General features: G+C 49.2%; 2 protein-coding genes across 4 annotated transcripts; both read left to right on the top strand.

Moving 5' to 3' along the window:
- The first annotated feature begins 9096 nt into the window (after positions 1–9096).
- Positions 9097–36518, top strand: Znf76 (zinc finger protein 76). 2 transcript variants are annotated; one of them, XM_051187136.1, is made up of 14 exons: positions 9097–9244; positions 21697–21852; positions 25956–26036; positions 26131–26208; positions 28603–28802; positions 30754–30870; positions 31094–31169; positions 31677–31802; positions 31931–32110; positions 32883–33116; positions 33205–33368; positions 33905–34069; positions 35011–35124; positions 35738–36518. In XM_051187136.1, the coding sequence occupies exons 2-14, from the start codon at positions 21780–21782 to the stop codon at positions 35840–35842; spliced, it is 1713 nt and encodes a 570-aa protein (XP_051043093.1). In that variant the 5' UTR covers positions 9097–9244; positions 21697–21779; the 3' UTR covers positions 35843–36518. The 2 variants fall into 2 exon arrangements, with proteins under 2 accessions (XP_051043093.1, XP_051043094.1); XM_051187137.1 differs by lacking the exon at positions 32883–33116.
- Positions 36519–38112: 1594 nt separating this feature from the next.
- Def6 (DEF6 guanine nucleotide exchange factor) lies at positions 38113–57170 on the top strand. 2 transcript variants are annotated; one of them, XM_051187135.1, is made up of 11 exons: positions 38113–38271; positions 45191–45331; positions 45785–45970; positions 47292–47528; positions 47853–47999; positions 52123–52231; positions 52346–52644; positions 54294–54460; positions 54572–54770; positions 56329–56419; positions 56584–57170. In XM_051187135.1, the coding sequence occupies exons 1-11, from the start codon at positions 38176–38178 to the stop codon at positions 56802–56804; spliced, it is 1893 nt and encodes a 630-aa protein (XP_051043092.1). In that variant the 5' UTR covers positions 38113–38175; the 3' UTR covers positions 56805–57170. The 2 variants fall into 2 exon arrangements, with proteins under 2 accessions (XP_051043092.1, XP_051043090.1); XM_051187133.1 differs by having other exon boundaries at positions 45773–45970.
- The last annotated feature ends 2474 nt before the right edge of the window (positions 57171–59644 follow it).

Genomic DNA, 59644 nt, shown 5'->3' with positions numbered 1-59644 from the left:
GACAACTCTGTGGGACAGAAAGCAGGCTTTTTAAGCCATTGCTTAGAGCAGAAAGAAAAGAAAACGTATCACCTAAAGATCCACCCAGCCTGCAGAATGAGTGGAAGCCAGCGTCAGCCACAAACCCTTTTCTTGCCAGTCCTCCCTGGCCCAGCCGTGCCCTTACCCCACCTAAGTGCTCCCTGGGGGAGGCTTACTCCCCTTGCTAAGTGCTGTCCTTAAAGAAAACTGGCCATGGACCCTTACCAGCTTAGACCTCACTCCACAGTTGTTTTTCCCTTGCAGCTCCAGGTGGCTTGTAGGTGCCACCAAAGAGGGCCCCCACTCCAGCCAGCCTGGAGCTGCCTACCTCTGGCCGTGGATTATGGGCAGCAAAAAGAATGTGTGCCCATGGCAAGCCACCTGCCCACCTGTCCACATCTGAGAAGTGCAATCATGGAGTCTTCCTATGTTGTCTAGAGGGAGGGAGTTGTTTTTTGTTTCTTTTCCTCTTAGAATAACCCTATTTATACCTGCCCAGGAGAGAACTGTACCTTGGGAGTGGAGGACTATTGGTTTGACTCTCATAAGCTTTGAGTGCTGGAGAATCTCATCACTCTCTGTCCTGCCTGAGGCCACTCAGAACTCCAGGACCCTCAGCAATCCCTCAGAGGTGCTGAAAGAGTAGGAGAGCAATTCTGGTATCTTGAAGGAGCAGGAAGGAAAGGGGATGTTGACTAAGCCCACCCTGCCATCCTTGAAGCTCTCTGTGGACTCATGGTTATAGATGCAGACGGGACTGGTCAGTATCCACTCCAAGTAGGGGAAACCTCTATCCGTTCACTGCCTTCGTGTTTCCCCTGGCATGCACGTAGGAGAGGATCAGGACAAATGCTAAGGATGGGCCAGGAAAGGCTGGGACAGCCTTGAATAGGACAATTATCCATGTATGAAGGGGGTGAAGGAACAAGAACCAGGTCTGTGCCTGACGCTGGCCCCCTGCCTCTTAAGAACTGACTTTCAGCCTGTCTCAACTACTGTTTTTCAAAAGGAGGAAGAATCAAGTCCATGCCCAAGCCCAGGCCCTGCGTATGTTCTACCTTAGCGCAGCTGCTGCCTGCAAGGTCTCTAACTTGCTCCGTCTAGCTCCCCCAAGACTGTAGTCCTAGACAGTCACTAGCCACCAGCTGACTCCTCAGGTCCAACTCCAGTTGACTGCCAAGAGATTCAACACTAAATAATCCGATCCCTACACACAGCAGCCAGACAGCCAACAGCAATTACAGCTAGCTTCTTAGATATCTGTTAGCCAGCACTGTGGGGTAGGGGTCTGTTGTCTGTCTCTGGGTCAGAGAATGGTTACAAAACTGTTAAATGGCTTCATAGGAGGGTGAATGGGCATGTCTGTACTTCCCCAGAAGTGCCACAGAACAGCCAGAATCAACTTTGACCATCCTGCTAGAGGCAAGGATAACTTTTTGAGTGCTTTCTCCCTGCCATTATGCCCAGCTTCCGGGGAAGCCACACAGGGAGAGTGCCCCCCAGTATGGTTTCTCCATGCTCCCTTCCCTGTCATACCACAAGGATACTTCCTCTAATCATTTATCATATGGCTGGTGGGATGGCACATGAGTTCCATGGTACAGAGAGCAGGCCACTAGGTTTAGCTGATATCAACACGGATGGAGGGAATCAAGCAAGGACTAGCTGCTGTCAATCAAGTTGGCAGTGAGGCATCCAGGCAGAGAGCTGCTGAACATACAGAGGACACCGGCCCTGGGGTACCTAACTATGGGGGCTCAATGGATAGAATAAGGATAACAACTCAGGGACCTTCTAGGACTGCACAGGTTAGGTGAGGCCTGTCTCTAGGAGGGAGTGGGGGAAATGGGAAGACAGTATGAACAGGAAGCCTTTGTGAAGTGACCCAGGCGCTCTGCAGGCTGCCATGCTTGCAAGGCCACATAACACACCACCTCATTCACCTTAGCACACAGCTGCTAAGCTGATCCTTGAGTGCTCCAGGCACCAAGTGGCACATCCCACGAGGATCCTTGGGTCCTCAGCTGCACAGTGACGCCTCTGTGGCCCTCAGCCTCTATACTGTCAGGCCAGCCAACCCCTGACCCGGAGGTAATTCCCAGAACTGGGAGAGCCCTGCCTGGTGCCCAGACTTTAGGGCCCACCCTAAGCCTTCAGGACCCTCAGATTGCCGCTGTGCTGTTGGTGCTCTCGCCTCCCCTAATGGAGGTGGGAAAGACTCAGATTTGTGGCTAAGTTCAGGTGTTCGGTCTGGGCTTTGGCTCTTATAATTCTTTGCAACTCTGAGTAGTGTTGGCCATGTACATGTTTGCAATGATTTGTAACTGGATTAGGAAGTCTGAAAACTTAGGGAGCATTCAAATGTCTATGCTTGCTGCTGAGCTTGAAGATGACAGTCTCAAAGCAGGGGATGGAGGCAGATTGTAACTGACCCCAAGCAGAAAATGTTCATCTGCCTGGTTTCTTTCTCAAGCCCAGGAAAAGTGGAAGAAAACACCACCAAGGAAACCTTTACATTGGGCCTGTCTCAAAGGTGGAACAGCACTATTTGGACTAGGACTCCTTTAAGGATTAGAGGGAACAGAAACCCTGGTTCTGTTGGCAGTTCACCAGCACCAAAAAAAAAAAAAAAAAGGTAGTAGTTCGGACAAGCTAAAAATTCAGCTGTGTGAGCTGAAGTTTCAGAGAATAATTATCATGTGGAAGGCTTTTTTTGTTTTGTTTTATTTTTAGTGCAGAAGAAATCTCAAAATATTGTATTTATACCTGCCTTCCACTGCTACCAATACAGTAAGCATCTCACGATCAACAATAAACAGCAGTGTGGTTCATAAAGTATTTTGCACTTGGGGAAGAATATGTATCTGAACTTGTAAAAAGGAATGTTTGGATTTTGTATTGTCTTTTTTATATTATTAAAATACTAAATGGAATGCCTCAGTCTGGCACGAATCTTTTCTACTTCAACAGCTTGTCCTGTAGCTGGGGAAGAACCCTAACCAGTCAAAGTACTCTGACTCCAGACAAGGCTGGCTCCTTCTACCCCAACTCACCTTTGTTTTTTGTTTGTTTTTAAGACTTATTCATTATGTACACAGTGTTCTACCTGCATGTATCCCTGCAGGCCAGAAGAAGGCACCAAATCTCATTACAGATGGTTGTGAGACAGCATGTGGTTGCTGGGAATTGAACTCATGACCTCTAGAAAAGCAGCCAGTGCTCTTTAACATTTAAGCCATCATTTCTCCACCACTCCTCCAACTCATCTTATTCCCAATGACTTCGGATTTGGGAATTCTCTCCCTTTCTATCTTTAAAAGCAATATAGGGAGCTGTCTCTTGCTGAGTGTGGTAGAACATGTCTTTAATCCCAGTATTCAGGAAGCAGAAGCAGGACAAGCAGCCTGACCTACATAGTGAATTTCAGGCCATCCAGGGCTACACAATGGGACCTAGTCTCAAAAACAGAGGGGGCTGGATGGATATTTAAAGTGTGTGTGTTTCCTGGGGCTGCAGTGATGGTTCAGTTGAGAGCACTTGCTGCTCTTCCATAAGACCTGAGTTCAGTTCCCAGCACCCATATCAGGTTGCTCTTTACTACCTGTCATTTCAGCTTTAGGGGATCTGGACTCTACAGACACACAAAAAAACCAATAAAAAAAATTTTTTTTTTTTTTTTAAGAAATGGTTTCTTGTCGAGCGCTATCGCCTTGCCTGCAAGAATGACGCTCAACAACAGGATTCTTCTGCAGCTATGTTTATTGCGCGGCTCATTACAGCAAGTTGAGGGAAGACCCCGAGGAGGAAAAAGGGCTCTGCTTATATATGCTCAGAGGAGTCATGTCCGTTACTGACAGTTGCAGCCCGAAATGCTCGTAACTGTCACCCCATGACGTGGATCGCGCATCCGCACCTTGCTGGCTTATGGACAGGAAACCGGCGCCATCTTCGGGAATGGCACCGGTGGCTCTCTACATCTCCCCCTTTTTTGTTTTATAAACGCAACAGGCAAGGGTAGTGGTCTGATCTCCAGGAACGAGATGGACATTGTAATGACCTTGAATCCTGGTAGTTAGCCAAGTCAGTGCCATACCCGTCTGGCATCTTTTCCCTGGAGGTGGGGCCTTGGACACCAACCCACATGCAACCAGACTTGCCCTTCTCAGAGCTGCTCATGGCCAGAGTCAACCCGGAGTGCAGTGCTAAGCCAAACAACCTGAGCATGAAGAATTTATTACAGTAGGCTAAACTAAAGAAGCACCTGTCTGCATGCAATGGGAAAAAACCCCACAGAGCATTAGGGCTGTTTCTGGTAAAATATAGACACCCTAACCTGGTGCAATGTCATAGAAGACTCAGGGTGCAAGGGCTGTCCTATTGGACAATTAATGTCCATTTTTTAACATGCTTAGCCACACAGTGGGAGAGAAGCCTATCTCCATAGCAGCTAGGGCTTGAGCGATAACCACTTTGTCATGTGTCTGTTGAGCACGTAGCTTACTCACCAACCAGAGCAGGAGCACCACCCCACCATATAACAGCAGGCCAAACCCCATTACACCCACCCACTCCTAAAAGTGGGAAAAAGCGGTGGAGATCCAGGAGAATGAGCCTTCTGATAGAGAGGCGTCCACACGGGTGGAATTCACATGGACGATGGCCATTCGGAGTTGGTCCATCAGGCTATCAAATTCTCCTGTCCATTCACCTAAAAGATACTGAAAAAGTTGTTTACAAAGGTTTGCAGCTCTTGCGTAATTTTCATATTGTACACTGGTGACACATAAACTGGAATATTCCCATTGACAGCCCAGTTGGGCTATCTGCCAGAGTGTGTCAATTTGTTCCTGCACCAAATCAATTCTCTGATTGACTACCATCAATCCTCCTTTTAATCGTGAATCAAGGGAGGCCTGTGACTGGCTAAGATCATGCCATATGGCTTTCCATTCCAAATATTGCCCCATAGTGAGGCATGCTTTTGGGACAAACATCCAGTCTGCAGGGGTCATAGCCATAGCAGACAGTCTCTCCACTTGTGAGGAGGTGTAGTTAGCATTAATGCCATAAGCACGAACAGATTCAGCCAATTCCTTAACCTGCTTATGTTCCAAAGGTTGATGATTTTCATCCTCCTCAAAAACAGGAAACATCTCAGTTAACTGCCCTGTTGAAACAAAAATAGAAATCCTTTTCCCCGGTAACTTGTCCTTGAACTTAAATTTTGGAGTCAAAGCATTTTTAAAATATATAAATTGAATTAATCCAGCAACATTTCCTTTAACAGTTGTTTCCTCAGCAAAGACAATATAATACCGTACAGTATCCAGATTCTCTCCATCTGTGGCTTTTTTATTATTCTGTTTCTTTTCTGTTTTATTTTTATTTTTTTTATTTTTTTATTTTTTTGATCAGTCTCTCGGGGCTCTTTCACTTTCTCTTTGCTAGCCTTTTTCTTTTTGCACACACACAACTTTTCCTCATGTTCTGCTTCTGACATGCTTTCCTGATAGCATGTCTATCAGAACTTACCTTATTTTGTTACCTGTCTGCCACAGTTCTGAATCCTCTCCAGCTGACTGAAGGGTCCCCCTTGTGCCGCTGGTGTCAGGTTCCCGGGTTTCGGCACCACTTGTTGAGCGCTATCGCCTTGCCTGCAATAACGACGCTCAACAACAGGATTCTTCTGCAGCTATGTTTATTGCACGGCTCATTACAGCAAGTTGAGGGAAGACCCCGAGGAGGAAAAAAGGCTCTGCTTATATATGCTCAGAGGAGTCGTGTCCATTACTGACAGGTGCAGCCCGCAATGCTCGTAACTGTCACCCCATGACGTGGATCGCACATCCGCGCCTTGCTGGCTTATGGACAGGAAACCGGCGCCATCTTCAGGAATGGCACCGGTGGCTCTCTACAGTTTCTTTTAAGACAGTCCTGGCTGTCCTGGAATTCACAGAAAGCATTATTCCTCTTAATCACAGTATGGTCTGTAGAAGCTAGCCAGAATACAAAAGTGCTCAGACATATCCATAATTAAGATGTCCCATTCCTAGCAAATTACAGTCGCCCAACTGTGTTCTTTTATGGAAGATACTCTTGTCCACCAAAATTGTCACAGGTAAGTCAGCTGCTACTGTCATTACTCTGCCTGTAGGCCTCTGCAAACAGTTCCCAGTTCTTTATAGACAACAGCCTCAAGTTAGTATGTATAGTCACTTTGGCATATGACTTGGGGAACAAGGGAAAAAATTGGCCTGAGCGATTAATACCCTGGGTTGATGCACCCGAATCTTGAGCTTTCTCTTTAACTTCTGTAATGAAGATGGGTGAAGTCATTCCATGATCCCCAAATTACACTGTGATATGGCTACCATTGCTTGACGATAGCCATGTTCAGAGTTCATGTATGTAGCTTTGGAGTTCTGAGAGTTCCAGACAGATTTCTCAACAAGGTGGCCTGAAGTGCAAATTAACTGGTATTCTACTTTAAGCACATTAACTTCCTATGAGTTTGATTTAGTGTGACAAATGAACAGACAAGGTTACATTTCTAGAGCTGCAAATCCGAGAGCCAAAGTCAAGATCACAGAGCCATCCTCTGGTGTCATCTTCAACCCTCTTTTATCTTTTACATATCTGTAGCTCAATGGCAGAGCACCATAGCCAGCATGTATGAGGCTTTGAATTTGATTCCCAGTAACAAAATAACAAATTCTACTCCACAATAACTTCCTCATCAAGTCTTAGGACCAGAAATTTATTTTTTGGGGTTTTTTAAAAATGATTTTTTGAGACAGAGTTTCTCTGTGTAACAGCCCTGGCTGTCCTGGAACTACCTCTTGTACATCAGGCTGGCCTCAAACTCAGAGACCCACCTGCCTCTGCCTCCAGAGTGCTGGGACTAAAGGGGTGCACCACCACCTCCCCGACAGGACCTGAAATTTATTAGCATCACTGCTTCAGTTGGGTATAGGGGCACATACCTGTAATCCCAGCACTTGGGAAGTAGAAGAAAGCAAATTTGTTAGTTTGAAGCTGGCCTAATGCACCTATATGTGTCAAGCCAGCCAGGGCTATGTAGTGAAATGACAGCTTATCCAAAAAAAAAAAAAAGATCCATTCCTTCAGACAAATGGTTTCTGAGTTCTTGTTAAATGTATAATGGGAGAGGTGACTGAACAGAGTGCCATCTGCTAGGGAATGTGGCAAAGAAGGGATGTAGTTGAACAGACATAAAATGTTCATTCTAGCTGGGCAGTGGTGGTGCACACTTCGTCCTTAGTCCCAGCACTTAGGAGGCAAAGGCAGGCAGATCACTCTGTAAGTTCAAGGCCAGTCTGGTCTACAGAGCTAGTTCCACGACAGCCAGGGCTACACAACGAAACCCTATCTCAAAACACCAAAAAAAAAAAAAAAAAAAAAAAAAAAAAAAATCACTTAAATTCTAATATTTTAAACTCACCAAGTAACTGAAGATAGTCTTGAACTTTTTCTGTGTGTGTGTGTGTGTGTGTGTGTGTGTGTGTGTGTAAGCATGCCACCATGTGCCTTTGAAGTTTGGAGGACAATTAGGGGGAACAGACACTCTTTTTCCACCGCGTGGGTCCCAGGGATGGAACTCAGGTTATTTGGCTTGGCAGCCTTTCCCCAGTGAGCCATCTTGCCAGCCCAGATGGTGAACTCTTGACCTTCCTGCTTCTATCTCTCCAAGGCTGGGGATTACAGGTGGACACCATGGTGTCTGGCTTTTCTGCTGTATTTCTACCCAACAGTTCATGATGTAAAACTGGGAAGGCCCTGTGCCTGTCGTGCTAGGACAGGGGGCAGCTCCTACTGGGCATCTACTAGAGCAGCAGGAGCAAAGTCCAGTGCCACACCAAGACTTCAGGGTTAACAGGCTCATCCTCCCACTCCATCCACTTTTTTTTTTTTTTTTTTTTTTAAGACAGGATTTCTCTGGAACTAGGTCTGTAGACCAGGCTGGCCTCAAACTCACAGCGACCCACCTATCTCTGCCTCCCAAGTGCTGGGATCAAAGACGTGCTCCAACAATGCCTGGCTCACTTATTTTTTTAAATTGAAAGCCCATTCCCTTTTCATTTTCTCTCAGGTTTGTGAAAATAACCCTAAATCATAACTCCTTCCTGATTGGAGAGTAAATGATAAAAGAACTCTTAAAGTCTGGGTGCCAGCTGTGAAGTTGAGGCAGGAGGATCCCAAGTTCAAGGCTACCTTGTGATATACAGTGAGTTTGGGTCAAGAAAAAAAAAAAAAAAAGACAAGAAAAAGAAAAGAAAACGGGACGGGGTGGGGCGGGATAGCTTGGTTTTGTTCTTCACATTGCTAGCCTATCAAGAGGAGCAGTTGGTTTGGCGGCTGATGGAGGAATGAGTGAGCGCCCAAGAAGACTGGCGGATGCTGTACCTCAGTGTCTGTCCACTGGAATGTCATCTCTCAGGGGAGGTGGTATTGAAGGAGCACCATTCTTCAACAAGGGCCGTCAGGGCAGCTTCTCTCAGGGAGTACGACGTCTCGGGATCATCCCTCTGGGAGAAAGGCCCAACAGAGAGGAACACCAGGGACCTTTTTCCTCCGGCATGCCATCCCTCACAAACACTCAGCTGCCCTCGGCACTGTCCCCCAGGGCGCGGGACAAGGGCAGTCCCGCAGGAAGGACCCTAGAGGCCCTCGGCACCGTCCTTTGCAGTAACCACTAGAGATACCTGCTATGGCTCCCTCCGGACCGACTCCTACAGCTACAGCGCCGCCTCCAGCCGCCGCCCGCACGCCCGCATTGCTATGGCGACCGCAACCTCTACCGGCGTCGTGACGTCATCACGCCTTCCCCGGGCGCCCCGGCTGGCGAGGCCGCGTCACCCGGCGGCCAGCAGTGCGGGGAGCGGGGCGGAGCTCCGAGGCTCGTCCGAGGAGACTTGGCGGCCCGGGCTCCGGGGCCCGGGAACCAGGATAAGCAGGCCGGCCGCCGCGGCAGAGGGGGGCGGGCTGGAGCGTGGCCCCGCGCCGGTCATCCGGGTTCCGGGGCCCGGCGGAGGCCGCGCCGGGAGCGAGAGGGAAGTGCGGCCGCCCTGGAACCTGGATATCGCGCGAGGCAAGCCGCGCGCGGGCGGGCGGGCTATGGCGCAGGCGGGTTGCGGGGCCGGCGCTGGTGGCGGGGCCCGGTGCATGGCGGTCTGTCGGCGGAGTCGCCCTCGGGGGCTGTCAGGTTGGTGGCCGCGGGAAGAGTGGGTCCACCGTGCCCCGAGGCGGGAGGCCGGGCGGACGCGGGGCCCTGGGAAGGTCCGGAGCCCGTCGTGCCCACCCTCCTCGGGCTCTTGTCGGGCGGCCGGGCCTCCCTGGACGGCGGCCTGGCCCCACCCCCACCCAGGGTCCCTGCCCCTCTATTCCGCCCTGAGACTCCTCCCCCAGGACTCCCAAACCCCACCCCATGACCGCACCCGCCTCCACCTCTTTGACCCCGTACACCCACTCACAGCAGATCTTACCAGGTGACCCCTGATTCATTGACTGCTAACCCCAGCTCTGCTTCTGGACCCACCAACCTCAGTTCTGATACAGTGATCACACAACTCCAAGATCCCCGCAGACACTAGTGACCCCTAAACCACCCTCTTTGGACACCCTTCAACCCTCTCCTGGCTACTGCAAACCAGATTCCGGTAGCTTCCCACCCACTCATCCACACAACTCTCTGGATCTTGTAACACCATGATCATCCTCATCCTATTGGCACCCCTTAGACCCCCAGTCTCCAGCGACAGTCAGCACGTAACTTAAGCCCCACCACCACCACCACAGCGAGGTGCTGAAGTGTGGAGATGGAAGTCTCAATGTAGGCATCAGAGAATTCTGGATTGAATGTACTGTTTCAAGTTCAGGTTCAATCGTGTTGGGCTTTGGGAACCTGGGAGAGGCCCTTTCTCTATGCTGGACTTCAGTTTCTGATTGATACTGTGATAAGATTGAGTGTGATGATCCCAAATGTTTCTTCTAATTAAAGTTCCGAAATTCGTAGTCAAGACAAAAATAGAGAACTTTTTTGTACTCTGCCCCACAAGTGTCCCAGGGTCCACATGCTTCATTGAATCATTTTTCTTCATTCCCATGACCCTATACTTAATTGTATACACTCACCTACCTCCCTTGACTGGGCTCTGTCAGTTGGTGGAAACAGTGTAGCAGAGAGCCACACTTGGGGATGGTGACATCCACATCATAAACTTGACTCTTCAGCTGTGGAATTTTTGACACACCAGTTACAGCCTTTCTGACCTCCCTAGTGACAAGGGAGGATGATAAGATGCCTGAGGCAACACATGCAGGGTATTAGCACCATTGCTGGCCCACAGAAAGCCTTTAAGGTATAGCGGTTGTTTTTAGTGAAGGCCTTAACTGTCCTGGGATTCCACAGACATGAGCACATGGCCCATGTCAGTCACTACTGCTGCCATCTTGGAATCCCTGTCCCAATCTGATCACCTCTCACTTTGACTTCCATAGCTCCTTAATAATGACTGTCCACCCCAGCAACGACTGTATGTCAAGCTTTATTTATATAAAATAACATTCCCTCTCAGAAACCCAGAGTGTTAGTTATATCAGTCACTATTCCCTCCGCAACTCTTCCTGGGAGTTGTTTTAAAAAGCAATCTGGAATTCATACATTTGAACCATCTCAGAAAACCTACTAACTCCATTGTCTCTCATATCCTGACTTCCTGGTTTCCTGAATACTCCTCAGACCCTTGTTCCTTGCTGTCTAGTAATTCTTAAATTTATCAGCTAATGGCCCATAAGGGTTCCTACTGCCCTCTGTCCCAAGACTTAGTGACTTCTCATCCTGTTGATTGATGATTTTTGACCTCTTTCCCCTTAAGAATCCTGCCCCTTCAGTGGGAGGGACATACATATCTTTTGAAAATTCCCATTTGAGGCCCCAGTAACAAAAGTCAGATTAACAAGTGAAAAGCATATGTTTACTTAGTATAACTTCCACAATGGAACTTTCAGTTAAGTAGATGAAGACCTGAAGGTTAATACTAGGCTTGGTGAAGATGGATGGATCAAGAAAAATGTAAGGCCAAGGGAGTGTGGTAAATGGGAGTAGGGTGATGTAACAAGCTCCAAATGTCCAGGCCTGCATCCTTATAAACAAGGATACTTCCTTTCATTGGACATAGGGAAGGCATCTAGCACATGAGGGTCTCATGACCTGCTTCAGAGAAGATAAGAGAGACCTTAGTTCTCATGTCCTTTGGAGTAGCATGTCTTGAACCCACATAATCTTAATAACTGCAATAGTAAGTAAGCACTGTATCACTGAGCCATATTCTCAGCCCCTGTCTGTCCTTTGCTCAAGTTTGGGACCTTGGCACTCCCAGCTCATGCTTGAGGAACCTGTGTCCCTATGCTATTGGAATCCTGTTTTCAGCCTGCACCTTAGCTCCTCCCCTAACTTCTGCCATCCCCAGCTATATCCTGTTCCCAGAAACTTCTAATTAGTTCTTCTAGTGACCCTATAATAGGCCTAGCTTATGTGAAACAGTCACTTTGGCCCAACATATGGAGTCCCACCCTCCATATACCTATACACTTGCTCCTTCCAGGATCCCACCTTTTTGCCCACACACCTGCTCACATCCTGCATCTCACCCCTCTCATTTTCACCAAGAACTGTTTCCCAAAAAGGACTTGCCTCTTGTTACTATGTCTTGTCAGCCAGTGTGTACCTAAGCTTCCTCACCTCAGGGTCTTGGTAACAAGTTGATTACATCGGAACTCCCCCTCCCACACAGCCCTGTTCTTGCATTCTCCTGGGCTTTGAATTCTGGGGCTGTAGGAGAGACATCCTGTGCCTCTGGTTTGTGCTGAGAACCTCACTCTTCTCTGGTACCATCTGATGGAGTCAGGTGCTAGAGCCATTAGAGCCCCAGCAGCCCCATCTTCGGGTATGTAGGAGAGAGCCCTTGGAAGTACTTGGTCATTGACTGGCTGTGTCTCCTGGACACACTCTTGTTCCCTGTCTCTTATACATTTGCTTTGCTGGAGATCCTCTGAGGATACAATGTGTTGTTAGCCCTGAATTAGTCCTATTGTTTTCCAAGCCCTTGGCTCCTCTCCCACTGGAAGCTGGATGGTGAATAGCAAATATGACTTTAAAGAACCATGTCCCAAAGTCTATTCTGTGGGTCACCCGATTCCCAGTGTTCTTGCACCCTGCGTTGTGTTCGTCTTTTTAGGTTTCAGGACATTGTCTGCCTTATGTGTGTACGTTTCTCCTCCACCAGCTGCCCTGTGGCTTCCTCGAGAACAGAGGCTGGATCCTTTTATCTGCTGGCATCTGAGTCCCCCCTCATGTTTTTGGAAGGCAGTCTGTCTGTCAGTCAGTCATTGCTTACTGCCCTGAACTCTGAAACTGTCACCTACAAGCAAGTGAAACATTCTGTAGCCACATCCCCCTTCTACAGAGCCCTAAGCATGCCAACAGGTCAGACACTTTGGAACTTAGATGCCTCTATGTTTAGTAATTGTTCTGCTGAGGGAGTGGATAACAGCTGGGCTTTTGGGTTTGTTGGCTTTGGGGTATGTAAGCCTAAAACAAGTTAGTTGAGAAGACACTAGACTCCAGGCAAGATGGCTCAGCAGTTAAAGAGCCTGATGTTATGGATTTGATCCCCAGGACCCATATGGTAGGAGAGAACTGACCTTTCCAAGTTGTCCTTTTGACCTCCACACAGATGCCATGGCATGCTTGTTCGAGCGCAGCCACACAAAATAAACAGTTTTTAAAGGGTGTTAGAATCCAGTGATAACAGAGTCAGGGTGTGCCTCTTACAGACTTGTTTTCAAGAAAACGGCTGTGTGAACTGCTTAGGTAGGAGTGGAGGATAGAAAATCAAGGTCAACTGATGGCTGTTGGAAATTGTTGGGCCTGCGAATGTTTTAATAGTCTGCCTTTCTGTGTGTTGGAAATCTGTGTCAGAACGTGGTGATGGAGGAATATAGTTAGATGAATATGTATGAATTAACCCTGTTCTTCAGGAATCACCTCCAATCATATGCACCTCTACTACTGAACTGGGGCTTACCTAGACTAAGTAGAATATTCAGCCCTAACCCATGTCTGACCTCTTCTGTTTGTGAGTTATCAGAAAGCAAAATTTAAAAATTAGCACTCTGCAGAAGTCTGTGCTGGTGGCCTGGGACCTGCACTATCCTAGCAACAAGAACCAGTTGCCCTGGTGCAGCCCTGCTCCCCAGCTCAGGTGAGGTTTCTGGCAATAAATAGCTGGGCTGGATCTGGGGACAGGTGAGGCATGAGAGGGTTCTTTCCCTCAAGAGCCCAGACTAAACAAGGGTCTTTCCCTCTGATCAATCTGGAGATCCTGAAGGGATGTGTTTATTCCTTCACTCATCCACCCATCCATTCACCCACCCACGCACCCACCCACTCATCCATCCACCCACCCATCCATCCACTAATCCACTATTTTTATGCTGTATGTAAAGCACTCTTTTAGGTCTGGGGACAGAGGGCTGAGTTCACCCATTGAGGAATAATCAAGAGAGACAGACAGTAAAGCAAACAAAGCAATTGGGACCTCTAAGTAAGTAAAGAAGAGAGAGTGGCTAGGGTTCTTGTTATAGACAGAGCAGCAAGGGACTTGTTGCTGGTAAAGATAACATTCGAGCAAAGACCTGAAAGAAGTTAGAGATGAACCTGGCATACACCTGAGGGCAATTTATTTTCATAGCAGTAGACAAGCAAGCTCCAAGGCCCCAAGGCAGAAAAAAAAGCCTTGTATATTCCAGAAGCATGAAGAGCCAGCCTGTATAGCTGTGGTACCAAAATGGCTGCTTTCTGACAAGAGAAAACGAGTAGGAGATGTTGAGGTGGGGAGTGGATCGGGAGCAGATTCTGGGTCTCACAGGCCACCAGCCACTAGGGGAGTCTGGGCAGATAAGTGACACTTATGTTCTGAAGCTCACTCTAGCTGCTTTGTTGAGCATAAACTGTATTGGATCAGAATGGAAGGACAGGCACTGATGGGGTGCTCCCACAGTGGGAACTGATGGGGTGCTCCCACAGTGAGTGCTGGTGGGGTGCTCCCACAGTGGGAACTGATGGGGTGCTCCCACAGTGGGAACTGATGGGGTGCTCCCACAGTGGGAACTGATGGGGTGCTCCCACAGTGGGAACTGATGGGGTGCTCCCACAGTGGGAACTGATGGGGTGCTCCCACAGTGGGAACTGATGGGGTGCTCCCACAGTGGGAACTGATGGGGTGCTCCCACAGTGGGAACTGATGGGGTGCTCCCACAGTGTGCTGATGGGGTGCTCCCACAATGAGTGCTGATGGGGGTGCTCCCACAGTGAGTGCTGATGGGGGTGCTCCCACAGTGAGTGCTGATGGGGTGCTCCCACAGTGAGTGCTGGTGGGGTGCTCCCACAGTGAGTGCTGGTGGGGTGCTCCCACAGTGAGTGCTGGTGGGGTGCTCCCACAGTGGGAGCTGGTGGGGTGCTCCCACAGTAGGAACTGATGGGGTGCTCCCACAGTAGGAACTGATGGGGTGCTCCCACAGTAGGAACTGATGGGGTGCTCCTTCAGTGGTCCAGAAAGGGATAGTATAGGAGTAAGAGAGAAATTGTTGAATTGTGGACTTACTTTCAGAGAGGTACCAGTGGGTGGATGGATTGAATGGGGCAAGTAAAGATGTTGAGAACAACTCCCATTTGTAGTTAGACAACTGAAGGAAGAATTCCTACTCACTGAAGGGAAAGAGTTTGGAAAATTAAATTGAGAAGGGGATATTAGGAATTCACTTTTTTCCCTGTCTGAGACAGGGTCTCATGTAGCCCAGGTTGGGCTCAGACTTATGTTTCAGAGGATGACTTGAGTGTTTTTGTTGTTGTTGTTGTTTGTTTGTTTGTTTGTTTTTTCCAGATAGGGTTTTTCTCTGTGTAGCCCTGGCTGTCCTAGAATTCACTGTGTAGACCAGGCTGGCCTCAAACTCAAGAGATCTATCTGCCTCTGCCTCCAGAGTGCTGGGATTAAAGGTGTGCCACCATACCTAGCTGGAATTCACTCCCTCCCCTAACTCCCCAGACAGTAGAGCTGTTGATAAGCTCAATATGCAAATGTGTGGGGCCATAGTAACCATCTCCTTTCCCAGCCCTAGGCACCAGAAGCATGTAGAAGGAAAAAATAGAGGTCCAGGGGTCTGCCCTGCCACTGTGTAGCTGTGTGACCCCACAGTTCCTTACTTCCCTTCTTTTAAATGACCACCTTAGGCTAGAAAGGACCTATCATCTCAGCTCCTACTGTGGATGTTGATGAGTTAATGGTTCAGAATAAACAAGACTGTGTATGTGGAGTGGGAACACTGTAGAGGCCCCTGAGCTTTGCCTGGACCATGTGTTTGACAGTAAATTTTGTCAGTTCATAAAGTAACAACTGGGGAGCACCTGTCATATGTGAGTGTGATTTTGGGGACAGTGAATTTGCCCTCCTGGAGCATTGCAGATGAGCTACCAGCTAGCTTTAGTGCTAACAGCATGAAGATCTGCAGTAACCATACAAAAAGCTAGATACAGTCCTGTGCATCTATAGCTCCAGCATCTTTCCAGAGACAGACAGATCCTCAGAGCTCTAGCCAATCAGTGAGTTTCAGGTTCCTGAGAACCTGTCTTAAGAAGTAAGGTACAGCCAGGCAATGGTGGTGCACACCTTTAATTCCAGCACTCAGGAGGCAGAGGCAGGCAGATCTCTTGTGAGTTCTAGACTGGCCTGATCTACAGAGTGAGTGTCAGAACAGGCTCCAAATCTACAGAGAAACCCTGTCCTGAAAAAAAAAAAAAAAAGTTATAGAGTGATTGAGGAAGGCAGCCTCTGACCTTCACATTCATTCAGACATGTGCACTCATGCACGTATGCACACACACATACACACACATTTTTTAAAAGTTAAAATATTCCATCAAACATTGACATTTTGTTTTTCATGAGTTTAGGCTGCTTGAATAAATACATATGAGGATGTGTTCTCAGTTCACTTGGATAAATAACAAGAAGCATGCTCACTGGAGGCTGTCTCTCACAGTGGGTGCCCCTCCTGCATTCCCAGCCACAGAGGATGAGAGTTCATGCCCATCCACATCCTTGGCCTCCATTTGATGATATCATTATTCTAGGGTTCATCCTTCTCAGAGTCTCAGTGCATTTGATGATGTCAGACTTCTTGGGTTCACCCTACTGTCTCTCTGTGCTGGCTGGTTTTCAGCTTACGTCTTCTCTTTTGAGATGTCTCCTTAAATCCTTTGCCTTCGTTAGTTTATTGAGACAGGTCTCACTCTGTAGACCAGGCTAGTCCTGAACTCCTGGTGATCGGCCTGTATCAGCCTTGTAGGTTTACAGCATGAGCTGCCACACCCAGCTTGGGTCTGTTTTTAATATATTTCATAGATCTTTTGTTAAAATATTCATCAGCTATTCCTTTTCCTCACAAGATCTTTTATCCATCATCTTTTTTTTTCCTCCCTCTCTCTTCTGAAGGTCAGAACTACTCTCTCTTATTAAGGCTTTGCATATTGTTCCACTTTAATGTTTTGATAAAATGGTGTGTTAAGGGAATGTAGGTGCCTTTCCCTCCTAATGCTGGTAGGATATGTCATTTTTCACATAAATGGCCCCTGTCAAGCTAGTGGTGACTGTTGAGAGTAGGTTTTCCCTGCCACCTGGACCCACCATGGCGCCAGCCCCAAATAACACACAGAGACACTGTATTTGATATTATGCTGTTGGCCAGTTACTTGTTTCTTATCGGCTAGCTCTGTCTTAATTATTAACCCCTTTCTATTAATCTAAGTATTTCCACGTGGTCTCATCTTACCGGGGAGTGGGGCTGGCATCTGCTCTCTCCAATTTCTCCATGTTGACTCCTCCTCACTACTTCCTCGACTCTTCCTTGTCTCCTAGTCCCGCCTATCTTGCTTCCCTATTGGCCAACAGTGTTTTATTCATTAACCAGTATGAGAAACATATTTACAGAATGACATCTCCCATCAGGTGACCACAGCTGAATACCTTGATCATCACCTGCTCTGCATTATGTCTGTTTTCATTGTTTTTTAAGGTAGGGTCTTGCTGTATATCCCTGGCTGGCCTGGGATTTGCTGTGTGGTATAGGCCAGCCTTAGACTCGAAGAGATATACCCACTTCTGCTTTCCAAGTACTGGAATTACAGGTTACCATACAAAGGGTGGCTGGTCACCCCATAAAGTTGTGCTGCTATTGTGCCAGTAGATGTACTCCAGGCAGGTGGTACTGTTGCTCCCAGGATTCATAGCTGAGATGAGACTGGTACTTTTCTCCTCTGGTAGTGTGTGGAGCACCTTGCAGTACCATGAATGATGGTCAGTAGTGGGGGAGGCTTCCAAGTGAGCCCCAGCTCAGTGTCTCTGTGTTTGTGGAAAAAAAAAGAAAAATTAGACAAAAAAGGCATGCTCTGCCATCCCTAGTCCATACCTCTGCCAGTTTGCTTGTTGGAACAAAATTTCCACTTGGAGTTAGTATAATTTTCCGAAATGCCTTGATTCTAGATTTTCCTGAACCAAAAGTGAGGCTGAGATCCAGCTATGATCATCATGCTGGGTGTTCGTAAGTTGAGGTGTTAAAATCCTATTTAAATGTGTAGCCAATATTTCATTTTAGCTGAAATGGGTTTTGTTCTATAAGAATAGGGGCCTGTATCCCCTACCCTTTAGAACTGGAAATGAATCACTCTGCCTAGTCATTCTGTTTTCTATGACAAGCTTACTTTTCTACGGTTGTAATAACCATGCAAATGTGAGCTGGACTTTTAAAGCCATTGTGCTTTCTGAAAGAGAGTGTACATCAATCTCAACTGAGCCATGCACTAATTTTCTGTTTTCTCCTGTCATTTAGAAAGCTGCAGAATTAGGCTTGGGTCTTGAAGTGCACTGAAGTCCTTTTCTATAACAAATAAAGAATCATTTTGTTAACACAGCTCTCCCATATATGCTTCTGATTTGTTTGCCCCTTGTCCCATCAGCCTTTGTCCCTCCCAGACTAATGTTTGTCATCTGTGAGGAGTTTGGATGTGGACCAGATCAAGATGTGAACCTTTGCAAAGATGAAAAACACAAGTGCACATGTGCTCTTTAGTCTCCTGTGTTTTGCATCCCTTATTTGCCTACTCTGATTTTCTGCATTCAGCCAACAGGTTATAAATTCATTTTAAAAGTGGAGGCATGGAACTTGACTGGATGCTGCTTTGAAAAAGTCGGGAGTACTTGCTTTAGGTCTGGCCTTTTGTTAGCACTCTTGTCCCACTCCCCTTCCCCAGTTGTCTCTCCCCATATCAGTGCAGGTCATTGGCAAGCTGGCGAACTGCATACTTCCTCTGTTCATGTCAGGATTGGAAATGCCCAGTGCAGGCAGGGACTGCCCAGACAGCCTCTGTGGTCATGAGGGAGTTTAGTGCCAGCACAAAAGGATTCAGAATACACCATCAATTGAAAAAGGGAAATGGAGGCTGTGGTTTACAGGTTAAAGGCAGATAGATGGCTACCAGTCAAGACTTAGACTTGATGTGCCAAGACTCAGTGCACAGACCTGTAGTTCTTGCTAATAAGAAGGCAGAAGGATCACAAGTTCAAGACCATCCTGGACAACATAGTTAGATCATGTCTTGAGCAAAAGGATGAAAGAAAAGGAGAAGGAGAAATGAGGACTCTAGCAGCCCTGAGCATGTATGTGCATGATGCTCTGGGTTTAAGACCCTGGACAAGAGATGGGGAAGGGGAGGAAGAAAAGAGAGGGAGGGAGTGAGAAAGGGGAGGGTAGATTTGGTTTTCTTGGGTCTAAGAAGGGTTGGAAATATGTTCCCAGCTTTTCCTTCTCCTGTGGCAGACTGAGAAACTTGGGGTGAGGTCGTGCCTTGAGTGTTGACCATGCCCAATGCTTCATCAGTAGGAAGTATGGAGACCCATACCTAGACTGGCTAGCCCAGCTCTGTCAGCGACTGGTAGCTTTGGGACCTTGGGCAGATCACTTATCTCTTAGCTTCAGTAGCCCCATCTGCAAGGGATTGTGTGTGCCTCCTCATAAAAGAATGCAGACAAGCATGTTGAACAGTGCTTGGCACATATTAAGGGGTGTATCTGTCATCAATACTGTTAGCCTGAGCAGTGGGAAGGACCAGAGGGCCATCTGGGCCAATGGGTAAGGAAGCAGACAAGGAGATAAATCAAGACTAGAAACCAGTTCTGCAGACAACCACCTGCTTCCTTCATGAGGGAATAAACTAAGGTTGTGTCTTACTTTCTGTTCCACAGCCTTCATTCTGGAGTGCTTGCCATGTGGTAGCACTGTGCTGAGTGTCAGCGCTTATGACCTCATTTAGCTCTAGGAAGCAGCATGCTGTCCCGTATGTGCTATTTGAGGCTCAGTGAGGCTCATCTGCCCAAAGCTACACAGCTGCTAAGAGAGAGTGCCTCGATTAGAATGTAGGCTTCACTGACTGAGAAGACTGTCCTCAAGCCACAACACAGTTTTTTCTTGTAGAGCTCAGTGGAGAGAAGACTTTCTAAATTAAACCACCTGCTGCTGTGGGCACTGCAAGCCCAGCCATGAAAGTTGGAGGCCGTTCTGCCTCTTCAGCTTGTAGTGTTGGTGTATTTAGGCCAAGTCTTACATATGTCCTTTATTCTCACACATTGTGGTTATAGTAAAATGGGTTATAAAAAACCCAAATCTTTCCAATTAAGAGAATGAGTTGAGGGTTGTAAAATAGTCGAAGATAAGCCAGGGCCAGAGATCTGAGCAAGGATGGAGTGGCTTCTAGAGAAGTTGGTTCAAGTGTCAATTCCCAGAGATTACCTTTGATCTCTCCATGCCTCTGAGGTAGCCCTAGACAACCTCTTCAAGAAAATGTATATGCCCATGGCCCACAGAGGATTTTTTTTAGTGACCAGGAGTGTGTCTGCATTTAACAGAAGAGTAGAGAACTTGGGCTCCCATTCCAGATCAGATGGCGTGGGTTCATATCCTCCTCTCTCACTTAGTAGCCATGCAACCTTGAGCAAGTGGTTTGATGTCTTAGGAGTAAATTATGAAACAGAAAAAAAAAAAAATAAGGCCATCGAGATGGCTCTGCATATAAAGGCACTTACCACCAACCTGAGCTCAGTCCCCAGAGCCCAAGTGGTGGAAGGAGAGCTCAGGTTGCTCTCTGGTCTCCACATGTACATTGGTGCACACTCAGAGAAAATAGTGTTTATAAACCAGGGAACATGTCCACATCCTTGCTGTTCCATTAGCCCACAGCAGTGGGTGCTACCGGCAGTTGCTGATGCTTCTCCCTGGAGCATAGAGCATTCAGTAAATGTTTATGGACTCGGTGAGTTGTTCTAGTGAGGATGCTAAACTTGGGACTGAGCGTCACAGCCAACATGTCACATATAGGCTGTAGTTACACCAAGATACCGATCTGCTCAACCCAGCTTGTCACTACTGGCTTCAAGTGACATAGGTTATGTAAGAAATAGACATCTGTGTACATCAGTGTGAAACAGTGTCATCTGGGAGAGTGTGGATAAAGTAGGTAATCTGGGAGAATCTCAACACAATCAAGATGGCTGCATGGCTAAAGTCTCTTGTGACCAAGACTGATGGCCTGAGTTTGATGCCTGGAACTTACATGTTGGAAGACAAGAACCAACTCCTTAAAATTGTCAATAAATGTAAAAAAGCAGAGGCTGAGGGCTCTTGGCAGGTCAAAGTATGGTGGTCTACAGCGGACCATGTTGCATGTTGCTGGGACATAGTCACTCCTGTGCACAGCCTACTGCATGAGGGTCTGCAGCAACTACCTAAGAAGAGCCCTGGGTGGAACACAGGTTATGCTGAGAGTAAGTGGTGAAGGAGGTGAGCCCAAGGCGGTGAGCACCAGGAAGAGGAGGGTCCCAGCTTCTTGGTAAGCTGTTGGGCCTTAATCAGGGAAGCTGCATACTTAGGTTTATAGTTTTTTGTTGGTTTGTTTGTTTGTTTGTTTTTTGGTCATCCTCACAGCCTGTTAGAAACAAATCAGAAGCATCCAAGACTCTATCTGAGGAAGTAGGTAGGAGGTTCTGACCATTGAGAAATGGTACTGGCCTGAGATGGGTCGCTGTACTTTTAGGAGGAGTCAGCAGGAATGACCTGCAACTGGGCGGATGGAGGTGCCATCCTTGGGGGTGGGGACTTTGAATTCTTTTAGGGACATGCTTGTTCCCTGAAGTAGTCAACAGTGCCAGCGGATGGGGGTTGGAGCACAGGAAAGATGCAAGGGGGCTGCCTCCCTACAGCCTTTAACAGGAAGCAAGTTGCAAAGGGTTTAGATCCGTGGACTTTTACCTCATAAGCAACTTGACTGACATGCTTCTGTGCTCACCATTTAAAACCCCGTGTGTGTGTGTGTGTGTGTGTATGTGTGTGTGTGTGTGTGTGTGTGTGTGTGTGTGTGTGTGCTTCATACACTTTCCATAGGAACAACTTAGTTCTCTGAAAATGCCTGTGTGTTCTTGGCCGTCCTCATTAATTGTAGCAGGAGGAAGCTATGAAACTTCTTTTATGTGACATTGTTCATTTTCTCAGATTGGTGACACAGAAAGAAATCTCTGACCTCAGTGGTGGCCAGAAGCCAACTTCATGTCTGAAGGCACAAGTGGCAATTTGCCATGGAAAGCTTGGGGCTGCAGACGGTGACCCTCAGTGATGGGACAACAGCCTATGTCCAGCAAGCTGTCAAAGGTGAGTCACTAGGGACCCAGGAGTCCTGTGCCTTAGCTGCTTCCAGCAGCCTTACTGCCCTGCTCTCCTGCCTGCTGGCCCCCACCCAGTGCAGCCTGTGTGTGAAGGTCTTGTGATGAAAAGAGAAGCCCTTAGAATAGAAACCCGTGGGATGGACATGCCTTCAGACATGACTGTTCCAGTTTATGGGTGCTTCCTAGAGAGAGGCAGTTCACCATACTGATGTAAGAAAGTGTAGGCTGTCTTCCTGAGTCTCTACTGTGGTACAAAATACCCTAGGTTCAGAAGGGGGCACCCAAGTGTGCATCTGACACCAGCGGGTGCGAGAAATAAAAATGTCAGGTTCACAAAGAAATTTTGAGTTGCAGATAAGTAACAGATTCTTTGGTAGTGTAAGTATATCCTCAAATTTGTATGGGGCATGTGTTTATTTATTTATTTTTTTTTTTTTCAAGACAATTTCTCGGTAGCTTTGGAGTCTGTTCTGGAACTTGCTCTATAGTTCACACTGGCTTCGAACTTACAGATCCTCCTGACTTTGCCTTCTGAGTGCTGGGATTAATGGCATGCACCACCACCACTCCAGAGGGGCATATGTTTATAATCATAGGATTAAGTCCTAAAAAGTTCTGCATAGAAAGGACCTGAATTGGGTTCCCAGGACCTATGTTGGACAGCTCACAACTGCCAGTAACTCCAGCTCCAAGGGATCCAACTCCCTCTTGTGGTCACTGAGGTTACCCATATACACATAGCACCCCACCTCCATGCACATATATACCTAAATAAAAGTAAAATTTAAAAAGCTTTAAAAACAGATGAGGTATCCCTTGTGCAAATATGTTCATGGCCAGACCTGTCAGGTTTCAGAGACTTGAGGTTTGGAATGTTTGCATAGACTTGAGCCTGCACGTTCCTAATCTAAAGTCACTAGTGTTTCAAGCATTGCAGGTTTTAGATTTTCAGATGAGGGGTACTCTTGATGAAAGTTTGTCGTTTGTTTGAAATTCAGACTTAGCAGTTGTGAGCTCCACCTGGCGTGATACCTCCTCTGCCAAGGCGAGTGCAGAGCAGGCTGAGTGCTGTTGGATGCAGGGGCCTCTGGGTAGGGGTGCTCCTCCCTCTCCCCACCATTCCCAGACATGCCCCATGCTATCTGGTATTGTTTGGACAGAAACACTGCCTCCTCCTACCTTTTCTAGGCCCTGTGAGTGTCGCAGTCCTTGACCATGTTGCTTCCCTCCATTTCACTGCATGGCTAAGAAATCTCCCTGCCTAGGTTTATAGATGCCTTGTTTATTGTTTCTTTTGTTTTCATTGTTTGCTTGTTGTTGTTTTTGAGACAGGGTTTCTCTGTGTAGCTGGCTGTCCCAGAACTCACTGTAGACCCAGTTGGCCTCAAACTCAGAGAACCCCTGCTTCTGCCTCCTGAGCTCTGGTTTTAAAGGTGTGTGTCACCACATCCAGCCTAAAATTTTGTTTCTTGGTACTGATGTCATAAGTAAGATCTTGAGGAGGTGGCCAGGCTTCTGGGAGGCTGTGTTTGTATTCTTTCTAGGTTTGTTCTCTTTCGAATGTGTTTTCTCTGGAATCCACCCTCTGACTTTGCATTACAAGTACTGCCCCTCTGGTGAAATCTATGAGAGAAAGAATTGAGATGCTGTGTTTCTCCTTAGACCTGTTACTCCCCTTATGTCAGCTTCCCACACAGAAATAGTGGTTGGATGAATAAAAGCATTTGTCAGCCAGGCACATGCCTGTAGTCTCTGCACTTGGAAGACTGAGGCTGCCTGAGCTACAGAGTGGACCCTGTCTCAAAAGAACAGAGCAACTGGGCCCTGGACGGGTGGCTCAGGGGTTAAGAGCACCGGCTGCTCTTCAGAGGACCTTAGTTCAATTCCCAGAACCCACGTCGTGGCTCACAACCATCTATAATGAGATCTGGTACCCTTTTCTGGGCTGTAGGCACACATACAGACCATATATACATAATAAATAAGTAAATCTTAAAAACAAAACAACAAAGAAGTGTGCTATCTGGCTCAGAAAGCCACTCCTCTTAAATCTCACCCTCTCAGATCTTTGCTTCCTCCACCTTACACAACTCACATGCACATACACACACACACACACACACACACACACACACACACTCACACACACGTGATTCAAAATTTTTAAAAATTCCCTCCATCAGAGCTTGATGGTGGTGACACACAAAAGGCAGAAGCAGGTGGAGCTCTGTGAGTACCAGGCCAGCCTGGTCTACAGAGTGAGTTCCAGTACAGGCTCTAAAGCTACAGAGAAACCCTGCCTCAAAAAATAAATAAATAAATAAATAAATAAATAAATAAATAAATAAATAAAATAAAAAAAAAACAAAAACAAGAAAATTTCCTCCATCAAAATAATTAGACTTTTACTTTTAAATTAGGCCTTTCTCACAGTCTTAGGACATGGACAGTATTCTTTGCCAGAATGTACCATGGAATGGCCCTCCTCCTGTCCATTTCCCACTCGAGTCTCTGCTCCCCTCTGAAACCATGGGAGCTTGGTCTTCACTGCCCTCTCCCTCTTGGCACCCTGGACTTCTGAGATCCCACAGGAATTGCTAGTTAAGTTTTGCTATAGCAGCCTAAACATTTTCTTGATTGCCTCTCCAAACTTTTCCAAAGTCCTCCCACGGAACGTTCCAGAAATCCACAGTGTGGGCACAGTCAGCACCCCACTTCTCTGTTCCCAGTTTTCAATGTGAGTTCTTTTACTCTGCTGTGAAGACAACTTTTCATAAATGCACACACGAAGAAGAAAACTTATTCTGGCTCATGGTTTGAAGGTGTTCAGTCTGTGGTCATTTGACCTCCTGCTTGGGCAAACATCATGGCAAACAGAAGCCTGTCGGTGGTGAGAGAGAGTTATTCACCTCATGGCAGAGAGGAAGCATTAAGTGAGGCAGAAGAGGGCCAAGGGAAAACACACACACACACACACACACACACACACACACACACACACACACACACCACCTGACCCCCAAGGACCTACATCTTCTAGCCAGGCCCACCTCCTGTAGATTCCAGAACTTTCCAGAATAGGAGGGCGTTTGCTATTCAAGGTTGTGCACAACTACATAATTGCTGTGTCACAACTGTGCTGTGCATAATCCACCATTTATAACAGAACCCAAGAAGTCTTCCTCTAGGAGCAAGTGTGGGGTTCCCCTGGTGGGGAGCTGTCAGCAGATGAAGGGGTCAGAAGAAGCCCACTGGTGTGTCTCCTCTGGCATGTGCACATGCACACATGGGCACTCACACACACAAACAGGATCACACACACTCAAGTGCACAGACACACATGCACACTCACACACACTTTTGTTTATTTTTGAAGAAAGAAAGGCTCTAATCTAGTCCTGGCTGGCTTCAAAATTGCAGTCTATAGCTTCGGCGGGCCTCGAGCTCCTGGTCCTCCTCCCACCACTTCCCAGGTGCTGGGACTGTAGGTGTGAGCCACCACATGTGCCTCTCAGACTGCATAGTAGACTCACTAGAGTGAACACTGAGGCATAAGCTGACGGTAACCCTGGCATGTTCCGAGTGAACTCACTCAGTCTTCCTGGTCACTGTGTAAAGGAGAGAGAGAGATGACCTGACAACCAGGATCACACAGTGAGCCAGTGAGAACCTAGAATTTACACTCGGGAGCTTGGTCCTGCCTCCAGAGCCCACACCAAAGCCTGCCTTGTTGGAGGCCCCAGGTTTTGGCACACTGTTACATTCTTTGCTCTCCACATAGCTCAATCTCAGCATCTCTGTATTAGATTAGAGGTCCCCATCCTCACAGGCGTGCCTGGAACAATAAAGGAGATTGCTTCTGGGTGAATGACCAGAAGGGGGCACATGAGGTTACCTCATGTGGGATGCCTTTTCCCTCAGTGCCTCCAGACTGAGGCTTAGAAAGTGGGGAAAGAGGGAACATGGCGAACTTTACCCATGCCTGGGCCACAGGCAAGGACTTGGAGACCCCAGTAGGCATCTTCCAAAGCAGGCAAGCACGTGGTGGACCTGTGCCAGGCCGGCCTACCACTCTGTCCACCTCCCCAGGAGAGAAGTTGCTTGAAGGGCAAGTGATCCAACTGGAGGACGGAACCACTGCGTACATTCACCAAGTGATGATACAGAAAGGTGAGGTGCCCCAGCTTATCCCTGTGTGGAGGGAGGCATGGCACCCTCCATGGCCACAAGCTTCAGAGGATGACTGGTGTTGCTCTCTTTACAGAGTCTTTCTCCTTCGAGGATGGCCAGCCTGTGCAGTTGGAGGATGGCAGCATGGCCTACATACACCACACACCCAAAGGTGGGCCCATGGTCATCATGAATCATGGCTGGTGGGGAACCAGCAGACTGGCAGGGTCTGGGGGAGTCAGCACAAGCGCTGTCTTCCCTGAGACACAACCATGCTTACCCCAGAGCAGCCTGGGGCAGACCACAGAAGCAGCTGCCATAAGACAGCAGCCAGTCTTAAACATCAGCATGGGCCTTGGTGCTGGCATTGGCACCAGACCTGCCACTAAGACTTAGACCTTTGCATTGGACCTGAGGGCATTATCACAAGCCAGGAAAAAAAAAAACTTACCCATCTTTAACAGTGACTGGAGCTCCTCAACAGGTGTAGTGGCTCATACCTACAGTCCCATCACTTGGGAAGCTGAGCCAGGACCTCAAGGGCAGCCTGTGCTACTTAGTGTGTTCTGGGGTAGCCAGGGCTATGGAATGAGACTATCTCAAAGACCCAAAAGAAAATAGTTTCTAACGTACAAAAGGATCATCATTTAGTGTGGGAATGGCTTCGTGGAAGCACTCACTAGGGTCGTGCTCTTGCTGGAGCACACAGGGCAGAACAAACTCAGACACAGACTGCCTGTTGTGGATGGGCTGACTGCACAAGACTGCACACAGTGATAGAGCAGGGAGAGCCCCTCTGGGCAAGGGTGGACAGACTCCCATAGACCCATCAGGTCCACACTGCTTCAGCTTCTTCCCTTTCTGACCCTTCTACACAAGAAGTTTTACAGAGCCCTACATATATAGTTATGTAAATGGGTATACAAATAAATAGTCACCAATAATGAATCATAAAGAAATATACTTCTTGGGCTAGGGAGAAGACTCAGCAGTTAGGAGCAACCTGCACTTACTGAGGACCCAGGCCTGGTTGCCAGCACCCACAGTCAGGCAGCAGGCCTGTGGCTCCCATTCCAGAGGATGACGTGCTGTGCATCCTCCTCAGGCCTCTGCACACACCGAACAGTTGTTGGCATACATCTAGATTCACTGTTCCTGAAGACAGATGTAGGTTTGTACACAGATCTCGTGGCCAGATGTTTGTACCTTAGGCTGGTGACGGTGAGGGGTCATCTTCAGCATTTCAGACTGGATCAGTAGTTTCGATTTATAATCATCATAGCTAAGTGCACGTCACATCATTTAGTGCAAAATAGCAGCAGTATGTTTGGAACCATCTCAAAAGATTAGGAAATTCTGTCCTAATCCCAAACCAAAACCCACTTAATCTTTTTTTTTTTTTTTTTTTTTTTTTTCTATTTTCTTTTTTGAGACAAGGTTTCTCTGTGTAGCCCTGGCTGTCCTGGAACTCACTCTGTAGAACAGGCTGACCTCAAACTCACAGAGATCCACCTTCTTCTGCCTCCCAAATGCTGGGATTAAAGGCCCATGCCACCATTGACCAGTTTCACTTAACAATTTTTATGAAATTCAATTCAACAATTCAAACTTCAATTTTTAAAATCAAGCCTATAACACAATATAATCCAAAAGTAGACTGATTTGCTACTTGTTGAGCAATGACAATAGAAAAATGTTATTTTTATTTTCTCTAATTAAACAATTATGTTTCTTTAAGAGGAGGACACTTTGTTGTGAAAGGTTAAAACTGCAAATTATAACATAATCTCGAATCCAAGCTGATGTGTTTCATGCAGGGTTGATTTGTGTTGTGTGGCTTGACAGCATGCAGAATACAAAGTGCATGTTTTGTGTTGAGAACTGAGGTTGTAGTGAGGTCATATGATGCAACACTAGCAAGCACTCCCAGAAACACCACACATTGTTTTGAATCAGTTTTTAGCCATTACACATTCAGAAACATTCAGCGATGCCCAGTTTTTCACAACTCCAGTGTTCAGTTATGTAGAGCCATCTAGGGTCACTATCCACAGAGTAAGAAGCTGGGAGCTAGGGGAAGAGGAATGGCAGGGTAGGCTCAGCACTCTGGACAGGACCAACCAACCTATGCAGAACTGGAGCTGGGAGGGACCTTAGAAGACAAGGAAGGCACAAGGAAGGCTAGGAGATGGGTCAAAGGGGTGAGGGTCAAGGTCAGAGTACTTGGGGCTCATCAGAATGGAGATTTATAGGTTTTTATCCTAAGACCAAATGAACTAGGGTGTGGGGTATGATTAGCGCCTGGGCAGGAAGCCCTTAGGGGATATCTGTGTCAAGATGATAATGGACCAGGCCCTCAAGGAGCTGGTGAGTCACAGTCATTGTACTCTGAGAAGCCTTGTCCTTATGAGAGGCAGCAAGAGAAAAATCACCACAGTAAAGCCTGAAGAGACTCCACACTGAACGCCCCCCCCCATTGGTGTACTCGCCATTCATAATTTAAAGTCGGGGTCTCAGCTGGGTCTCCCTCTGTGTGGCATCAGGACTAACTTCGTGTGCCCTGTAGAGGGCTATGACCCCAGCGCCCTGGAAGCTGTCCAGCTGGAAGACGGCTCCACTGCCTATATTCATCACCCTGTGTCTGAGTCATCGGACAACACCATCCTAGCTGTGCAAACAGAGGTGGGCTTGGAGGACCTGGCAGCAGAGGATGAAGAGGGCTTCAGTGCAGACACAGTGGTGGCCCTGGAGCAATATGCAAGCAAGGTGAGCATGCAGAGCCTGGCACTGCCATTGCTCAGGAGAGAGAGAGCAGAGCCTCCCTCACCTGCTCATCACCTGTTGGCACTGCCAAAACCTTACTTGTGTGACCAAGTGTAGTAGTCCGTGCCTGGAATCCCAGCTCTTGGCCTGGGAGTTTGAAGCCAGCCTGGACCACATAAGATCCCATCAAACGAAAACGAATCATAGAACTTCACCTCTGAAGAACAGCAGCAGGCCTTGCTGGGCATAGCCAAAGCTACTCCTGCCTGAGTCCTCTACCCCAGCTCCTGCTACCCTTTTATGAGTCCTTTTGACCCGCTGGGGCCATGACAGACAGCTGTGTGCACTTACCGCTGTTTATGTTGCCTAAGGAGGAACAGTAGCTTTCATGTGGCAGGAAGTCAGGCCCAGCCTACCCAAGCTACTGTGATAATCCTCTGCCCTTTGGGAAGGCTCTACCTGTGTCTTTTTTATTAGTTTTCCCATGCAATGAAGTAGGCTGCTGGTATAACTTTTGTGAGACTTACTTAGGAAAGTTCACCCAGTAGGCAGTGAGGAGGTCATGTGCACCAGGGCAACTGGGATTCTTAGAACATGAGGCCTAAAGAGAAGGCTCTGGTTCTCCCTGAGTCTCTGCTAGACCTGTTGTCCTATCTGCCAAGGACAGGAACAGAAACCTGTGGATCACGGGTGTGTTTCCACCCTGGGCCAACCACAGAGCCTGGGTGGATGGGCAGTTTCCCAGAGTTTCCCAACTACAGGCTGGGACAGATGGTTTGATAAGCTGTAGGAGAAAAGAAATTTTCATACCTCTTCAAAAGGAAGCACAAAACTACCACAGGCCACTCGGGCTACACCTCCTTTCAGCCTCTATACCAAATGTGAGACAGAAAGAGAACTGGGTTTTCCTTACATCAACACTGTGAGGTCAGCACCAGCTCTGCCACTGCCTAATCCAGCCTCCGGTGAGCCACCCACCTCCCAGACCTGAGCTGAGTGAGTAAACTGAGTGGGATCAGGTGATCTCAGAAGTCACTTTCAGCAGCTCTGATGACTTGGACCCCTCCTCCGCTGTACCCACTGTGCCCACTGTGCGTGCTCTTCAGTAGGGTTTCCCACTGGGAAGAAGAGGACTTGCTTCTGAGCCCCAGCCTCCTAGGTGTGTTTGGTCAGCAGGCCTTTCCAACTCAGCCTAGTTCAAATGTGGCCATCCCAGCCACCCTGCTTCCTGCCTTCCCAGCGATCCAGGAGATCCTCCTAGATGCCCTGTAACATTCAGGAGATCCTCCTAGATGCCCTGTAACATTCAGAAGATCCTCCTACATGTCCTGTAACATTTAGCCCTACCTCAACCCATCAGGGCTGCACCATGACTGCATGCCACCCCTGTTTCTCATGTAGCATGCCAGCTTGTCTGTCCCTGTCTGTCTCAATGTGTTTCTCTGCCTCAGAAACATTCTCATGCACACACACACACACACACACACACACACACACACACACACACACACCTATATACATGCTTATCCATATGTATTTAAATGTTCAAAATAGCAGTTCCAGTTCTAAGCACACTGCTTAGGGGACTGGTGTGCCTTCTTGTTTCAGCCCTTACCTTCTCAAGTGCAGCCTGTGACCACACGGAACCATGCCATGCTGCAGGGTTTGAATGATAATGTTTGAACACTTGGTTCCCAGTTGGTGGTGCTATTTGGGCCATCTGGAAGGTGCAGTAGGAAGTGTGCTACTAGGTATGGACTTAGAGATTTAAATCCTCACGTCACTTCCTGTTCAGTCTGTCTGGGCTTGTGTTGGAAGATGTGAGCACTCGCTTTCCTGCCCCTGACCCAGCAAGTCTCAGTTCTGTTCATTGGTCTTACCAGCTGGGCCTCGTATCTTCCCTTCTCACCCTCTCAAAGAGTATGTATGGGGACATCAAGATTTTTTTCCTTAGGTTCTGCATGATAATTCGGCTCACCATAATGGTAAAGGGCAGCAGGTGGGAGACAGAGCTTTCCGTTGTGGCTATAAGGGTTGTGGACGTCTCTATACCACCGCCCATCACTTAAAGGTAAGGGCTGATAGACAGCTTTCAGCTTGGTCTTCTCCCCTGGAATGCTGTAATTCTACCCTGGCACTGCCCTGGCCCCATCCTCATGTGACCTGCTGGAGGGAAGAGGCCATCCATAGAAGTGTGTGCAGAGGAAGCTGGGACACAGGGAGGGAGGGAAGAAAGCCAAAAAGCTGAGCCCATCCCCTATCACATGGGTTTATGGGTTTGCTTTTCCTCACAGGTACATGAACGAGCTCACACGGGTGACCGTCCATACAGGTGTGACTTCCCCAGCTGTGGAAAGGCCTTTGCCACAGGTAACGTACCTGAATGGAGAGACAAGCTCTGCTTGCAGGGGTTCTAGATCCACTTGGGGACCTCCTCGAAGGTGTCCAAGCTCAGACAGCTGTCCCAGAGATACTACTGAGGTGTGTGCTCTCAGAAGAACCTGCTCCCAGTGACTGGCTGTGGGGGCTGGGCCTGCAGGAGAGGCTGGCCAGCCCTTGTATCAGCACTGGCAGCACTAACTGTGGGCTACTGAGGGCTGTGACCTCTCTCTGGCTTTGTTTCTTCTGTGAAACAAGGACCCTCAGATCCTGCCTCTCCAGGCTTCCCCTGCGTTTCATGTTCTGGAGTGTGTTATCCAGCCTTGGGAAGTGTCACAGGGTACAGTAGCTTTTCCTGGGCAGGATGGGACAGAGGCTGGCCTGGGCTTCTGGAGCCTCTCAGAAGACCACTTTAGATAGAGAGCCTCTAGATAAGGCAGGCATTCAGGGATGAGGGTCTGCTGGCCGCTGTTCTTACATCCTACCTCACACGGATAGGCTATGGGCTAAAGAGTCATGTTCGTACTCACACGGGTGAGAAACCATACAAGTGCCCAGAGGAGCTGTGCAGCAAAGCCTTCAAGACATCAGGAGACCTGCAGAAGCACGTCCGGACCCACACAGGTAGGCTGGGCCCTGACATCCCATCCACAGCAGCCAGGTCCTCACTGTTTTAGACTCAGTCCCAGAGCCTGGGGACATCCCTCTTGCCCTGGTCCTCCTGGTCCATTGCTTTAATCCTATCTGCACAGGTGAACGCCCGTTCCGTTGCCCTTTTGAAGGCTGTGGCCGCTCCTTCACCACATCGAATATCCGCAAGGTACATGTGCGCACCCACACAGGCGAGCGGCCCTACACCTGCCCCGAGCCCCACTGTGGCCGTGGCTTCACCAGCGCCACCAACTACAAGAATCACGTGCGCATCCATACAGGTGGGCCAGCTGGCGTGTGAGGACCACCCTGTCCCAGGCCCCATCTCCCTCTTCTGTAGGCTTCTGATTTGGGACACCTCTCAGCTCCAGCCCTTCTCTGCCAGCCACTCGGGGCTGGGTTATGGTGGGTCCCCCAAATGACTGTCAGCTCCCGTCAGCAGTCGTGAGCAGTTCCCCCATTGGTAGTGGGTCTAGTCTGACAGGTCTTGCCTCCTCCCTCTGTGGACTTGGACAGCTCCTAGCCACTTTTCCACCCCTCTCTGAAATTCCCCCATCCACTGAGTTCTTGAAGGAGGCCATGATCAGAAGTGGTCTGGAAGACTCAGAGTGAAATGTCACCCTCATCCCCTCCAAGCATCTGCTGTGCATATGACTCTTGTCCTTACCCTTCCAGTGTCACACCTCTGTCCAGCTTTTCATCGTTTCTCAACAGTATGCCCCGTTTCTCCCATCCTACCTGGCACTCCATTCTTGACCCACTATCACTCCTCCTCTGTTCACAACCCTCAACTCCCCACCCAACAGTACAGTGCCCCCACCTCACTCCCCTTCTCTAAGCTCGACCTTGCTCACTCCACCTTGTTTCTGGGTGTAGGAGTCCCGCTCCTATGCCCTCCTATCTCCCCAGCTCCTGCCACTCAGTCTTAGTTCTCAGCCCCTGGCCTTTCTCGAGGCTTTCCCTTCACCAGCCCTGTCCCCCAACCCTGTCCCCTTAGCTTTTCCCTTGCCAGCCCCAGTTCCCGCCCGCCCCCTCACAGCCCAGTGTCCCCAGGGGAGAAGCCATACGTTTGCACGGTGCCAGGCTGTGGAAAGCGCTTCACTGAGTATTCGAGCCTGTACAAGCACCACGTGGTGCACACACACTGCAAGCCCTATACGTGCAGTAGCTGCGGCAAGACCTACCGGCAGACCTCCACCCTGGCCATGCACAAGCGCAGTGCACATGGGGAGCTGGAGGCCACGGAGGAGAGTGAGCAAGCCCTGTATGAGCAGCAGCAGCTGGAGGGTGAGAGAGCAGAAAGTGGGGAGGTATGGCCCACAGGGCCCCTGCTGGCATTTGGCAGCAGGTGACAGCCTAGGCCCTCCTCTCCTAGCTGCCTCTGCTGCTGAGGAAAGCCCGCCAACCAAACAAGCCCACATTGCTTACCTTTCGGAGGTGAAGGAAGAGAGCAATGACAACCCAACCCAAGTAGCCATGGTGACTGAGGAAGATGGGGCCCCCCAGGTGGCTCTGATCACTCAGGATGGTGCCCAGCAGGTAGAGAACCCTGGGGATTGGTGGAGAAGTTTCACAATGGCTCCTCCAGTCTGGGGACTCTGGGGAGCCCAGAAGTTCTCAGCCTCACCTCTGCCCAAGCTCCTATTTTGCCTTTATGGACTTCGGAGAGCTAAGGCTGAGGGACCAGAGTGTCACCTGCTCCTCCCAGTCTTGTTTCCTTCTCTGAGATGGATGCCCCTCATGTGGGTAACATGCATGTCCTCCAGAGGGTCCTGCCAGTGCATGGGTCTAGCAGGGTTGCTGGCTGCACAGTGTCCTGCAGAGTGAGCAGGACGATGGGTTAGGTGGAGGCCCTGGTCCGCATGCAGCAGACAGAGGCAAAGAAGTGAGAATTAGAAGTGTAAGTGGATGTCCCTAGTGTTCCCTCTGCAACCGTGGCCCTCACCCCTGTGACCTGGAGCTCACTTAGCTTACTGAGCCATGCTGCCTAGGACAGCACGTGGACCTCCTCCTGTGAGTGTGTATGTTCAGACTGCCCTCCTCTGATGCTGTGTTCATCTCCCTCCTGTCGGCAGGTCAGCCTGTCCCCGGAAGACCTGCAGGCCCTAGGGAGTGCCATCAGCATGGTGACACAGCACGGCAGCACCACCCTCGCCATCCCCAGTAATCATGATGAACTGGCCACATCTGGCACACACACGGTCACCATGGTCAGCGCCGATGGCACGCAGACTCAGCCCGTATGATCAGGCAGTTTGATTGTTCTCGCTGCCCCTTCCCATGGGGGGCATTGAACCTGCAGTCCAAACCAGTCAAGACATTTCTGAGAGAAAGATTCCATAAAAGGTCTCGATGCCAGGCCTAGTGGTGTAGACCTGTAATTGTAGCCACCTGGGAGGCTAAGGCAGCATAATCACAAGTGTAATGTCAATGGTCAATCTGGACAATTTAGTGAGGCCATAAAAAAAGGTGTGGGGATAGCTCAGTAGTAGAGTTCCTGTCAGGCATATGTGAAGTCCTAGGTTCAGTTCCCAGTACCAAATAAATAAATAAATAAATAAATAAATAAAATTAAAACCTCCCCTCAAAGGCCAGGTGTGGTGATTCACACCTTTAATACTAGCACTACTCAGGAGGCAAAGGCAGGTAGATCTCTGAGTTTGAGGCCAGCCTAATCTATATAGCAATTTCCAGGACAGCCAGGACCACACCCACCCACCCACCCCCACACACACACAGAGAAACAGAGACCCTGTCTCCAAAAAAAAAAAAAAAAGTGCCCTCAGCAACCTTTATCTTTAAAACAGACATCTCCAGACAGTGTGTAAGACAGGACAGGCATGGTGGCCTATAGCTGTGATCCCAGCTACTCTTACTTGGGGCTAAGACAGCTCAGGGTCAGCCTGGACAGCTTAGTGAGACCCTGTCTTAGACAATGCAAAAACATAAAAGGACTAGGGATGTACCTTGTTGATGAGGTTGTCTCCAATACCATCACTACCACATTGCCAACTTCCAAGAAAATCCTGCAAATTGAAGGGAATGTAACCCAGTTAATTCTGAGCCCCAAGCTACTTAATCTGACCCATAATGGCTTTCTCCATTGGGAATATTTTTACTTGCATGGGGAGGGATAAGTGCTTCAGGTAGGTAGAAGGTCTTTCTGCTTCTGTCTTTTCAGGTCACAATCATTACCTCTGGGGCCTTGGTAACTGAGGACTCAAGTGTGGCATCTCTTCATCATCAACAGGTGGCACTCTTAGCCACAGCCAACGGAACACACATTGCAGTGCAGGTGGGTAGAAGAATGGAGGAAGGGGATTCCTGACCACAGAGGGCAGTGAAACGAGGGGTGGGGGGTGGAGGAGAGCCACATTCTGATTCCTCTCTGCCTACATCCACACATCTGAGTGAGGGAGAGTGGGGACATCCTTGACTTGGGGGCTACTGAGGCAGAGAACTGTAGTTCAAGCCCTTATCTTCTTGAGTCTCTCTTTACCCCGGAGATAAGAGTCTGGAGTACATTCTTTCCGAGGACCTTTCTAGCCAGTTACTCTTTTTTGTTTGGTTGTTTGGTTTGGTTTTTAGAGACAGGTTTTCTCTGTGTAGCTTTGGCTGTCCTGGAACTCAACTCTGTAGACCAGCCTGTCATCAAACTCAGAGTGCTTGCCTCTGCCTCCTAAGTACTAGGATTAAAAGTGTGCGCCACCCCTGCCTGGCTGGCTACTCTTCAGTGAGCTGTCTGATGTCTCTGACCTTGAGGCAGCCTGTGGTGTATCCAGGCCGTGCCTAACAGGACTCTTTATTGGGGAGTTTCCTATATTGGAGCAGGTGGACCATACATGCCTGTCTGTGTTGGGGTCTGGAAGGGAGGGTCTCACACTCCTTCCTGCTGTACCTTTTCACAGCTGGAGGAGCAGCACACCCTGGAGGAGGCCATAAGCGTAGCCACTGCTGCCATGCAGCAAGGTGCTGTGACCCTGGAAACCACAGTATCAGAGAGCGGCTGCTGAGCCCAAGAGGATTGGCTTCCACACAATGCTGGAGAAGGCGCCATGTGCACAGGCAGCCTTGCCTCTGAGGACCCTGGCTGTGGCTGACCCCTATAGGAGGACCACATAGGCCTCTGGGGTGAGAAGGCAGCAGGAAAATGGCCTCTAATGGAAAGGGCTGTGGGCCACGCCCAAGATGAGAGTCAGGGAGCAGACAGTGGGGGCTGAGGACAACCAGCATGATCACCAGGCTGCCCTGGACACCTGCTTTCCTCCCTTGGGGGAATATATTCACTTCTGTCCACTCCCTTTCTCAGAGAGATGGGGATGAGGTGGACAAGGCCTGGCCTCCACACTGACTGGTCTACTATCAGGGAAAGGTAGACCGCTCTTCAGCTCAGCGCCTCCCAGCAATAACCACCTCCAAAGGGTAGGGTGGCCAAGATGCCACCACAGTCAGAATCAGTTCCTCAGGGGCCTGTGGCTGGGGTAGGTTCCCAGGTCACAACTCCCCAGCTACTCCTCACTCTGTCTGTGGCAGAGAGACGAGAGTGGCCTGCACCGAGACTGCTGGGGATTGGGTTCAATTTGTTTTGTGGTTTGGTTTTTTAATTCTATTTTGATAATTATTTTTTTTCCTGCTCTGGGTGGTGGCGACAAATGGGTGAATGAGTATTTAATAAAAGTTGCAAGTTTCCACCTGGGTTCCTTCTTCATTTCAGGGCTGGGCTCTGGTGACAGGGCTCTCAAACAACTCTGTGGATCCCTCTCCATGGGTCCAGGCAGGAGGAGCTACCCCTGGGCTTCTGCTATACCTGTGCCAAATAGGACTAGAGTGGCTGTGGTTCCCAAGCTGTAACTGAACTCTGGGTCTCCTGTCTTTCTGTCATTGCATGGAGCCTGAGCCCTTCCTTCCCCAGCCACCACCACACACAAAACCCCGGGTGAGGAACCCTCACCAAGGTTACTAGTGCTTCATTGCTGTAGTACTGACATCCAATCTGTTACCAGTCAGAGGACAGGACATCTAAGCCCATGCTGTGGGACTCCAAAGGCACAGGGTGACCCCACTGAAGAGTGAGTTGGAACACCAAGGCAGCCACAGCAGGACAGATACCAGGCACCTCATGGAGGACTGCTGTAGAGCCGACTACAGCTGTGTGGGAATGCTATAGGGATTGGGCTGCATCTTCTCACTCTGCTATGATGCTCTAATGAGCCCCCTGGCCCCTTCCTGTAATCTGAGAATGGAGCCAGGACACATGCATTTATCCTCTCCTGGGGTACCTAGTAGGCTCACATTTGCTCTTTGTTGTTTTGGAAGCTTTTGTTAGTTTGTTTTTGAAACAGAATTGTGCTTCATAGCCTGGGTGGCCCCAGACATATCACTGAGTTTCAGAACTTCCAAGTGAGGAGCTGTAGTGTGTGTCTCCATATCCTGCTTCCCATGTACTCTGGACACCACCAGCCCTGTGGAAGTAGAGACGCTGGGCATGGGATGACCCAGAACTAGCCTCAACAAGGTGTCATTGAAATCTAAAGGTCACCATGATATGGATGCATCCCAATCCCAGTGGGCATGGTGCCTGAAAACGTGAGGGACGTTAGCTAGGAGAGTCCTGCCCCTTGCTGGCCCTTGCTGCCCCCTCTCTCTCTCAGGCAACCCCTGCTGTTAATGTGCCCTTTGAGCTTCACATACAGCCTCTGATGTCCTCAAGGCCACCAGGTGCAGAGTGGACAGTATTCTGAGTTTCTTTTAGAGCCAAGGCCCAGGGAAGGGGAAGCAGCAACCCAAGTGCCAAACCTCCCTGTCCTGGGGAGCTACCTGCTTCCGCTCTTCCTCCAGTTGGCTTTCTTCTGCGTGGATAGAGCTCCTCATTGAGATCCTGCTAGGTGGCCTTCAAAGAAAACTCCTATCCCAAGCCTGCTGTGTCCTTTGTGCCCAGTCTGTCATCTTCACAGCTCTGTGAGGTGAGGATTGGCATCTTACTGGGAGTAGACACTCAGAGTTAACTGTCTCTCTCAGGGTAAGCTTGACCCTGTCTCCTTCCAAGTCAGGGCGGCCTTGCTGTCTCTTTTTGAGCTACCACTGGAAGCCTGGGAAGGTTCTGCGGCAAGAAAGGTTCTAAAGTGGCAAGCTGAGTGAAGGAGCCAGGGCTGCAGCTCTGAGGTTAGTGGGACAGCAGGGCAGGGCTAGAGCAACAAGCCAGCCCTGCAAAGCAGAAGGAGCAGGCAGGTGGAGCTCTCGCTCCGTTCTGCACCAGGGCCCTCTCTGCGGTCTGCAGCCGTTTGCATTTCCTGAAACCGGATCTTGGTGTCAGAGCCGCCCCTGGGCTGGGGCGGGCGCCTCAGCCATGGCCCTGCGCAAGGAGCTGCTCAAGTCCATCTGGTACGCCTTCACTGCTTTGGACGTGGAGAAGAGCGGCAAGGTCTCCAAGTCCCAACTCAAGGTGAGGGGCATCCTTGGGGCTTAGGGGAGGCTTAGTCACTTTTCCATTTCCCATCCACTGAGAATCAGACGTGGAAGCCTGGGCTGCTTGGCAGGCACCTTGCCATCTAGCAGCCCAGGCCCTGGCGGTGTGCTGGCACAGGGAAGGTAACAGAGCCAGCAGAGCTCAGTGGATGCTTCTCAGAGGCCTCAGACATGTGTCCCAGAGCCACTGTCCAGAACCGAGTATCCTGACTGGACAGTAGAGGTGGCATCATGGGATTCTGAGATTCAGCGGCCTGCCCCCTTCCCAGATTTCTAGTGGGCTCCCCAGAGTCATGCTTGGACACGTACCCTGCTCCTCCCTGTTGCTTCCTCGTGGCTTTGAAGAAAGACAGTTAGTTGGTGTTTGCTAGTCACTTCCTTTGGAGCCTCCTTCATTTGCAAAGCAAGCTGGCTACTGAAACAGTAATATAGGCCAGCTAAGGGGTCATGGCCAAAGTCTCCACAGTGTTGCTACACAGCTCACCGTCCTGCTCCACCTACCAGCACAGGAACAACAGGTTGGGAAATTCGCCTTATGCCTTGAGACTTCAGGCTGAGAGTAGGGGGAAGCCAGGAAAACCCCATCAGTGACCACCCCTGTCGTCTTAAACCATCTGGTCTGGACAGATCCAAGGAAACTTCATGGATAGGTGCTTTCTTCCTGGGGGAAAAACAAAGGCCTCTGCTGCTGTATGTTGGGGTAAGCCTCAAAGCAGCTCAACTCTCAGACCCTGCCTAGGGATCCATTCACTCCCTGCATACTTTAGTGCCCCACAGGAAACTAGGGGCCATGAGGCCCTACGAGGGGCCAAATGAGGCTAGGCTGTCTCTCTGTACATCTGCTTTCCCCTCAAAAGAGGGGCATATTTACAACTTCCATGGCCAAGACAGGACACCTGGGAGGTAAATGGGACAGAATAAATGCATCCCCTCTCCATCTCAACCCTGCCATTGCTGAAGTTGGGTCCTATGGACTTAGGTGCTCTAATTAGTCCTGTCCCTTCGCTGGATTTGTGAGCACCTAATGACTAATGCTCTGATTCTCCAGGAAGGAAAGTCCATTGCCACCTCTGGTCCCCTAGGGAGGCAGATTATTCCTTCCATCTGTGTAAGTCCAGCTCATGTCATCTAGTTGAGTTCTGCCCAAGAAAGGAAACTAGATCATCCGAACACCAGTCCTGCAGAACTGGGCCCCACACCCACCTTCATCCCACCCTTCTCCTTAGTACCCACCACATGGCTTCTTGCTCCCAAGATAGTATGTTCCACCCCTGTGACCTTTGACACCTGCCCAGGCTTTCTCTGTGCCTTTACACTGAGGGCAGAGCCCTCGGTAGTCCCCATTTTCTTGTGGCCTCCCCACTACAGCTCTCTGTGTGTTAGCCTCTGACTGGCTGGCCCTATTCTCACTCCCTAAGCAATGCCCACAGGTTGAGTTATTCCTGGGGAAGAGTCAGAGTGAGCTCGAACGGAGCCCATTTGCAGTAACATCTCTGGCCACACAGGATTAACAGTGAGTGTCACACCTGCCTGACAGGAAGCTTGTCCACTCTCAAACCTATCCCAAGAATCTCAGCCCATGAGTAGGTGGGACAGAAATGGCAGGGTCCCTACCTAGGAGGAGAGGGCTTCCCCCAGGCCCATAGTGATGGACACTGGACTGGGAGGAAGTAGTTTTAGTCCTGGGGGTGGGGGCAGAGACAGAGGCGTAATGGAGAAGTGGTCAGAGGAAGAAGTAGAGTGGCAGATAACACCAGCAGGGTACACCCTGGCTTCTGCAGACAGGGGATGGAGGAAGGTCCTGGGGTTAGCTGGTGATTGTAATACGGTTCCTAGCCTTTGTGCTCTCCAGGGGCGTGGGAGGCTGTCCCCAGCTCCCTAAGTCTGTGAGTCACCTCTTCTCCCACCTACCCCCACCCTCCGAAGTGCTCATAGAGGGCTGCCTTGACTAACCTGAGTACATCCCGCTGAGGCCAGAGGAGGAGGAAGGGCAGAGACAAGCCCAAGGGGTTGGATGTGGCAGCACACACTTGTGATTCCCAGCACTTGGGTTGAAGCAGGACATTCCAGAGAGTCAAAAAAAAAAAAAAAAAAAAAAAAAACCACCAATAAGCAAATGGAGAGTGGCTTTGTTTCCCCTGGAGAGTAGAAAGCTGGTGAGAGGACAGGCGTGACTATGATTTCCTCTGTGAATCCTCTTACTTACTTATTTAATTTAAATCTTACCTCTTTTACTCGTATGTGTGTATTGTATGTATGTACGTGTACACGTGTGTGCCACAGTATGCATGTGGAGGTCAGAGGACAGCTTGGGAAGTTGGGTCCCCTTCCACCAGGTGAGTCCCAGGCGTTGAACTTAGGTTGTCCTGCTGGGACAAGCACCTTTATCTACTGAGCCTTACCATAGTATCTTGCCTTTAATGCCAGCACTCAGCGTAGCCCAGCCTGGCCTCAAATTCACAAAGATCCTTCTGCCGCTGCCTCCTCCAAGTGCTGGGACTAACAGTGTGTGCCACTATGCCTGGCTGTGTCTTTTAGAAGGATGATGTAGAACCTACACAGAGGTCACACCTAGGATTCCAGCACTCAGAGGGCTCAGGCAAGAGAGTTGAGAAGAATTTGGGGTGAGTCTGGGCTACAATTTGAGTTGCTACTTCAAAAAATCAAACCAAACAAATAAAAAGAAAAATGAGTAGGGAAAAAAAAAAAAAAGAGTAGTCTGTGTGGGAGAGATTACTCCTGCTTCATGAGGTCACTGCCTGCTACTTTTATGGGTTCCTACCATATGTGCACCTCTGACCCCTGTCAGACAGAGGCCTGGGATATGAAGGCTAGGGACTGCAGTGCCAGCCCTTCTGAATTCTCGTGGTCAGTGTAGACATGATAGCCAATCTGTCCCTGGACCCCGGTCCCCAGGAAGAAGAGCTCTACCCCCCACACCTACAGAGGGAAGAGTGAATACACAGAACCTTCTAGGCCCAGGGCTGCTCACCCTGAGATCACGGGCTGAGGGGCCAGCAGGATTGTAAATGTGCTCTTTGAGGGAGTACAGATGTCAGCATATGAAAAATAGACACCTAGACCCCACCCCTTGGAAACTCTGAGTCAGTAGGTCAGGGCAGGGCAGGGCAGGGCAGGCCTTTCAGTTTCACCTGCTCCAATGGAGACCCTGAGGGTGTCAGAGATAGACCCTGGGCAAGAACTCCTCCGTTTCCTCACCTGTGAGTGAAGGATAAGAGTCCCTACCTCCTGGCCAGGGCTGATTGAGATCAGCAGTGAACTCCTGCTCATCAGTGCTCCACCCCTGCTGCTTCCTTTCTCGCCCCTCACCCCACCCCCAGTAGGAAAGTCTAGCAGTCTGTGGTCAGCCTCTCTGTGTGGAGGCCTGAGCACCACAAGAGCACCACCGCATGCAGCTGAAAGCTGACAGCCCACAGACACTAGGCTCTGCAGATTCTGTCACACATGAGGACCCCTGCTACAGACAGCTACACCAAGGAAGGGAACAGGCCTAGAGATGCAGCTTAGCAGACAGTGTGCAAGAGGCCCTGGGTTGAGTCTCCAGCACTGCCTAAACTACGAAGCATGGTAGAGAGCAAATGTAATCGAGGTTGAGTCTCCAGCACTGCCTAAACTACGAAGCATGGTAGAGAGCAAATGTAATCGAGGTACTTTGGTGGAAAAGGCAGGAGGATCAGGAGTTCAAAGTCATACAGAATGGGTGTGAGGCCAACCCAGAATTCCTGTCTCAAAACAAACAAACAAACAAACAAAAAACCAGGGATGGGCTGAAGAGATGGCTCAGTAGCAGACCCACCTGGTGGCTAACAATTCTCTGTAACTCTAGTTCCATAAACAGGCAAAATGGTGTCGGCCTGGGATCCCAGCAACAGGAAACTGAGGTAGAAGGATTGGGAAGCCAGCCTAAGCTACAGAGTGGGACCCTGTCTCAAATGTTCCCTCCATTTTTTTGTCATAAAGTCAGTATATGTTCCAGACTTAAACAACAACAACACACTGGTAGGCTGGCTCAGCAGGTAAAGGCACCTGCTGCCAAGCCTGGCGTCCTGAGGTTGATTCCCAGCACCCACCTTTGGAAGGAGAGGCCTGACTCTCCATAAGTTGTCCTCTGAGCTCCACACGGGTGCTGTTAAAATAACAGATTTAAAAACAAGGTGCACACTAACCACTGTTATTACTCTGCCCAGTTATTAAGTTGCTCTGTGAAATAGTTATGTGTGGTCCCTGTTTGTGTGTTTCTGGCTGTCACCCATTCCTCAAGGACAAGAACTCCTAAGCCAAACCCTTTCCCCAGAGCTCCGCTGATGTCTTCTCTGGATCTGTGTTGAATGTCTAAGTGATTCCTGAGAGCTGTGAGGTGTGTACCCCCACATAAATAAATAAATAAATAAATGGGCCGAGTGGACCACCTTTAATCCTAGCACTTAGAAGGCAGAGGCAGGTGGATCTCTGAGTTGTAGGTCAGCCTGGTTTACAGAGAGAGAGAGAGAGAGTTCCAGCATGGCCAGGGATACACAGAGAAAACCCTGTCTCAAACGCGCACACACACACACACACACACACACACACGCACGCACGCACGCACGCACGCACGCACGCACGCATGCACGCACGCACGCACGCACGCGCGCGCATGCTCCTTAGGGATGGCTTAGCTATTAAGAACACTAGCTGCTCTTCCAGAGGTCTAGGGCATGGTTCTCAGAACCTACAAGGTAACTCACAACTGTCTGTAACTCCAGCTCCAGGGAATCTGATGCCCTCTTCTGGCTTCCTTAGGCACAGCATGCACATGGTGCATAGACAGATGCAGGCAAAAATGCTCAAATTGTTTTTAAATCTTTAAATTTAAAGAGACATTGAGCCTAGAAAGCTTACACTGCTCTTGCAGAAGACCCAAGGTTGACTGTCAGCACCCAGATCAGATGGCTCATAGGCTGTAACTCCAGCTCCCAGGTACCTGATGTCTTCCTCTGAGAGCACCCACACTTGTGAGCACATACTCACACATAGGCACACACACAGCACATAATTAGAGGTAAAATAAATCTGCATTAAATGAAAACAAAGTATAAAACAAAAAAGAAAAAATGCTGAGGTAAAGGACACATCCAATTTAAAAGATTAAATGTTGTTATTATTGGTGGTGGTGGTTTTGTGTGTGTGTGTGTGTATGTGAGAGAGAGAGAGAGAGAGAGAGAGAGAGAGAGAGAGAGAGAGAGAGAGAGAAAGTACACACGTGCAGGTACCCTCAAGGCCAGAAGAGGCAATCAGACCTCCCGAATTACATGCAGTTGTGAGCTGCCTGGTGTGGATCCCTTGAACTGAACCCAGATCCTCTGAAGAGCAGCCAGTGCTCTTAACCATGAGCCACCTCAGCACTGGGCTGTGGAGACAGAAGGGTCACGAGTTCAAGGTTACCTTTGGTTACATAGTGCGCTCAACGCCAGTCTTGGCTACAGGAGACACACATAGATGACTGATTCGCACCATGGTGGTAGGTGTTTTTTTGTTTTGTTTTGTTTTGTTTTGTTTGTTTGTTTTGGCTTTTGAGACAGGGTTTCTCTGTGTAGTAGCCTTTGCTGTCCTGAAACTCCCTTGGTAGACCAAACTGTCCTTGAACTCACAGAGATCTGCCTGCCTCTGCCTCCTGAGTGCTGAGGTTAAAGTCATGCAACACCACCGCCTGGTGCATTGTTGAAATTTAAATTCTTTTTCTTTTAATTAAAAAAGCATCTGGGGCTGAGAAGATGACCCATGGGTAAAGATGTTTACTGACAAGCCTGCCAACATCTCCCACATGCTGGAGGGAAAGAACTGGGTCCTTAAAGTTGCCCTCTGACCTCCACATAGACGCCATGGCTTAAGCATTGCCCTGGCAACACATAATGAATAAATGCAATAAGAAATTTTAAATCACCTTAGCTAGTACATAGAGAGTGACAGGTATACAGCAGTGGCTTTTAACCCCCCTGTGAGACAGGGTCTCACTGTGTATCTATGGCTGACCAGGATGGGCTGGAACTCACAGAGATTCACCTGCCTCTGCCTCCTGAGTGTAGGGATTAAAATAGTGCCAAATTATGCCCCACCCAAAAGTGGTTATTTTTAAACACTCACACTGTCTGTGATTAGGCAGTGTAACAGAATTGCCCCAAAGCCACTTCTCCCCTTCTCTTCATTTCACCAAATCTTCTTGTTCAAACTTCAGCCCCTTTTTTTGGCATCATGAATCTGTTTAGCCAGTGCCTGCCCCACCCTGGCTGGCCACATGGCTACCATCGATCTTATTTCTCCATCTCATGAGACATTTCTCATGAGCTTTCTTTGAACCCTCCATAGCTCCTTCCCCTGTTCAGAGGGGCCCTCCCCAGATCAGACTCACCCAGGTGCGCATGGAAGCCTGAATACTGGGTCTTTGATTAGAAATGATCAAGTGGAGGCCCTGGAATGGGCCGGCCTCCCTGCAGGTAGCCTGGCATTTGTGGGAAGCACCTGGGTTTTGGGATCCCAAGCTCCCATTCGTTTACTCACTGAGTACTGGTTTATAGAAAGAAGCCACCAATTAGTAATAAAATAATAGGAAAGGCGAGCATCTTTCGGATCTGAATCCCAGCTCTGCCAGCTGAATGGGACCTCAAGATTTCTTCGTGTGTCGGCCAGGAACATGGAAGTCGCTGTGGGGGTGCTATGAATGACTGAATGTATGATTTAATGACAGAAAGTGAAGAGTGTGCTCTTGTGTGACGGATTGGACAGTGCCCTGAGAGGACTCAGCCATAGCAGGGTAGGGAAGAATGAACAGGCAAGGCAGAATCAGCCCTTTAGTCAAGGTCTGGTTGGGTGCAAGAAAGCAAACTGTCGCTCTGTCCAAGGTGCTGTCCCACAACCTGTACACGGTCCTGCACATCCCCCATGACCCCGTGGCCCTGGAGGAGCACTTCCGGGATGATGACGATGGCCCCGTGTCCAGTCAAGGCTACATGCCCTACCTCAACAAGTACATCCTAGACAAGGTGGGGCCTAGCTTGAGGGACACATCCCTTCCCCAGAACCCTAGTACCTAACTTTCTACTCCAACTCTCCACTGACCCAGTAAACTCCTATTTCTGTCCATGATGCTCAACCCTGTCCCTCCATCTCCACTCACCACTCAGTCACCTGTCCTCTGTCTTAGCTTCCGTGCCTCCCTGCCAAAGCCTAACCTCCACCCTGTTCATCTCACTGCCTTTGCAGGTTCTCCTTGGCTGTCCTGTCCCCTGGGGTCCCTCTCCTTTCTCCCATGGCTGAGAGACTAGTTTCTCTGTTGCCAGGGAAATTAGGGGGAGAAGGTGGGAGATATTGGTAAAGTGCCTAAACCAGTTTAAGTTCAGTCTTGGGCTTGGCAGAAGCGGGTTTTATAGCTAAACTGAAGAAGCTGGGCTGGAACAGGGATGAGGCTGCCGGCTGACTTGCAGGCCTCGTGGCAGGTGGAGGAGGGGGCTTTCGTTAAAGAGCACTTCGATGAGTTGTGCTGGACGCTGACGGCCAAAAAGAACTATCGGGCAGATAGCAATGGAAACAGCCTGCTCTCCGATCAGGATGCCTTCCGACTCTGGTGTCTCTTCAACTTCCTGTCCGAGGACAAGTACCCACTGATCATGGTTCCCGATGAGGTAAGGGGGACCTCAGACCCAGGGAGTGATTGCCCCTGGCAAAGCCATGAAGGAGGACAGGTTGTATTTGTGCCTTCCCATATCCCTTTCTTTGCCTTCACCCCATGCCGGTTTAGCCCCACCCGGCTGTCTCTGGATACTAAGGACTGCCCACATCGTATAACCTGTGCCTTTGTCTAGGAGAAGCAAAACTACATTTCCATCAGGGTTCTGTAAGGAGAAACCCGAGCCACAAATGTTTGTGTTCTGCATCAGTACAAGTGCCCAGCACACTGATGAGCTTTAAAAGAGATCATTCGGACTAAAAGCAGGGTTCTTAGGTGGAGTGGTACTCTAGGAAGGTGCTTTGTTAAGAGGGCCACTGCTCTCAAGGACAGGAAGTAACTCTCTGGTTATGAAAAGTGGACAACCAAGTCCGGCCTTGGCCTCACAGGGTTTCTTTTCTTTCTCTTTTTAACTGGAGAGCCAGGCAGACTCCAAAGATTCAGGGCATGCTGGGGAAAGAGGCTTGGAGTCTGGGTCCTTCTAAACCGCCTGCCCGTGGAGACCCAGTGATCCCCAGCATGACATCCCTAAAGAGAGTCTCTCAAGACTGCTGGGGCTAGTGTGGGCACTCTAATCAGGTCCCTGCCAACTGGGGCAAGGTGGCTGGCCCCTCAGAGAATGCAAAAGCTCTCTCTGCTGTGAGAACAAAGTGCAGCAGGATGGACCCCAACCACCACTTCCTGTTCCTCTGCCATGGGTTTCCTGTCCCTGCCCTGCTTACCTCCAGCCCTATTTCTATTGCTGAGACCCACGAGGGAAGGGTCTCAAGGGCTGGGGATTGGCTTTGGAGCCGGAAACACAAATGGAGTGCTGACTGCCTCCCACTTGCTATGTGACTTGAAGTAAGTCACTTTCCACATTGTCCCTTGGTATTTGTCATATGCAAAGTTGAGGGCATTGGGTTCTTTTTTTTGTTTTGTTTTATTTTGTTTTTTTGAGACAGGGTTTTTCTGTATAGCCCTGGCTATCATGGAACTCAATCTATACACCAGGCTGGCCTGGAACTTACAGAGATCTGCCTGCCTCTGTCTCTGGAGCCCTGGGATTAAAGATGCTCACCACTGCCCCTACTTTTGTTTTATGACAGAGAGGAGCTGGTCTTAGGATGGGGAAGAGGAAGGCTTTCTGGGGTGTGGTTAGGGTTCTGGGGGTTCCTGCTCAAATCTCTCTCCTGGTTTCCACCTGTACGTGACCTTCCCATACCCTTCTTCCTTGCCCTTGGTCCAGGCTCCTCTGGAGGTGCTGCTGATGTCCCTGGTCTCCCTCTCCCCTCCAGGTTGAGTATCTGCTAAAGAAGCTCCTGGGCAGCATGAGCTTAGAGATGGGCTTGGGCGAGTTGGAGGAGCTGCTGGCCCAGGAGGCTCAAACTGCCCAGACCTCTGGGGGGCTCAGCGTATGGCAGTTCCTAGAGCTCTTCAACTCTGGCCGTTGCCTTCGGGGTGTGGGTCGGGACTCTCTCAGCATGGCCATCCAAGAAGTCTACCAGGAGCTCATCCAAGATGTCCTGAAACAGGTCAGCCTGAGAGGACCATTGGGAGGGGGTGATGGAGATCTAGAGGGACATCAGGAGGGGTGATAGAGACCTAGAGGACCATTGAGAAAGGGTGATGGAGACCTAGAGGATTATCAGAAGGGGGTGTTGGAGATAGAGGATCATTGGGAGAGGGTGGTGAAGATCTAGAGGACCATCGGGAGGGGGTGATGGAGACCTAGAAGATCATCGGGAGGGGTGATAGAGACCTAGAGGGACATCAGGAAGGATGATGGAGACCTAGAGGACCATTGGGAGGGGGTAATGGAAATCTAGGAGGCCTCTCTGACTTGCCTCTGGCTGCAGGGCTATCTGTGGAAGAGAGGGCACCTGAGGAGGAACTGGGCGGAGCGCTGGTTCCAGCTGCAGCCCAGCTGCCTCTGCTACTTTGGGAGTGAAGAATGCAAGGAGAAAAGAGGGACCATCCCGTTGGATGCTCAGTGCTGTGTGGAGGTGAGGGCATGGTCTGTAGACAAGGGGTCAGGGACAAGGGTGGGGGAAAGAGGAATCTGGTTGTAGTGTTCTGCTTACATTAGGTTAGTGTAGCTCAAACACACCTGGCTGCCGTGTGGCCATCCTCACCCATGTCAGCACTCTCCTCCCTCTTGTAGTGTATGTGGTCAAACCCAGACTCTAGCATGATGGGCGGGTGTTCCACCATACCACCCCAGTGTCAGCGCTTTAAAAAGCCTAAAACCGCCAACCAGACACGGAAGTCATTGGTGGATTGTTAAACTTCGATAGCAATTTCAGAGGACATGATTCATATCTACACTTCACAGCAAATCTTTCCATTTTTTTCTTCCTGTGAGACAGGGTTTCTTGTAGTCTAGTATGGCCTTGAACTTATTTATATAGTCAAAACTGACTTTGAATTCCTAATTCTCTTGCTTCTTCTACTTCTCAAATACTTTGTGTGTGTGTGTGTGTGTGTGTGTGTGTGTGTGTGTGTACATGTTCTTGTGGGTGCACATGCACATTTGTTTGTAGGTGTGCATGCACATATATATATATATATACATATATATATATATATATATATATATCAATGTTTAAACTAGGGTGTCATTCCTTAGAAGCTATTCACCTTGTTTTTTGTTTCTGTGGATTTGTGTGTGTGTGTGTGTGTGTGTGTGTGTGTGTGTAGGCTAGAAGCCATCCTTTGATGTTATTTCTTCAAGAGCCATTCCTTATTTTTTGAGATAGAATCTTGTAGTAGGCTTTCTCTGGGCCACCAACCAGCTCCCAAATAAAGACATGGAGACTTACTATTAGTTATGAATGTGCAGCCTTATCTTATTCTTGTCCTACCAGCTCTTATAACTTAATTTAGCACGTTTCTCTTCATCTACATTTTGACTCAGGGCTTTTTCTTTCGTTCTTTCTGTCCTACTTTCCCTGCTTCTTCTGTGTCTGGATGGCTGGCAGCTGTCTGGATGGCTGGCCTCGGGTGCCTCCCTCTCTTTCTCCCTTGTTCTCTCCTCTCAAGCCTACATTCCTTCTCCTACTTATTCTCTCTGCCCACCAGCTCTACCTATCCCTCTACTGCCTAGCTATTAGCCATTCAGCTTTTTATTAGATCAATCAGGTACCTTAGGCAGACAAGGTGAAACAGTCATACATCTTTACATAATTAAACAAATGTAACACTTCTTCACACAGTTGAAGTAATATTCCAGAGTAGAGTCTCTCACACTGAAACCTGCAATTCACTGGTTCAGATAGGCTGGTCAGCCAGAGAGATCCAGAGACTCTCACCTCTCTGCCTCCTTAGCACTGGAATTTTTGCAGGGGGGTTTGAGGCAGGGTTTCTCTGTGTTGTTTTGGATCCTGTCCTATACTCACTCTGTAGACCAGGCTGGCCTCTAACTCACAGAGGTCCACTTGCCTCTGCCTCCTGAGTGCTGGGAATAAAGGTGTGCACCACCACTACCCAGCCAAGTACTGGAAATATGGCATCATCATGCCCAGCTTTTTAACCTAGTGCTGGGCTAGAACTCAGGAACTCATGCTGGCACAACAAGCACTTTACTGAGTTACCACCCAGTTCTACCAACCTCATTTTGTTTGTTTGTTTTTAAGACAGACTTTTTTACTGACTTGGATCTTGCCATGTAGGGCAGGCTGGTAGCCATCACGCTCTGGAAGCTGCCTGTCTCTACCTCCTCGGTGCTAGTATAAAGCATGTACCTTTATACCCAGTTTTGATGACATCACACCTAGCTTCCTATGTGGGCTCTAGGGATTGTACTGAGGTCATTTTATAGTTGAGGACACCATACAATTTGTTTTGATCATGTTTACCTCCCATTCCCCAACTCTCCCACAGTCCACCCCTCTCCTTTCCCCCCTACACAGGCAATTTTTGATCTTTCAAGGTAATTTGTGCTGCCCAAATGTTCTTGGATCCTGGAGAGTGGTTGACTTACCAAGGGCTATACTCTTAAAGAAAGCTAACTCTTCCTCTTCCAACAGCTAACAATTGTCATTAGCTCTGCTGCTTGGGTCATATAGTGTGCCCAACTGCCCTGTCCTTGCTGGATTGGGTCTGGCTTGGGCTTGCACAGGTTTTGTTCATGGTGCCGAAATTGCTGTGAGTTCATGCGTGCAGCTGTCCTGCCATGGCCAGAAGATAGTGTTTCTTTGTAGCCCTCAGCTGCCTCTGGCTCTTATAGTCTTTCCACTCTCTTCCATAATGATCGCTGAGCCTTGGGAGGGAGTTTGCAGTATGTATGTTTTCCTTAGGGGTGAGCATTGTGCAATCTCTTACTTGGCAGGTCATGGACCACTGCATTTATCACCATCTACTGTGTGTGAACAGTGGCTTCTCAAATGAGGCAAGCAAGATGCATTGGTCTAAGGGGGATGAGTCTTTAGGAGTAGTTTAATACTCTCTCAGTCTAGCAGTTTAATCATAGGGGTTCTCCTTTAGGGCCTATGACCTATCTAGCCATAGGTCACTAAATAATGGTGTCAGGTGTGGGTTTCATCCTGTGAAGTGGAACTTTGATCTAATCAGAAAGTGGCTGGTTACTCCCATGATGTTTATGACACTGCTGCACCAGTGGCCATGTCATTCCAGGCCAGTCATTATTGTGACAGAGCATGAGTCACAGCTGAGCATGAATGATGACTTTCCTCCAGTACCATGCACCTTCCGGCACTATGAAAACTAACCAGTAGAGACACAGCTTCCAAATCCACACTTCCGGCTTGATTTTGCCACATTCTGAGACTCAAACATTAGGTGCCATCGGCGATAGGGTCTTATTGTCAAGTTCTGAAGCATAATTCCAATAGCCTGTAACGTTTGGGGATCTATAGGACCTCATGGGCCAACAACCCCAAAAGTAGCCCATACCTGTCACTGGGTTTTTAATTTTTTTTTTCATTTAATCTTATGTGTATGTATACCTGAGTGTGTGTGTATATGCACCAGTTGTGTTCAAGAACCTGAGGTGGTACGAAGAGTCAGGTCTACCGGGACTACAGTTAATGACAGTTGTGAGCCGTCATGTGAGTTCTGGGAACAGAACCCACATCCTCTGCATGAGCAGTAAGCAAGCACTCTTTACTGCTGAGCCATTGGTCCAGCCCTTGGCAGGGACATATTGCTATTGGATATGTTTTCATTTCTCTTTGATACATACATATATAGGAATAGAATAACTGGGCCATATGAAAATTCTAACTTTTGAGGAAATGCTGACTTTTTGACAATTGTGTCATCTGATACATTTCCTTGTTGGTTTACATTAAAGATTTATTAAGGGCTCCCAGCATTCAGGCGACAGGCAGGGAAGATTGGCGGTAGAGGCTAACCTGAGCTATATATCAAAACCTTGTCTAGAAAGAAAAGAATAATCAGTTACCCAAGGCTTTATCCATTTTATTTCATAAACGGACAGGATGTGGACAAGCCTCTGGACATCTTGGAGCCAGTGTCTTTGAAGTGACGCCTGATAGGAATATATCACTGTAGATAAATGTTGTATAGAAAACACCAGTGCAAGGTGGGTGTTGGTGGCACATGCCTTTAATCCCAGCACTCAGGAGGCAGAGGCAGGTGGATCTCTCTGAGTTCAAGGCCAGCCTGGCCTACATAATGAGTTACAGGACAACTAAGACTAAATAGACCCTGTCTCGAAAACAAAACAACAACAAAAAAACAAAAACAAAAAAGAAAGGCAGCACTACTGCAGACAGCTGTTATTTTCCCACAGAGCATAAACTTAGCAGAGGCAAGGGTGCCAGACACAACTCTGTATCATCAGTACCCTGAAACCCTTAAAGAACACATGACATTCAAGAGACTGGGTGGAAACCAGGAACGATACCAAGACGAAAACGACTCCAGCTAGCCTTCAAAAGTCAAAAACTAGGACTGTGGGTACATAGGCACCCCGGTAACTAACCATCCACCCCAGACCATGCATACTCCTGGCAGGGTGGGGAAGGTCCTAGAGAAGATGGTCAGCCAGGAGGAGCAGGGGGCTGGAGCTGGGGCACTGCTGGGGCATATGTGGCCCCCATCTCAGTGAAGTCATGTGGCCTGGGCCATCCACCCCTCTCCTAGGTGCTTCAGGACCGCGAAGGAAAGCGCTGCATGTTTTGTGTGAAGACAGCTAGTCGCACATACGAGATGAGTGCCTCAGACACGCGCCAGCGCCAGGAGTGGACAGCTGGTGAGTGCCAGCCTTGATCTAGCTGGGCCTCAGTCACTTCATCCGAATGACCCTTGGAACCCTTCGGCCGTGGTGGTCTAGTTCTGGGCTTATTTGGTCCCACTCGGTCCCTAGCAATCCAGACCGCAATCCGGCTTCAGGCTGAGGGGAAGACGTCGCTGCACAAGGACCTGAAGCAGAAACGGCGGGAGCAGCGCGAGCAGCGCGAGCGGCGCCGGGCAGCCAAGGAGGAGGAACTGCTGCGGCTGCAGCAGCTGCAGGAGGAGAAAGAGAGGAAGCTGCAGGAGCTGGAGCTGCTGCAGGAGGCGCAACGGCAGGCTGAGCGCCTGCTTCAGGAGGAGGAAGAGCGCCGCCGTAGCCAGCACCGGGAGCTGCAGCAGGCTCTGGAGGGCCAGCTGCGGGAGGCGGAGCAGGTGAGGCATCCAGAGGGCGGGGCAGGGCTTAGGCAGAGGGAGGATTCTGAGGACGGAGTCCTGGGGGGGAGGGGGTGGAGAGTGACAGGAAGAGGATCAGGGCTGGTACACGGCCTAGGCATACGGTGTAGTCTACTGTCTGCAGGATGCTATGGGAGGGGCTTACATAGGTTGGAGCCCATAGGCCAATGGACGTACAGAGGGTAGATGCTGAATGATGCTGTGGGCGGGGCCTGGACAGAGGGTGGAGCCCGTAGGATGAAGGATGTTGTGGGCGTGACCTAATGGATCATGGGGTGGGGCCGTAATAGGTTGTGGAGCCTGGGGCAAACCCCTAGTGTAAAATGGGACTTAGTTCAGAAACCTTTTCCAGGGGCAGGACTTGGGCCGAAAAAGCTGCTTGAGATGGTGATTGCAAATAGTTTGGAGCGAAGTCAATCTAGACTTGAACTACATTTTAACAAAACCAGTTTGGGAACTACAGACTGGGGTTAGTATGGAGGACGCATGAGGAGGGCAGAGTAATAACGTGCAAAAACAACTGAATTTATAATTTGAGTAAACTCAGTGCTAGGCCATCGAGCTGGTTGAGCCGGGTAAAGGTGCTTCCCGCACAAACCCAAGCATCCTGAATTCTACTACTGGAACCCCCTAAAGATAGGCAGAGGAAACCGGCTCCACAAGGTTGCCCGCTGACCGCCATAGGCACGCTGAGGCATGTATGCCCATTACACCTTCACCTTAAAATCTGTGTGAGCCTAGCACGCACTAAATCTCTCTGTATCCATAACTAGAACTCTGTTGATGGAGCTGGGATGAGGGTTCGGAGCAGTGTTACTTGTAAGGAGTTCGAGGAAGCCAGGCAGGGTGTCTTGTGCCTGTAATCTTGGTGCTGAAGAGTTGGAGGCAGGAATATCAAGGTTATCCTTACAACATAGAGAGCTTGAGGCTAGTCAGAACCTTCTGAGATCCTGTCTCAAAGAACCAAGCAGGCTGGAGTGATGGCCCCGCAGTTAAAAACATTGGCTGATTTTGCAGAAGACCAGCTTGGGCTCCCAGTACCCACAGAACAGTTAGAAGCCGCCAGTGGATCCCACACCTTCTTCTGGCCTCTATGAGCACTGCTCACATGTAGTGACCAGCATATATGCAGCTAAAACACTCATGCACATGAATAAAAACTTTTAAATAATAAAAGAAAAGAGTTCGATAACTTTTGGTTGTCATAATAACTGTAGTCCCTGGCACCCATCATAATATTACAATTGTTAGGGCAGACACTAGGAAGGGATTGCCTTAATTTAATATGTTGTTTTATTGTAATATAACATTATGATGTTTAATTACATGTAATTATAGTTGGTGTTGTTTTGTGTGAGGTGCTGGATAGCAAACATAGGGCCATGGGCACACTAGGCAAGCCGTCTGCTGCTGAGCTGCAGTCACACAAGCGTCTAATTATTTCTACCTCCCGTGCGAGGAAAGAGTAATTTGAGGCCCCAGGCTCTTTGACAGGTCAGATCAGGGAACCGCAACTAAAGACCCCCTCCCCATACGCACAGCTAGGCAGAGCCTGGGAAAGGCAGTAGCCTGTCGGTCTCCTCAGGTCTCCTCCGATGTCGCACTGACTGGCTCTGCGCTCCCCATAGGCCCGGGCCTCTATGCAGGCTGAGATGGAGTTAAAGAAGGAAGAGGCGGCCCGGCAACGGCAGCGCATCGCGGAGCTGGAGGAGATGCAGGAGCGGCTGCAGGAAGCCCTGCAACTGGAGGTGAAAGCTAGGCGGGATGAGGAGGCCGTGCGCCTAGCCCAGACCAGGTAGGCGCAAGGACGGGTTCCCCTTCCCGCCAGCGCCTGCACTGACGGTGTTTCATTCCCCCCTACCCCATCCCCGCCACGGCTCTGAGAGGTCCCTGTGCACTCCCGCAGACTGCTGGAAGAGGAGGAGGAGAAGCTAAAGCAGCTGATGCATCTGAAGGAGGAGCAAGAGCGCTACATCGAGCGAGCTCAGCAGGAGAAGCAGGAGCTGCAGCAGGAGATGGCGCTACAGAGCCGTTCCCTGCAGAACGCCCAGCAGCAGTTGGAGGAGGTGCGGCAGAACCGGCAGAGGGCGGATGAGGACGTGGAGGTGAGACGCCAGCAGGAACCAGCAGAAGCTGGGGGGGCCAGTGTGTCACTGTGCCTGCCCCAGAGCCAAGCTACCTTTCATCAAATTCGCATTATCATCAGCTGCCTGTGTTACCGCCTACAGATTGCTTAACGTCTCTGAGTCTGAAGTCTCTCATTTGGGAAAGGAAACAGATAACTCTTGTTACCACAGTGAAACAAGCTAATACATGACATTTAGTATGTAAATACAGAACACACCCGTGGCTGTACTTGCCAGTAATATAATTAACCTGACAGACTTTCCCCCTCCTAGTCTTCTAAACCCTAGGTTTGTACACGCTCCTTGGAGCGTGAATCTCTGTAGATAAGGGTCCTAGGGTTGTTTTTTGGGTTTTTGTTTTGTTTTTAATGTTTTTTTTTTTACATCTTTTTTTCTTTTTTGGTTTTTCAAGACAGGGTTTCTCTGTATTGCTTTTGAGGTTGTCCCGGAACTCACTTTGTTGACCAGGCTGGCCTCGAACTCACAGAGATCCGCCTGCCTCTGCCTCCCTAGTGCTAGAATTAAAGGCATGAGCCACTGATTCTTTTTATGTGTGTGGATGCTTTGTCTGCATGTATGTCTTTATACCATGTGCATGCAGCGCTCACAGAGGCCAGAAGGTGTTAGTGTTGGATCCCCTGGGACTGGAGTTACAGAGAGTTGTGAGCCACCATGTGGGTGTCCAACCCTGTCCTCTAAAAGCTGCCCGTGCTCCTAATTGCCCAGCCATCTCTGCAGCCCAAAGATGTATTTTAGGATCTGGGAATGTGGCTTAGTTGGTAGAGTATTTGCCTGGCATTCACAAAGTCCTTGGCTCATCCCCCAGCACTGTTTATTTCTATCAGGCATTGTGGTTGTAATCTCAGCACTTAAGAGTTGGATAGGGAAGGATCAGAAGTTCAGTCATCACTAGCTACATAGTCTGAATATATGCATCCCTATCTCATAAAAGAAAATTAAACACATACATTCTTTTAAAGCTTTTACTAGGTGTGGTGACACAGGCCCTTAATCCCAGCACTCGGGAGGCAGAGGCAGGTGGATCTCTGAGTTTGAGGCCAGCCTGGTCTATAGAGAGAGTTTCAGGACAGGCTCCAAAGCTACACAGAAAAACCCTGTCTCCAAAAACCAGAAAAAAATGATTTATTTTATGTGATGTGTATGTGAACAACTTGCATGCAAGTGTTGAAGGCTAGAAGAAGGCATTGGATCCCATGGACGTTGAGTTATACAGATGGCGTGAGCTGCCACGTGTTTTTGGGGAACCAAATCTGGGTCCTCTGCAAGGGCAGCAAGTGCCTTTAACCACTGAGACATCTCTCCAGCTCTCTTCCCCCACCTTTTTTTGAGACAGGATCTCATGTAACCATACTGGCCTTTAACACATTAGGTAGCCAGGGCCATGACCACCTCCCTTTCTCTATATACCAAGTATGGATTTCAGACATGCACCACCATGGCCAGCCTTATATGAGTCTCCCAGGGAAATGTGGTCAGATTCTCAGGGGCTGACCCATTCCCACCACCTGCTTCACAGGCTGCCCAGAGGAAATTGCGCCAGGCCAGCACCAACGTGAAACACTGGAATGTCCAGATGAACAGGCTTATGCATCCAATTGAGCCAGGAGGTGAGCCTTCCCTGGCTTGGGATGGAGAAAGGGAGGCTTCTAGGTCTCCTGGACCACAAAGGTGGAGCTGAAGATACAATGTCTTCCCTCTCCTGGGGCTAAGGCAAGACCCTCACTTCTCCCACCCCAACTCATTCTCCTTCCTGTCCCCCTCCTTCTGCCAGATAAGCGACCGACCACCAGCAGCTCCTTCACCAGCTTCCAACCCTCTCCACTTGCCCGCCGGGACTCCTCTTTAAAACGCCTGACTCGCTGGGGTTCCCAAGGCAACAGAACCCTTTCAGCCAACAGTGGTGAACAGAAGTCCCTCAATGGTGGGAACAAGACTCCCATCCTGGCTTCTGCCTCTCAGGAAGATAAACTGGATCCAGCACCAGAAAATTAGCCTCTGATGACCCCTTGTTCTTCTGACGCTGTGTCTACTAGGACCTGGCTACGGCAGGCCTGTGGGCAACTCCAGCCTCTGCGTAAGGTCCTGGGGCTACAGGCACAGGCCTGATGACCAGAAGCCTGTCCAAGATAGGATGTGGTTGTCATTGTCACCAGGCCACAACCATAGAGGCTGTCTAGGGTGTCACTACTTGAGAATATGGTTCTGTGCTTCAGCCTCAAGGACCCTGTGACCAGGGCTGGGAAAGAAACTGAACAATTAAGACAAAGGTCATCTGCCCCCAAAGGCCATCTGCCCTTCCCCTACAGACTACCACCAAGTCTTGGAGGCATACTTCCAAATAAAACAGCTCACACCTGCCCACTGCTCCTGCCCCTCCCTCCCTCCTTTCCTCCCTCCCCCTATTTCTCCCTCAAGTTCAAGTTCAAGGTCCCAGAGGCAGCAGGTATGTTGAGGTGGTTAGGAGTATGGACTGTGGGTTGATGGCTCTGCCATTTTCTAGTGGGTGAACTTCACTCCCCATCTGGTCAGTGGAGATGGTGGTCATAGTCCCTGATGGAGAGGGCCTGTAGGAGCAGGAACTCACACTTGGCATCATCATTAGTATTATATGAAGTGTTTATTGAGCATTTATTGTCTGCCTGGAGGCCACCTACATTACTTCATTCCCATAGCAATCCCAAGATCTGGAGACTATTATCACAATAATAGAGATGCAGGCAGACTGGGTAATTTGTCCGAAGCCTTTCAAACTTGCTTTTTACCCCATATTCTCTGAACATGGACCTTGTTTCCTCAGACAAGAGGTCTGACGTCTAGACTCCCAAAATTTGTTTCCATTTTCATGCCCCCACTCCATGCCTCCAGTTCACTAGGACCGCTCGCTCTCCTCTAGTATGCTCCAAGTCTAAATTGTTGTCCACCTTGCTCGTGTGTTGAATGCTTGTCCCCAGCAGGTAGGACCCACCTGGGAAGTGGCTCACTGTGAGGCAGCTCTGGTTCCTCTATATTCCCTGCTTCCTGCGTTGCCAAAATGTAAACAACTGGATGCTTCACCACACTGCCTCTGCTGCCATGGAGTGAGCTCTCTCAAGCCCAAGCAAACAGAAATCTTTCCTCCCTTCAGTTGCTTGTGTCAGGCACTGTCATGTGACATAGAAGTAACTAATACACCTTCCTTTCCCATCCTCACCGTTGACTCCTCCATTTGGCCCAATGTTTATTTAAATCACCAAGCCCAATCAACTGGCTTCTTTGGGTCACTCCCAAAGTCACCCCAGTGGTGCTCTGTTCAGTGGTCACTGCTTCATGCTGGTCTTTGTTAGCTCCTAATTAAATATGAGCTTTGTTGGGACTCCCTTCCAATCCTGCTGCCTGGATGGGAATTCCAAAATGCCCCTTGGTGTTGTCTGAAAGGGTTTGTTGTTTGAGACAGGATCTCACTCTATAGCCCAGGATGGCCACAAACTCAGTTTGCTCCTGCCTGAATCTTTCAAATGTTGGGATTACAAGTGCGCACACACATGTGCTACGGTGAATGTGTGGAGGTCAGAGGACAACTTTCAGGAGTTGGCTCTCTCCTTCTAACACGTAGTCAGTCACAGGAATCATTCTGGACCTGCATTGTGAGTTTTGACACATCAAATTCACCTGCCTCCATTCCTCATGGGAAACGAGGGCCATGGCAATCAACCAAGGAAGATCCCTTCCTGGTACAATTTTGCCTCAGGGATCTAGCCTCAGCTTCCTGCTTCTTCCAGGTTTCACCTCTTCTCATTTCCTGTCACAGCATTTGTAACTTAATGTTGAAGGCAAGGACAAATCTTCAGTGTTGTCCCCAGTGCCTGGCACAGGCTGGCTCCTGAGAAATCTGTGTGACAAACATATATTAAATGGATGTGATGTGCGGCTGGGTATGGCACAGTTAGAACGTGATGATGTAGCTGAGGCTGGAGCTCAAGCCCATCCCCCATCCAATTCGGTGAGTCAGGATTATGTGCCAGGTTTTACATTTAGCGTGAGCTACTATCTAAAAATGGTTCCTGCCCTCCTGGAGCTTTCTTGCTATCTGATTACAAAGTTCACAGCTTCTGCAAGTGAACCTGGTGCTCTTTCAAGGAAGTTTGTAACGTTTGAAGTGTTACAGAACAGCTGCTACCATGAGAGGGTGCAGGGGTGAGGGCTGGGATTGGAAGTCCAAACTCCAAGTGGTGTGGGAATGACTGGAGCAGAGGGGGGCTTGCGGAGGCACTGGGAGTTAAGATTGCCCCGGCTGCTGTTTTATTTCTGCGGTGCTGATGGAAGCCAATTGTAAATGTTCCCTCCTTACCACTCACCGCTCAGGGGCTGCCTCTTCATCCTGGCCCTCCCTCACTTTCCTTGTGTTTATTAATTTGTTTAAATATGTATTCTTGCTGTATGCTGGGCTGCCCTCAGACTCACTCTGTAGCCCAGACTGTCCTTGCGCTCACACTCCTCCCGACAGCCTCTTACATACTGAAATGTCAGGTGTGAGCCGCCAAGCCCTTAGTGTCCCGCAAATATGAAGGAGAGGAGGACAACATGGAATAAGTACGTCTGAAGAAGTGCTGAGTATTTCCAGGCACATAAAGACCGAGCCCCATAAGGGGCTATAATCCCAGTACTGAAGGGAGGAGTACAGGAGGAGGCATGGAGGCCAGTGGGTCAAAAGTTTCCCCCTAGAAAGGACAGGGGGGAGGGGGAATACGCAGATTAAAAAAAAACTTATAAGCCAGTCTGATCTACATATTGAGTCTCCATCTCAGCAAGCACACACACACACACACACACACACACACACACACACACACACA

This window comes from Phodopus roborovskii, unplaced genomic scaffold (assembly GCF_943737965.1).
Source record: "Phodopus roborovskii unplaced genomic scaffold, PHOROB, whole genome shotgun sequence".
Taxonomy (NCBI): domain Eukaryota; kingdom Metazoa; phylum Chordata; class Mammalia; order Rodentia; family Cricetidae; genus Phodopus; species Phodopus roborovskii.
The sequence above is the reverse complement of the archived record's forward strand: the minus strand, read 5'-3'. Positions and strand labels throughout refer to the sequence as shown.

Bases quoted from the DNA above. Each gene is read 5' to 3' on its own strand.
- Znf76 (XM_051187136.1), top strand. From the start codon at position 21,780: ATGGAAAGCTTGGGGCTGCAGACGGTGACCCTCAGTGATGGGACAACA. The intron at 26,037-26,130 runs GTGAGGTGCCCC...CTCTCTTTACAG, and splicing joins CCAAGTGATGATACAGAAAG to AGTCTTTCTCCTTCGAGGAT. The intron at 28,803-30,753 runs GTGAGCATGCAG...TTTTTTCCTTAG, and splicing joins TGGAGCAATATGCAAGCAAG to GTTCTGCATGATAATTCGGC.
- Def6 (XM_051187133.1), top strand. From the start codon at position 38,176: ATGGCCCTGCGCAAGGAGCTGCTCAAGTCCATCTGGTACGCCTTCACT. The intron at 52,645-54,293 runs GTGAGGCATCCA...CGCTCCCCATAG, and splicing joins AGCTGCGGGAGGCGGAGCAG to GCCCGGGCCTCTATGCAGGC. The intron at 54,461-54,571 runs GTAGGCGCAAGG...GCACTCCCGCAG, and splicing joins GTGCGCCTAGCCCAGACCAG to ACTGCTGGAAGAGGAGGAGG.